General features: G+C 42.3%; 4 protein-coding genes across 5 annotated transcripts in view; 3 read left to right on the forward strand and 1 right to left on the reverse strand.

Annotated features, from left to right (window-relative positions):
* Positions 1-527: 527 nt before the first annotated feature.
* Positions 528-3,983, forward strand: LOC311498770 (uncharacterized protein). The gene is made up of 5 exons (XM_084559499.1): positions 528-610; positions 834-961; positions 1,106-1,241; positions 2,178-2,248; positions 3,095-3,983. Exons 1-5 carry the CDS (start codon positions 604-606, stop codon positions 3,296-3,298), a joined length of 546 nt encoding a protein of 181 aa, XP_084415625.1. The 5' UTR covers positions 528-603; the 3' UTR covers positions 3,299-3,983.
* A 15,525-nt stretch (positions 3,984-19,508) lies between these two features.
* Positions 19,509-20,787, reverse strand: LOC311498118 (selection and upkeep of intraepithelial T-cells protein 1-like). Its single transcript, XM_084558561.1, has 2 exons — positions 20,060-20,787; positions 19,509-19,869 (listed from the first exon to the last, which is right to left on the reverse strand). The coding sequence occupies exons 1-2, from the start codon at positions 20,382-20,384 to the stop codon at positions 19,553-19,555; spliced, it is 642 nt and encodes a 213-aa protein (XP_084414687.1). The 5' UTR covers positions 20,385-20,787; the 3' UTR covers positions 19,509-19,552.
* Positions 20,788-28,806: 8,019 nt separating this feature from the next.
* LOC311498679 (nucleotidyltransferase MB21D2) lies at positions 28,807-37,146 on the forward strand. Its single transcript, XM_084559375.1, has 2 exons — positions 28,807-29,160; positions 31,957-37,146. Exons 1-2 carry the CDS (start codon positions 28,908-28,910, stop codon positions 33,219-33,221), a joined length of 1,518 nt encoding a protein of 505 aa, XP_084415501.1. The 5' UTR covers positions 28,807-28,907; the 3' UTR covers positions 33,222-37,146.
* Positions 37,147-62,685: 25,539 nt separating this feature from the next.
* Positions 62,686-72,089, forward strand: part of LOC311498795 (fibroblast growth factor 12-like) — a gene marked incomplete at its 5' end in the record, with an annotated part of 11,073 nt that continues 1,669 nt past the window's right edge. The window contains 3 exons of one of the 2 annotated variants that reach the window (XM_084559529.1): positions 62,686-62,934; positions 66,073-66,181; positions 67,305-67,408. In XM_084559529.1, coding sequence (XP_084415655.1) covers positions 62,686-62,934; positions 66,073-66,181; positions 67,305-67,408 — 462 coding nt within the window. Of the gene's footprint in view, positions 62,935-66,070; positions 66,182-67,304; positions 67,409-72,089 lie in introns of both variants that reach the window. The other variant, XM_084559530.1, reaches the window with a different exon arrangement.

A 72,089-nucleotide genomic window follows, 5' to 3' on the forward strand; every position in this document is an offset into this window, starting at 1 on the left:
ACCAACATGAAGACATCAGATACCTGGCCTAGTCAACAGCAGTATGCAGCGTGTCATTGGGGTTTTCAAGTGGGCACCTCCCTTCACCAATGTTTCATTAAGTTAGGCTCACGACACCTCGAGAAGGCTTAACAGATCAGATCAGATCAGGACTCAGGTCTTTGCTCATGTCTCTGTCTCTGTCTTTAAAATCACTTCAAAGGTTTAATAAATGAATCTGAATCTTTCTTCAGGGCAGCAAGGAGGAGGTGACGTCCTTCAAAGTTCCAGAAAATACCATCTTGGCCTACGGCCTCTCAGAGATCATATTAGACAAAGATGAACTGAGTAAGAACATTGTCAGTGTGTTCATGTGTTTCTGAGTAGAACTCATTTTAACCTTTGTTTTTCTTCTCTCATCTCATTCAGAAATCCAATACGATGATATGCAGGTGAGAGCGCTAGTATGCGGTAAGTCGTTTCAACTTTTTTTCAATTTAGACATTTTATTTTGATCTTTACTGTCTTCATGTATAAAGTCAGTAAAATCTTGACCGAATCATTTATTGATCTTGACGTCTGTTCTCAGTCTTTCAGGGGGAACTTGATCCTGAACTCTCTGCAATGAGAGGTTTGAGAGTCTTTCTTTCTGTTTATCATCATGTTCTTAGTTTAAATGTTAAAATGGAGATTTTAACTTTAACTCAAAGCTTTACTTGTTAATGTTTAGATGGAATGTTTTTAACATTTACTGGACAAAATGAGAAAACGTCAAACGTCCGTAGACCAAACCTTGGTTTTAAATCAACTGTAGTTGTTTGATATGAGCTGAAACTTGAATCTGTTTCCTGCAGAGTTGGAGATGAAACTATCTACAATGCAGCCGCTGGCAGATCTTCCTGAATCGACCCGTCGTGAGCTGCTGAAGAAACTCTGTGAGGTCCTGAAGAACCAGGACGACCTCTCTGAGCTGGAGGAGACGGTGAGATGATTGACATCTGGTCTGGTTTAGATCCTGGAGCTAAACCTGGATCAGTGAGAAAATACAGTTTTAAATGTTGAAGTAGACACTTTTATAATAATACTGATGATGATGATGATGATGATGATGATGTCCTCCTCACAGCTGGATCAGTTCAGTAAAGGGACGTATGAGCGTCCTCAGAATCAGACCGTCTCCTCCTTCCTGGACGTCCTGGAGGTTTCTAACGTCTCCTCAGATGTGAAGAAGAATGTTTACGTGCTGGTCAGCGCCTTGAACGGTAAGAACTGAGACATGAAGACATGACTTCATCTCATCAACAGAAAGAGATGAAGGGACAGAGAACCTGAAATATGTTTGAGTTAAAGTTCAGGGAAGAGGTAGAGGTAGACGAACAGAGCTGCTTCCTTCATCATTATAATGTTTGATGGAGGGATGAGGTTCTGATGCTGGAATGATGCAGCGTTGGTTCATCTCATTTAAACCAAACTATTCTACTTTGGTCTCATCTGTCCACTAAACATTGTCCCAATAGTCTTCTGTCTTGTCCACATGATGTTTAGAAATGTTCTTCTTGGAGAGCAGTGTCTTTGTCCATCACACCATGGTTGTTCAGTGGATTCATCAACATTAACATCAGCCAATGTGAGAGAGGCCTTTAGCTGCTTAGAAGTTCCCCTGGGTTCCTCTGGGACCTCTCAGACTATTATGGAGTGATCTTTGTTGGTGGACCACTCCTGTGGAGGGGAACAGTCGTCTTCAATCTGTCTGACTGTGGATTATTTGTGGGTTCCAAACTCTTTAGAGATGGTTCTGGAACCTTTTCCAGCCTGATGAGCAACAACAACTCTTTCTCTGAGCTCCTCAGAAAGCTCCTTTGTCCACAAACATGTGTTGTGAAGATCAGACTGAGACAAATCCCTGATTTATTCAAATTAAACCAGGAACTGAACCACACCTGAGTCTCTTTACATTGATGGAAACACTTCTGAACACATGGACTCTGATTTAATCCTGGAGGAGCTCCTCTCTGATATGTAATATTGACTCATTTAGTCTAATATTTGTTTTTCATGTGTTTGGTTGGGTTCTCTTTGCCTACTTTCAGGACTTGTGTGAACATCATCTGATGTTTTGAGAGGTGAAGAACATTCTTAATGACTCTTAAAGTTTTTATATCTTAAATAAAGTTTCTTCTTCTTCTGTTTTTGTGCAGGTCTTCCTGATGAAGTTCCAACTCTTCTGGTCACCTGTGATGTAGAAGCTCTGGATTTCTTCATCTATAAAGTCAGTGATCAGTTTACTACAAAATGTAAACAAAGTCAAGTTTATTTTAGAGTTTTCTAACAATGAACAGGTTTAATATTGACCCTGTTCATGTTAAGCTATTATAAAGCTGAAATATAAAACCTAATTACACTGTTTTAGTTTAGTTCATTTAAACTCATGACCACAAAGTTATTACTACTATTTCTTTTGCCATTTTATTTAAAATTAGATGTAATTGATTTAAACTGTTCATTCCTTGACTGTATTTAAGATCAGAGGTATTTATCTTCATGGATTATGACTGATATATGCCAACGTTTATTGAAATTATTTCATATTATTTAATGGTTTTCACTTAATTCTGTGTTGCACATTTGTAGTTGACGAAGGTGATATAAGGAATGACACATGAAGGGCAGATGTTTAGCACGTCCTGAGCTTCATCATATTTGAAGCTACACATTTGAATACGAGACGTAATATTCAGTGAAACCAGTAAACGTGCATTTTACGTCAAGAGAACATAGTGAGGAACCATCTACGTTCATTTCAAACAATTACATGAAGTAAAACTTTATTTCTGATAGAAAAACAGAAAAACTGAGACATAGCAATATTATAAGAATCCACCAGTTTTATTTTATTTTATTTTATCTTATTTAATCTTTCTTTTATCCGTGGTTCTTAAGAGTATTATTGCTACTGTGACCAAGCAATTTCCCTTGTGGATGAATAAAGTTTATAGTAGTTTTTAAGTCAAAGTCTAACTAAAGAAGACAAGCTCCTTTCTAGAGTAAAAGAACATCACCATGAACCAGAGGGAGGAGACAGGAAGGTTAAAGGTCATCTGTTTCTCATCCTCAGGCGACCAACTGGAGAAACATTCAACGAGACGTTCCGACCGTCGTTCAGAACGAGTTCTCCTGGATGCTCGATCTCATAGAGACGACCAAGAAGACCCAGGACTACAATGTCCACAATAATCATGAGATTTTAAGGTTTCCTCTGGAGAAGCTGCAGGAGATGGTGTGTGTCGGCGTGAAGGGAATCAACATCCTGAGGTCCTGAACTCACCATGTCTGTATGAAAGATAAACAGCTCAGAGAAGAAGCTGTTAGCATGTTGTTAGCATGGTTAGCGTGCTGTTAGCATGTTAGTGTGTTCATTTACCATGTGTTAAAGATGTGCCAACATCATCTTAACAACACATCAACAACAATTGCTGCCACGATTTTTGAAAAGCTAAAGATCTTTTTATTTCTCTGTCAGTCTCTTTCTTTAGATTCTACATTTATGACCTAAAATACACGAATCAAAACCATCATTAATATTAAATTGTCTCTTTTTACTCCGGTGGGGGTCGTTTCATTTATGGTTTTATTTTGTGATTGTTTATCTCTTTATATTTCATTTGGTTGTATTTCCTGGGGTGATGGGTGTGGGGATAAAGGTAAAAGGTTTATATTTCAAGCTCATTGTGCCAATAAGTAGTTAGACTTATTAACACCTGAATACTGTGGAATATGTTCTTTATATTGTTAGTTGGATGGTTGTGAGGACGGGAGGACGTCTGGACATGACACTGATAGATGTTGGTCATTCTGCTTCTCAGTCTGGTTTCCTCTAATGTAAACGTCGTCAACGTCCTGATAAAACATCAACAGCTGTCACATGCAGTCGACAAGTCTTCACCACGCTGCGCAGCTGTGTTTCTGGACATGTTGAGATCAGATGACTCCTCCTAAATAAAGTAACTGATGATGATGGTAAACGGTAAATGGTCTTGTTTTATTTAGCGCCTTTCTACCTGTTGGTCCTCAAAGCACTTTACAGTCACATCTACCCATTCACTCACACAAGCACTCACACATTCATACACCAGAGCCAAGGCCATGTTCAGTATCTTGCTCAAGGACACTTCAGCATGTGGCACATTCATGGATAATGCACACATTAGGAGTTCATTTGTTCATCCTATAATTATAAAAACTATTATTGATCTGTTTATCGTCTTTTTGTCGTTGTATTGAGGCTTAGTTGTTGCTCAGTGTCTTTGAGGCCAGGTCATGTAAAAGGTTTCAAATGTGGATATTTAATTGTAGATAAACCCTCTAAATAATGTTGAAGTTGAAGCAGCATCAGAAAGGTGGTGATTCACCTGGATGATCATTGTGGAGGATGGAGGTTGAGGTTTGAGGAGATGATCCATGTTTAATTCAATTCAATTCAATTTTATTTATATAGCGTCAATAACAATACAAATCGTCTCAAGACGCTTTACAAAAACCCGGCCTGAAACCCCCAGAGCAAGCCTGAAGGCAACGGTGGCAAGGAAAAACTCCCTTTTAACAGGAAGAAACCTCGAGCAGAACCAGAACCAGAACCAGCTCATATGGAGGGACCATCTGCCTAAGGCCAGCCGGGTACAGACAGAAGAAAGAGAGAAGAGAACAGCAAAGAGAGAAGAGAAGAGAACAGCAAGATAAACATACATCTGTCATAGATACACATATCTGACTAATGTGTACACGTGGAATCTTATGATACAAACTGATGATGTTACATGACAGTTTGAAAATGTAAGAGGAATCACAGGCAGGTTGGAGAATTGTTCATTCAGGTAGGAGTGGATAACTGCAGGATTCCATGAAGACTGGGCAGGCTGATGAGACCACGACAACAGATGTAGTATAGAGCTCCACAGGAAACACACCACTCCAGGCCAGAGATACTCACAAGAAGAGGGGGGAAGAGGGGGGAAGGGGGGGAAGGGGGGTGGGACACACACAGCAGTAAACATTCTACATAGTAATAGCACAGAATTGTATGACTAGTAGTATATACACTGTAAGCAATTGCTGTAAATTTACAGCCAATTTTCAGCATTAAAATACTGTTTTCGTGTTAAACAGCTTAGTACTGTAGTCAGCAATGCATTGTGGGCTGCTTAACTTGGAGCAACAGGACAGAGGCCCCAAACAGTATGATGATGTTTTAAATTACAGCACACTACAGTATTTTTCGATTAAGCACGATTTGCACATGCGCATTGTTGAGTTTGAGATCCCGCTCTCTGACCTGTTTACGTCCAAATAAAGGAGTTAAAAAAAAAACGTCTGTCACTGAACAATCAGTGGGCGGTGGTCGGTTCACTCCAACAGACCCTCGATCCAGGCTGCGACACAGAAGAACACAACGAGCAACAATGATACTGTTAAGGTAAAAACATTAAACTTTGTCTACCGTTAACGTTGTTTCCAAGTATACCTGACTGGCCTTGACTCTGGCCGTAATCTCAGCACTCCCGCTTGATAGTTTATAAATGCTAACGTTAAGATAGCGCTAACGTTAGCATTCTTCATTCAAACTATAAAGTTAACTTACGTTAGTCGTCCTCTGGTCGTGGGTGGGTTATGTTATCACAGTTCTCTAGCTAACTAAGAAATAAAAGCAATAATTTGTAAACGTAATGTTATTTTGTGGCGGCATTGATGGTAGCTAAAGTTATCACGTTTAAGTTAGTTAACGTTACAGCTAATGTTATGTTCGTACCTTAAAATGCGTTTGCTCTGCTTAGTGTTTTTAATTGTTAACAGTGGCGCGAAGAGCTGACATTACTGTCTTAAAGTGCTCTGTGTTAAAGCTATTGAAGATAGTACCAACCATGACATGCTAGCTTGTCAGGAAGGGGGTTAACCCTCCAAAGTTTTTTGTTGTTGTTGTGTTTTTGACACTTGACATGTGGTAACGTTAGTTAATCCCCAGGTTCAAGCTGCAAACTTGACTGATGGTTATTTCTGCTGTCAATAGCATAAGGGCATCTGTGATCTTTTATTCACCCTCCTAATTATCATGTGTTCAGTATTTATCAGCCATAATATTACAAGGCCCAGCTAGTTCTTGCTGGTAATGTTAATATGTTACACTGAATTTACATGTGGTAGAAAAGTACCTTCCCTAAAATCATAAAATAAAGTATATCTGTTTATGTTAAAAGTTGGGTAATTTGTGCATCATGTTAGTAGCTAACACACTTGATGGCTAACTTAAAAACTAAATAATGTATTCTCTTTCAACTTAAGGGAAGCAGCCACTAATCAGTCGTGTTTCTGCTGTGCAACCATGTGCATTTGGAAGCTCCTGCCAGTGATCATTGCTTGTGGTAAGTTCTATTTACAATGTCATAAGGACATTATGATCTAACATGAAATCTGGAGATTTCTGAAACAATAACATGTCTTTTTTTTCTTCTTCTTTCTTTTTAATGCAGGAAAATGAGGTTGAAGAGCTGCAGCAAACCATGGCGATCTTTATCACTGAGAAAGAGGATCCTCTCCATCCACACAAAGACATTAAGACTGTCATCGAAGGAACAGAGGTCCTGAACGAGTTGCCCTCAGTTGCAACAGCTTTTGTGTTTAGTTGATAATAAGGCTTACATCTGAATAAGAAAATGTATGTCCTGGCATGATGTCTTAGGAGTTGAGCTACTATTGCAGCTCCATGATTTGTCTTCTGATGACATCAATAGTCTCGTTTCTGGTGTTCAGCTGAAGAAGACTGTTTATCTAAATAGATTTTAAACACATGTTCAGTGTTGTCAATTTATGGAACAATAAATATGAATGTGTTCTTAAGGAAAGTGTTCTGAGTAGTCACTGATCAAAATGTATTGAAAGCAATTTTTTAAAATTTGATTTACTATACATTTCAAATAATGACAACCATTACTTTTTTATTTGAGACAACCTAAAATAGTTATGCTCCAACCTAAAAACAATTAGATTGCTCCAACCTTTAATTAGTGGTTGCATGGAGTTAAACTTTTCAGGTTAAACGAAATAAAATTATTTGCTTTGAGTTAATGTCAGATATTTCGTGTGATCGATTACCTCAATTTTTTTAAGTTGATCCAAGTTTTTTATTTTTTCAGTGGAGAGACACTTGAATCCAGGCTTAGGGTCAGGTTGAAATTGTTTGTTTACTGTAGACAGGCACTGTCTACAAAGTAACAACCTAAACAAAATATTATTTTAATTTCCAAATAATCACAGAAATATGCAGCATTTATTTTTCCTGTAATAGACTGTATAATAACAGTATGAATACAGAAATATACTGTATGTCTGGTTTACAGACTACAACTGTAAAATTACAGTATATTGCTGGCGTCTTTGCTGCCAGCTCTTTACTGTAAATTATAGAAATACAGGAATATACTGTTTTTATGGTTTACAGACTAATACCGTAAAGTATTTTACGTTTAAATACCGTTAAAATAACGGTATACTGCTGGCGTCTGTGCTGCCAGCTCTTTACTGTTATTTTACAGGAAAATTGTTTACAGTGTAGGAAATTAGAGGGTAAGAGCTCTGTGCCAGAGAAAAGAAAGTGGAGGATGCGAGAGAGGAGAGAGAAGAAAGAAGGAGGACATGTGTTTGGTGCATCGTCCCCCAGCAGCCTAGGCCTATAGCAGCATAACTAAGGGATGGTTTAGTCCAGCCCTAACTATAAGCCTGATCAAAAAGGAAAGTCTTAAGCCTGACCTTAAAAATAGAGAGAGTGTCTGCCTCCCGAACCCAAACTGGGAGCTGGTTCCACAGGAGAGGAGCCTGATAGCTGAAAGCTCTACCTCCCATTCTACTTTTTGAAATTCTAGGAACCACAAGTAGGCCTGCACTTTCAGACCGAAGTGATCTGTTGGGATGATATGGTACAATAAGGTCTTTAAGATACGATGGAGCTAGGCCTTCAAGGGCCTTGTATGTAAGGAGGAGGATTTTAAATTCTATTCTAGACTTTAAAGCATGGGTCACCAAACTAGGGCCCGCGGGCCGACTCCGGCCCGCCACCCCCCTTTGACCGGCCCCCCAGCCCCTCTGCCCCCCACCACTTGAACCAGCCCTATGAGGCAATCCCCAAAAGTCGTCATGGCCTATTTTTTTTAATTGCTTTTTGGAAAATAATAGCATGCCTGCATCTGGTATTCTGTTGATTTTTTCAGTTAAAAATTGATATTTTCATCACATGCTCGAGATCATAGCCGCGGGAACATATTCTCAGCAGGGGGTGCTGAGAAAAAAAAAGCTCGGCGCTGCAACTCGATACATTAATAAAAATGTTTAGTTTATCCTACAACAAGAACAGAAGGGATTTTGAAAATGAGATAAACGGGTCCAAAACGGACCCGGGCCGGATGAGCCTTTATGAGTCCGCTGCGGGTCCGCGGTATGTATCAATTTGCGGGTCCCAAACGGACCCGCGGCGGAGGTGAGGCTTTAATCGCGGATGCAGCGCGGAGCCACGGCGGATCCGCGATCTGCCTTCGTAGCGGATCTGTTCCTGAGTGCATCTGGACCCCGATACGGGTCCGTTTCGCGGGTCCGTTCCGGAAGCCGCCATACATCCTTTTGCTGTGTGGGACACCATGGCAATATTGTTACGTGCAGCGGTGACACATAGTCAACAGCGTTATTCATTCACGAAGCACCCAGAAAATACACAATGATACAAGTGAAGCATGTGTAGCCTACATGTAGTATACACACTGATATGAATCTCATTATTAGAAATAAAGAGAAAATCATGAAACGCAAGACATGAGATCAGTTCTCAATCGAAAACCGAAAGGAACTTTTAATTCAAAGATAATTCAGAGCTGATTGGTCCTAGGTTTGTAATGACAATGAACCCGGAGCCTCGGCCACATTAATTAAGCGTCCAAAAATCTTAACTTGCACAAAACAATATATTACATACACATAGTGGAACCAGAACAAACAATGTGTCACAGAGTCCGTGTAACTGTTCATGGTGCTGATCACTTTGGCAACAGTAAACAATTTGTCCGTGTAACTGTGGTGCTGAACCTTGCGTAAAGGCGTCGTGCTGCGCGGTTGCAGCATTTGAAAAAGAAACGTGACTTACCGCCTGCATCACACAACTCCAAATGTGGCCTTCCTCTCCGGGTTGGCGCTGATCAGACTGCGACAATTTATAGTTATTAGTGTTTCCAGTTTTAACTTTTAGCATTTTCTTTTTTTCCCCACTTTTCACTTTATTTCGTGTATTTATTTTTGGGTAAATACATTTTTGGGGTGCAGCACCCCCTGCTGGTGGGGCTGCTCGAGATCAAGCGGTACTGCGGTACTGCTCGAGATCAAGTAGTGACAGACAACGTATGCGCAGAGAACTGCCAGTGTTCAGGACAGCAAAATGGCTAGCAATATTATTTAGGTCCTAAATAATGTCTACTGAACATGCCCACCTGGATAGGCATAAGAGCTGGCTAGTTGTTCTATTACTCATGTTATTATAATTTCAATGTTTGTTTTTTTATTCTTTTATTTATTTTATAGGCCTGTTTATTTGACCTTAAGTGCTGCACACAATTATTATTAATATTATTAATAATATCAACAGGCCTACCTATAATCTTTATCTTTATTACAAAATAAATAAATGGAATACCTGTGGTATTGCAAATTAAAACAAAGTGTGAAGACTCGATTACTACTTTTGCAAAACACTAGTAAAGATAAACAAATATGTGCCAGGAATCAAGTGTTGATATAGTTATGTGGATATAGTAGTGGGGATGGCTGTGCCAGGCTACTAATCTCTACTACACAATGCTGGTGGTCATTTTGGTCTGGGTCATACAATTCTATGTTATATAGCTGACCAGGCCCCGGCCCCCCATCACAGTCAGGAACGATAATGTGGCCCCCAGAGAAAAAAGTTTGGTGACCCCTGCTTTAAAGGGAGCCAGTGAAGAGAAGCTAAAACTGGAGTAATATGATCTCTCTTGCTAATTCCTGTCAATGCTCTTGCTGCGGCATTTTGAATCAACTGGAGGCTTTTTAAAGAGCTATTTGGAGCCAGACAGTAATGAATTACAGTAATCCAGTCTGGACGACACAAATGCATGAACTAGTTTTTCAGCATCACTCTGAGACAGGATGTTCCTAATTTTGACGATATTACGCAGGTGAAAGAAGGCAGTCCTGGTCACTTGCTTTATGTGACATTTAAAGGACATATCCTCATCAAATATAACACCAAGGTTTTTTACAGTAGTACTGGAGGCCAAGGTAATGCCATCCAAAGACACCATGTGATTAGATAATGAATCTCTGAGATGCTTAGGACAGAATACAATAACTTCTGTTTTGTCTGAGTTTAAGAGTAGGAAATTACAGGTCATCCAAGCCTTTATGTCTTTAAGGCATGCTTGGAGTTTAACCAACTGATTAGTTTCATCTGGTTTCATAGATAAATATAGCTGGGTGTCGTCTGCATAGCAATGAAAGTTTATGCCATGTTTTCTAATAATCTTGCCTAATGGCAACATGTATAACGTGAAGAGTATTGGTCCTAGCACAGAACCCTGAGGAACTCCATAACTTACTTTTGTATAAGTAGAGGAATCATTATTGACATGGACAAACTGGAATCTGTCAGATAGATAGGATTCAAACCAGTCTAATGCAGTTCCTTTAATCTTGACCTCACTTTCAAGTCTCTGTAGTAAAATATTATGATCAATAGTGTCGAATGCAGCACTAAGATCTAGCAGAACAAGTATAGAGACAAGTCCACTGTCTGAAGCCATGAGGAGATCATTGGTAACTTTAACCAGAGCTGTTTCTGTACTATGATGAACTCTAAAACCTGACTGAAACTCTTCAAACAGACCATTCTTGTTTAAGTGGTCACACAACTGATTAGCAACAACTTTTTCTAGAATTTTGGAAATAAAGGGAAGGTTGGAGATTGGTCTATAGTTGGCTAAAACATCTGGATCTAGAGTGGCTTTCTTGAGTAAGGGCTTAATTACAGCAATCTTAAAAGACTGAGGCACATATCCTGTTAATAAAGATAAATTTATCTGGTTCAATATGGAGGTGTTAATTAATGGAAAAACTTCTTTGAGCAATTTAGTTGGGATTGGATCTAGAAGACAGGTTGATGGTTTAGATGCTGTAATTGTTGAAGAGAGCTCAAGAAGATCTACTGGAGAGAAGGATTCCAGATATTGATAAGGTCTTACAAAAGTTTCTAATGTCGCTGTACTTGCATCTTTAACAGCTGTTGGAAGGATGCCTTGAATATCTTCTCTAATGCCGACAATTTTATTAGTAAAGAAGCTGATGAAGTCATTACTACTGAGGGCTAAAGGAATAGATGGCTCAACAGAGCTGTGGCTCTTTGTCAGCCTGGCTACAGTGCTGAAAAGAAATCTGGGGTTGTTCTTGTTTTCTTCTATTAATGATGAATAATATGCTGTTCTAATACTACTGAGAGCTTTTTTATAAGTTGTTAAACTATCTTTCCAGGCTATGCGAGCTTCTTCAGAATTAGTGGAATGCCAAATTCTTTCTAGCTTTCGGGCTGCCTGTTTTAAACAGCGCAACTGTGAATTATACCATGGAGCTAGCCTCCTCCTATTTATGACCTTCTTTTTCAGAGGAGCAACTAAGTTTAAAGTTGAACTAAGCGATGCTGCAGTGCCATCGACAAAATAATCTATTAGTGCAGGGGTTAAATTGTGGTTGCTGTCGTCCACAACATTGGTACATGGCACTGAGGTAAATAAAGAAGGAATTAATTCTTTATATCATCAGATAAACATCTACTGTAATGAAATGTCTTTTCAGTTCCTGTGTAATCCATTATTGCAAATTCAAAGGTTATGAGGAAATGATCAGACAAAAGAGGGTTATGAGTAAATACTGTTAAACCTTCAGTTTCTATGCCATATGTTAGGACAAGATCTAAGGTGTGATTAAAACTGTGAGTTGATCCGTTTACATTCTGAGAAAAGCCAATTGAATCTAAAAATGATGTAAATGAGGAGCTAAGGCTGTCACTGACAACATCAACATGGATGTTAAAGTCACCTACTATAATGACTTTATCTGTTCTAAGAACTAAATCACATAAAAACTCAGAGAATTCAGCTAAAAACTCAGAATAAGGAGCAGGTGGGCGATACACCACAACAAAAAGAATTGGTTTTTGTATTTTCTGGTCTGGATGGGGAAGACTAAGAGTAAGACTTTCAAACGAATTAAAGCTCTCCTTAGGTCTAGGATTAATAGATAAATCAGAGTGGAAGATTGCTGCCACTCCTCCTCCTCTACCTGTGCTTCTAGGAATATGATAATTACTATGACTGGGTGGAGTAGACTCATTTAAACTAACATATTCATCATCCTGTAGCCATGTTTCAGTCAAACTAAATAGATCAATCTGATGATCAGTTATCAGACCATTCACTAAAAGAGATTTAGATGAGAGAGATCTGACATTTAAAAGACCACATTTAATTTTCCTATTCTTCTGTTCTACCAATGAACTTGTACTGATTTGTATCAGGTTCCTATGAGTAACTCCTCTTTTGTTGTTTTTTGGTTTAAATAATCTGGGAGCAGACAGAACATCTATAGAGTTGATAGAGTTTAGGGTGTGAGACAGTCCTAGAGAAGCGGCAGAGAAGTGTGTAAGACTACAACTCCGCCTCCTGGTCTGAACTCTGGGTTGTCATGGTTTCGGGGGGTTAATAAAATCGGCCATATTCCTAGAGATGAGAGCAGCACCCGCTAAAGTTGGGTGGATGCCATCTCGCCTAATCAGACCAGGCTTTCCCCAGAAAGTGTGCCAATTGTCAATGAAGGCCACGTTGTTTGCTGGACACCACCTAGATAACCAGCGATGGAATGACGACGTGCGACTAAACATGTCATCATTGGTCAGGTTAGGAACAAGCTACGAATCAATAGTTCTACTAAATGGAAACCCAGTTGAATCAACATCTGTCAGTGATTGGAAACTAAAGCTGAACACCAGAACCTTCATGGAGACTAGATCTACTGCAGGACTGTTTTCACTAGTGTTATGCCCAACTTGTTTGAGAGCTAGTGATGGTCCTCTGACACTTGAGGCTCCGACACACGCGCAGTCGCTCATGAAGCAATTGTATTGAGCCACTGTGCCGAAGCGTGGTTCAGTCACGTGACTAGTGACATTTGAAGCACTTGAGTGACGTTCGAAGCAGTTCAAGTGCTTCAGCGGGCAAACGAATCACCTGAGGGGTTCGGTTTGTCGTGTGAATCACCTGGTGGGATCAAATGTGTTCAGGGATATCCCGGATATCCTATACCTATTTAGTGGTGTTAATTTGAATGTTTCTTTGCAGAGTAGGTTGGTTTGTTGCTGTTGTTGGTGTTAGTTGCTTTGAGAGTTAGTAGTGTTGTATCAGATTGCATATTTTGTAAATTACCGAAGGTTCATAGAGTGTAGTGGTGACGTAAATCAAAACCGTCAAAAGCCCAATACGAAAGGGGCTAGTGGTACATTGAAAAGACAACCGTCTTCCGTTAGTGAAGTAAGGGTTTGATTCCCATTGATTGCTTTTTATGTATTTTATTGGTATAACATTTATTTATTATCAGCTTTAAACCACATCCGTCCATATAATGTAGTCAAACAGGAATGTGCATGGCAAATCAAGTCCCATACAAGCATGAACCAGTAAGACATGTCTCGATTGTACTACATTTCATTGTCCACTAGATGTCCTAATAGAGCACTGTGTCACTGAAGCTTCAAGTAATGAACCTTTTTTTGAATCCCGTGTCGAGGCTTCAACTAAGCCTCGATTGCCCAACTCGTTTGAGAGCACAACAAATAGGGAGAACCACACAGCGACCAGTTAAATTAACCATAAATTTATTTAAACAAAAGAACCAACAGAACACAAACAAACTAAACTACACTGTGGTGCCTGGAGGTACCAGCCATCCAGGAAGGAGAGGACGCCATCTGAGAAGGGCCAGGCCTTTATAGATAGCAACAGGTGGAGTGGATCTCCCTAACGAGATGGGAGGAAGCAGGTAGAGAAAACCTGGGAAGGGAGGAGCACAGAGGAGCCAGCAAAACACAACATGGCAGAGAGCACCAACTTCACTGGCATCCACCTGGATTTTAAAAGGTTTGTGGAAGACTGGAGCTGAGAGCACAGGAGCAGAGCATTCTGAAGGTCCAGCTCCAACTGTGGCCACGGGCTTATCAACACCATCACCTACAGGAAGTGTGTCACTGTCCTTCATGGCAAAGGGAGTCAAAAAGGATTTCAACAACCGACGACGAAAATCATTTATATAATCCAGAACATTCCCCAGCGCCTCCTTAGGTTTCAAATCAACCCCCAGAACTGCTAGTGGACCCCGGACAGAGTGACCGAACACTAGCTCATGTGGACTGAAGCCAGTACTGGTCTGTGCCAACAACAACCATGACAGGTCTTCTTCCCAATCCTCAGAAAGCTCAGTACAGTAGGAACATGGATTTTAACATTTGATAAAAACATTGCAGAACATCCTGAGACTCTGGATAATAGGCTAATAGGCAACCCTAAGCTGCTGTAACACCTGGGACATAAAATTACTGCCCTGGTCCGTTTGCACCATCTTTGGAACACCAGAAGTTGAAATAAAGGCAGTAAGTGCCTTCAGCACTGGTTTGACCTTTAGAGAGAGCGCAACGGGAAAGCAGCAGGATAGCATGTACTCTAACACATCACTGTTAACAGGTACTGGTTACCCTCTTTACTCTTTGGAAGCAGGCCCACAGAGTCAAGCAACAGATACTCAAAAGGCTTCTCCACAACAGGGATTGGGTACAGGGGAGCTGGCTTCAGCTTCTGATCGGGCTTTCCTGTTAATTGACATGTTTTGCAGGTTTTGCAATAGTAAGCAACATCCCTCTTCAGTCGAGGCCAGAAAAAATGACAAAGCACTTTATCATAATCATCCTTTATACCGAGATGGCCTGCCACCCCATCATGTGAAGTATTCAACACCATGTCTCTGAACTTGGAAGGAACCACAACCTGGACCACAATCACCACACGAGCCCACTTCCTCAACAGTAACCCATCACTCCAATAGAAACACTCTTGAAATCACCTTCTGAACCAACCATTTCAAATAAAGGCCTCAGTGTAAGATCTACAGCCTGTTCCTTAATGCACTCCTCCCTAGAAAATGGCAAAGGAATGGAAATGAAACTACACAATTCCTGTGCCTCAGAGAGACCTACCTGAGAAGACTGACCCTGTTCAGAAAGATCAAACTGTTCTGACAGAGCTTCACTCCTGGCCCGGGTCACAGCACAGGAAGAAAACACTTTAGGGTTCTCTTTAGTCCTCAGGATCTTTAGGCACCTGCAAAACGGAACCCACAAGATGGCGCCGCCCGTGTCACCTGGAAAATAGAGTCAGTTTGGCCAATGAGAAGAAGAGGAGATGTGATGTTTTTAATTAGTCACATTTCAGCTTTCTGAGCGCTACAGTGGAGTGTGGCGACACCTGCTGGCCAGAAGCATTTACTGCAGATAAAGTTTTATTTTGGATTTAATTTTACAGAAAACATAAAATTAATAGTTTATTTTGTCAGGTAATTAAGATTCAAAAAACCTAACACTTTAAATGTTTATTCTGTGTTATTCTGTCTGTTTTCCACATTATTTATGATTTGTAAAATAAAGACATCATAAAGACTAAAGCTTTAAATTGACTTTTAATCACATTTTAATCCACATAAGAGCCAAAGATAAAGCTGCAGACTGAAATGAATGACCAGGTCCAAGTAGATTTTAAATCTAAAGTTTTTTTTAAATCAGTAAATTCTGTCCATGGCTCAGAAACTAGAACAACAAGAGGATTCATTCAGATGTTTGAAGTCAGAGTGAAACTTAAAACCTCAAAAGGAGATTAAATGGACCAACTAAATGAAGCCAGTTGAGTCAAAGTGTTTGCATATTGAGTCCCATCATCACATCATCCCTCAGGGTCAAATCAAAGTCCAGATTCCTCTTCATGTCTGACTGAAGCTCCACCATCAAACCCTGACTTCAATGAGCCTCATTAACAGATTAAACATGTCTCAGGTGTTTGGTTCGGTTTAAAAACTGGACACTGTTGGACCTCCAGAGCTCAGAGGTCACAGCAGCAGCAGCAGCAGCAGCAGCATGGAGGGAAGCAGAGTTTCAGACTTCAGCATCGAGCGCATCCTCTCTCCTCAGATTGGACACAAGCCGCAGGAGTTTTCCTCTGATGGATATCTGCGGGGGATCCCCGGAGGGTTCTGTCTGGACTCGGGGAGCTTCAGGGCTCCCGCACCGGTCCCGGTCCCGGTTCCTGTCCCTGTGTTTGTGTCGGGCTGCGTGCAGTACCGAGGGCTGAGCTTCGGTGACGCGACTTCACCGGGATTTATCCAAACTCTGGAGTTTACATGCACTTCAGCCACGACTCTGCAGGTATGTCCACATTTAAAACTTAAACCTCTCTGGTCAAACCACAACTTTCAGCATCAGCTGTTGTTTCTCATCCCTCTAAATGTTTCCTGTTGTCTTTTTATTTTACCAGATGCTCAGTCCATGGCGGGGTACAACAGTTTCCACCAGGCCCCGTCGCAGACGCGCCAGAAGGCCCGGATGAGGACGGTGTTCACCGACACTCAGACCAAACAGCTGGAGGCTCTGTTCGAGCTCACCGACTACCCGGCGGTGGAGGCGCGCGCTGAGGTGGCGAGGAGCACCGGGCTGAGCGAGGAGACCGTCAGGGTGAGTCCGAGATGATCAATAAGCTGCAGAGAGACAAACAGAGTGGTGGTTATTAACGTGCGTAAAAGGCTCCACGTTGTGCGTAAATGTTTCCAAACTGCATTTTACGCACAGATTCTCAGTGAGCTTTGTTTCTTTACAACGTTTTAGTATCAAACCTGTAAATTAGACAAGACTTCAGTTTTACACACGAGACCAAACCAGTCAAGGAGCCATTTTTACAACATGTTCAATCTGCTTATTTCTTATTTTTCTTATTATTTCTGATCTTATTTAAAGTCCCTGCTTCACCATCGTAACACTAAATCTCTCTCTCTGTCTCTTTCTTGTTTTCAGGTGTGGTTTAAGAACCGCAGGGCCAGGAGGAAGCGCAGCGGGTCGAAGGTCAAATCATCCTCTCCTCCTCCTACCAGCGCTGAAGCAGAGATGAAGGTCTTCACCTCCTTCCTCTGAAGCTGACCATCCGTCCATCGGCTGCTCAAACTCATCCTGCACTGACGGACGCCATCTTGTCCTCTCCAGAGGTCCAGCTGGCTGCGTTCTGCTCAGGGGCACTTCAGCAGGGCGGATTCTGGCTGGATTCTCCAGATGTGCTCAGCAAGTGAAGAGACTGTTGGTGATCCAACATATCGTCTGGGAACTGATGCATTTGAGGAAAATCAGACACCTGAGACTTCCTTGTTCGGCCTGAGCTGACAGTTGTGAAAATGTTTTGTATCTTTGTTTAATTTATTGAAAATCATCAGTGTGAAGGTTTTAAACACAGTCCCAACATGTAAGCCTGAGTGGTTTCATTCAAATAAATGTAGTTATCAGAGAACCAGACTGGCTAATGTGGCCTTCTTCTTTAAGGCTGAGAGGCTCCATGTAAACACTGGAAAAGAAGAAGGAAAACTGAGGCAAGTCATATTCACAGAGATTTACAAACCTTCAGACCTTAAGGGACTAAGATCATGCTTTTAAAGAGTGTCATGTAGATTCTTAAAGATGTTGTATGTTCAATATAGTTTGTTAAATATGTTTAAAATCTGTTTAAGAATTAAACCTCCACACTCTTTACTCTCCTCTTGGTCTTTTTCTTTTGTCATCCTGCATCTAGAGTCAACAAATCAACACATGTGGTTATTTGTATTGATCAGTTTATTGATCAGATAAGAATCTGAACACAACAGAACTGCAATTAGTCCATTCTGAACAACAAATACAGTGGAATGACTTGCAGTAAAATTCACCAGACTGAGACCAAATAAATGGAGGCACCTGTTGAAGCGTGAGTTAACTGAACTGTTGTGTCCCTGAATCAGAGAGGAAACCATAGGAGCATCATAAAGATGGTACAGAACATTATTATAGATATCTGATCATCTATAATTCTCAGCAGTTCATCTGATCTTCATTCAGATCATCAGTCTGTTGTCAGGTTTAATTTGTAGAGATGTTTTAATCTGTTAATGAGATTAATACTCACAAACTCAGAATAATTCATTTCAATTCAATTCGGTTTTATTTATATAGCGTCAATAACAATACAAATCGTCTCAAGACGCTTTACAAAACCCGGCCTGAAACCCCCAGAGCAGACTGAAGATGACGGTGGCAAGAAAAACTCCCTTTTAACAGGAAGAAACCTTGAGCAGAACCAGCTCATATGGAGGAACCATCTGCCTGAGGCCAGCCGGGTACAGAAGAAAGAGAGAAGAGAACAGCAAGATAAACATACATCTGTCATAGATACACATATCTGACTTTCTATGACTCTGTGGTGGCTTCTGCCATCCTGTATGCAGTGGTCTGCTGGAGCAGTGGGAGCTCAGAGAGGAAGAGACTGAACAAGCTGGTCAGACGGGCCGGCTCTGTCCTGGACTGCTCTCTGGACTCCATGGAGGAGGTGGGTGAGAGGAGGATGTTAGCCAAGCTGACATCAGTCATGTTAACTCCTCTCAGCCGCTGCATCAGACTGTTTCAGACCTCAGCAGCTCTTTCAGCAGCAGACTGTTGCATCCACGCTGCAAGAAGGAACGCTACCTTCATTCCAGCTGCCATCAGGCTGTACAACACCAGCCTGAGTCAATAAAAAATGTCTTTTTGCACAAATTTATCTGCTTTTTTGCACAAACCACTACCTCACCAACTCACAGTTTTTTTTCTCCAAAGTTTAAGCAACTATTTAAGTTGATTCCACCACCACACTGTATATACAGCATGTCTTTATATTTCTAGTTCTTTCTCTCTATATTTTAGAGTATTGTTATTTTTTGTATATATTTTTCAAAATTTTGTATTTGTGTTTGTTTTTGGTAACTTTTTCCCTGTCGAAGTTGTCACTGTTTTCTGTATATATATATTTGCCAAATTCCGTGCTACTGTGACAAGGAAATTTGCCATACGTGGGATTAATAAACATGTCTTATCTTAAAGCGTACATGTGGAATCTGATGATGTTACATGACAGAGAATATAAGAGGAATCATAGGCAGGTTAATGAATGAACAGAGATGGACTCATTACTTTAAGTTACTGTTCAAATTAAGTTTAATTTAAAAAAAAAACAAAAAAAAAAACGCCAATTTATAATTTAGAATAATTTGGTCCCTCTTGTCTGGATACAGTCCTGCTGGTTGGACTCTGATGGACGTTGTTAAACTTCACTAGAAACAGCAACAGGACACTCAGAGCTCATCTGATCTGAGACGATTAAACAGCATGAATTTCAATCACATCAGGAGGAGGACTGGGAGGATCCTGGTGTTGTTGACGGTTTCTGCGGATCAGTAGTTGTTGACAGTGTCTGCGGATCATCAAGACAACAATAACAGCAACAACAGCAACAACTGACAGACAAACTATTAGAGCAATCAGAGATCCACTCTTGTCTCCTCCACTCTTGGTTCTTCTGCTCTTGGCTCCTCCATCCTCATCTCCTCCATCCTTGTCTCCTCCATCCTTGTCTCCTCCACTCTTGTCTCCTCCACTATTGTCTCCTCCATCCTTGTCTCCTCCATCCTTGTCTCCTGCAGACAGTGTCAGAGAACAGAACAGAATCCATTTGTTCTCTCAGCTGTTTTCTAGAAACTCTCATCAACATCATCTTTCTAAAACACAAACATCTGATCTGAGATCTTTCTCTCTCTCATCAACAACCAGGAAGCAGCTTCAGCTCTGATCAGAGACAAAGACACAAACTCAACTCTACTCACTCACCTGGTGGAACAACGTTGAGGTTGATGCTTGAGACTTTAATGTTGACGTCTCCTGTCTTCACGTAACACTCATACGTCCCACTGTCATTAGTCGTCACGTTCTTCACAGTCAAAGACACGTCTCCATTCATCTTCCATCCTTCGGGCAGATTCACTCGGTCCTTAAAAGATGAATGCTGGTAGTTTGGATCACATTTCTTATCTCGATACAAAAAGACATGTCCACCTGTCTTCAGGTCAGTTCTGTCCCACTCTACAACTTTGACAGGGTCTTTATCTGGAGCTTGACATGGTAGAGAGACAGTCTGTCCAGCTTCAGCTGTCATGTTTATTGTTTCTGAAGGAGAGAATAAATGACACAGATCAGAGGTTAAAGGGTCAAAGATCAGCTCCTAATGTCCAGTTAACACTTCCTGTCATTGGTCAAACTGATGTTTTAGTTTAATTCATACTACGCTCTGCTCTACCTCCAACACTTACAAGGAGATGTTGGATTATATTTACATTTGTTTTTTACAGCTCTCACGGTCCCAGAGGACGGCTTTACAGAGCGGTTGGCATGGCAACTGGTGGTCGCCATTATGTCACATCCTGTTTCTATAGTGTCAAATAACTAAGATGAAACTTATCTAAACACTTGACACTTGAAAATTCATCAACATTATATTAACTACCTAAATGACATAAATCCTGCTTGAATGATAATTATTTGACCTGTGTTTTAGTGTTTTAGTTTGACCCTAGCTCCGCCAACTAACATGGAGGAAGTTGGAGCTTATGGCCTATCTATTTCTATGACACAGGAACATGGCTTTACAAACAGGCAGAGTCAGGGACGGCCCTAATGTGTAGAGGTGCTAAAGCTTTAACCTGAGCTTCAAGCTAAGAACAAAAACAAAACAGTGTTCATCAGACCAGAGAGACCTTTAAAGATAAACTGGAACCAGACCATCCAGTGATTTATATGCAAACTCTAAAATCTTAAAATCAATCCTAAAACGTTTATCCTAATCCTACAAGATGTCTTTAGTAGACACAAAAAGTCTCAAGAGAGACATTTGTTCTAGTTGTATTTTTACAACATCTCTACCGTTCCATCAGTGACTTAAGAAGCACTCATCCAGAGGGAGGTTTCATAGTTTCAGGGTTTAATCAGGTCAATATGAAAACTGTCTTTCAACCAGAAGGAGAGAAAACGTTAGACCTGGCCTACAGTAACATCGAAAAGGAACTCAGAACTGACTGTACATGCTGTGCTGAAAGCACCAAACACTGCCTTTAGATCTGGTGACGTAGAGGCTCTAAGATCAGCGAGCGCAAATCTCAACTGGCTATAAGGAAAGAAAGTCTGCACATGGACCCAAAATCCAGGAGTTTTTCCACGACCCAAACAACACCAGGAATCTGTGGCACGGTATCTGGGCGATCACAAACTACAAGGGAACCCAAACTCCCTGCGAGGATGACACTGACTGTCTAAATGACCTCAACAATTTCTTTGGCAGGTTTGAGGAGCTGAACATCACCACAGAAAGAAAAGATCTGATGTCCGATGTCCGATAAGGCAGCAGAGCCAGACAACATTCCTGGTAAAGTACTCAGGGATTGTGTGGACCAGCTGGCCTCGGTTCTGACGGACATTTATAACACCTCCCTGAACCAGACCACTGTACCATCATGTTTCAAGCAGACCCCCATCACACCAGTACCAAAACATTCCTCAGTAACCAGCCTACATGACTGTTGTATGTGTTAGCTATTAGCAGAGACACCGGTGAAACATGTGTTCACAGAGCCTAGCTGTCGACCACGTGACTTCGTCTCAACACATTCAAACTTACAAGAGCAGTCTGAACAGAACTCTTTTCTGACTTTATAAATCAGTATTCTACTTTGTCTCATCTGTATATCAGATAAACACTGTTTGGTTAAAATTCGGAAATAAAACTCACCAACATAGGCGACAAAACACACGATTAGCAAAGTCATGCCGAGCAACGCGTTGCACCTCGTGTAGGAACCAGCAGCGACCATTCTGAATTCTTCGATCCAACAGATTGTAATCAAAGTTTCCTGGGATGGTATTTCCCAAGAATAAGAGAGAACTTGAGTTTATTCTGTAACTCCAAGCAGATTGAAATAAAGATGAATGGATGATGTGTATTAGTAAATGGCGGTCAGACCAAAAGTTCCACTAATAGAACACGTGCCGGCCTGAGCCAATCCTAAAAGAGATAAGTCACGAGGATTTTGTGAAAAAATAATGAAATAATAACACCAAGAAAACTAAAGGTAGAAATATATCTTTTAAGTATTCTGATTCAGACTGATTCAACGTATTAAAGACCATCGTCAGTATTTCAACTTGCTGCTGCTTCATTTTCTTCATTTATCTGAGAGACGGTTGCTGTTATTAGATCCTGTGTTGAGTCTTGAAGGTTTCAGGTCATTTAAACACATATAAGTTCTTCATGTTCATCTTTTCTAAAGTGGATTAATATCTGAGAAGTACTTACTGTAGGAAAAGGAGTGTTGCTTCAAACATCCTAAAAAATACAAAGCTGATAACTCAACGTCCCAGAAAACGACGAGAAGACGAAGCAGGAAAATAAGAATAAAGTCAAAAACCAGCAGGAACAAAATATTCCAGTATGAATAAATAAAACACTGAACAAAGACTGGATGAAACACTGGAGAGGCACACAAGGAAAGACATCATGGATCAACTGAAAGTAAAAGAATGTAAACAGGCTCAGGATTATACAAAGACTTTTGATTAGAGGTTGGAACAGGATGGGATGGGACAGGATTTCCCCTCCATGATACGTCAGCGCGTACAGACATTGTTACATCTTGGGGACAAACACAATGAGGCCTTCATTTCTGGGTCAACGCAGAAGTTGTTGTTTCTTTTTAAACTTTATTTAAATAACCACATAAAACAAGACCAGATAGGGTATGTAGTGACAAACATAGACTCATAGATTATTAATTTGGTTCCATCCTGGACAGGTCTCCAGTCTATCCCAGCTGTCATTGGTCTGGGGGGGGGGGGGGGGGTCCACCCTGTACAGGTCTCTAGTCTATCCTAGCTGTCATTGGTCTAGAGGGGGGTCCACCCTGGACAGGTCTCCAGTCTATCACAGGGCTAACACAGAGAGACACTCACACCTACGGCCAATTTAGAATCACCAATGAACCTAACCAGCATGTCTTTGGACGGTGGGAGGAAGCTGGAGAACCTGGAGAGAACCCACGCAGACACAGGGAGAACATGCAGAATACACACAGAAAGGAACCAGTCGGCCCATGGATTAGAACCCAGAACCTTCTGCTGTGAGGCTTCAGTGATGACCACCACACCACTGTCCCGCCCGACAGTGTATGTAGTTTATTTTATTTATTTATCTGTTTATTCTATTTAATTACTTTTGTCTAGTTGTTGTTTCTTGCTTTAAAATGGAATATATAATTATGCAAAAACTATTATTAGTAAAATCTTTATGCCAGTTTGCAGTAATTTTCCGATCATGTTTATGTCGACAGTATTGCGGTGGCGTCACGTATAAAAGGCTGCAGAGAAACAACGACACACAAACTGATGTGAGCAGACAGCTGATACTAGTTACTGAGCTTTAACTGGAGCAGAAAGGTAAGAAAACCCTGTTCAGACAGGTGAGAAAACTTATGGTCAACAAATGGTTAGAAAAGTTGATCTTGATTTAAATGTTTTTCTGTGAATGCTGGATTATAATTATTAACTGATTGTCCCTTTAATGATGGAGGTGATGGAGCTGTCGCTGAGCAGGTTATGAGTTTAATTTCTGAGATTAATCACAAACCATAACCAGAAACTAAACTTATCAAATAAAACCTCTTCTGGCGTCTGAAGCAGAAGATCTGTTCAGTTTAAACTGTTCTTCTCGTTCTGTGTCCTCAGAAGATTTTTGAGGTTGAAACCAGAAAAGTTGTGGAGGCTCTGGGAGCTGAAAAAACCCTCATCCCCAACAAGAACCTACTGCTGAACATGGAGCTGATGACGCTGGTCAAAGTCGGCAAGAAGGGATTCTTTGAAGTTCCAACGTATAAACCTCTGAACATCAAACTGCCACAACTGTTGGAGGAGGAAAAATTGCCGGAACTATGTGAGTAGTCTGACACAAAGAAAGAAAGAAAGAAAGAAAGAAAGAAAGAAAGAAGTTGTGTTTTTATTGTCAACCTCCTCCCAGATTGTGAAGAGAGAGTGCTGGTGAAGGACTTCATTTCTGTGTCAAGGACTGATGTGAATGTCGACGTGGGTGGAGGATACATGGACGCTGGAGGAAACATTGGTGGTGGAGGAAACTTCGATTGTGGAACATGCATGCTGTACAGACTAACTGAACCTGTCAGCTTGATGAAGAAAGAAATCTATGTTCAGGGGAAGAGTTTCAGGTACAGAACACCTCCGTCTTTCTGTTTCACTGTCACTGTTTTCACTTTCAACAGCTCTAAATGACTGATGGGAAGTTTAGGTTTTTATCGCCTGAAGGTCATATGATATGAGCTGAAACTTGAAGCTGTTTCCTGCAGAGTTGGAGATGAAACTATCTACAATGCAGCCGCTGGCAGATCTTCCTGAGTCGACCCATCATGAGCTGTTGAAGAAACTCTGTGAGGTCCTGAAGAACCAGGACGACCTCTCTGAGCTGGAGGAGACGGTGAGATGATTGACATCTGGTCTGGTTTAGATCCTGGAGCTAAACCTGGATCAGTGAGAAAATACAGTTTTAAATGTAGAAGCAGACACTTTAATAATAATACTGATGATGATGATGATGTTCTCCTCACAGCTGGATCAGTTCAGTAAAGGGACGTATGAGCGTCCTCAGAATCAGACCGTCTCCTCCTTCCTGGACGTCCTGGAGGTTTCTAACGTCTCCTCAGATGTGAAGAAGATTGTTTACATGCTGGTCAGCGCCTTGAATGGTAAGAACTGAGACATGAAGACATGACTTCATCTCATCAACAGAAAGAGATGAAGGGACAGAGAACCTGAAATATGTTTGAGTTAAAGTTCAGGGAAGAGGTAGAGGTAGACGAACAGAGCTGCTTCCTTCATCATTATAATGTTTGATGGAGGGATGAGGTTCTGATGCTGGAATGATGCAGTGTTGGTTCATCTCATTTAAACCAAACTATTCTACTTTGGTCTCATCTGTCCACTAAACATTGTCCCAATAGTCTTCTGTCTTGTCCACATGATGTTTAGAAATGTTCTTCTTGGAGAGCAGTGTCTTTGTCCATCACACCATGGTTGTTCAGTGGATTCATCAACATTAACATCAGCCAATGAGAGAGAGGCCTTTAGCTGCTTAGAAGTTCCCCTGGGTTCCTTTGGGACCTCTCAGACTATTATGGAGTGATCTTTGTTGGTGGACCACTCCTGTGGAGGGGAACAGTCGTCTTCAATCTGTCTGACTGTGGATTATTTGTGGGTTCCAAACTCTTTAGAGATGGTTCTGGAACCTTTTCCAGCCTGATGAGCAACAACAACTCTTTCTCTGAGCTCCTCAGAAAGCTCCTTTGTCCACAAACATGTGTTGTGAAGATCAGACTGAGACAAATCCCTGATTTATTGAAACTAAACCAGGAACTGAACCACACCTGAGTCTCATTACATTGATGGAAACACTTCTGAACACATGGACTCTGATTGGATCCTAGAGGAGCTCCTCTCTGATATGTAATATTGGCTCATTTAGTCTAATATTTGTTTTCATGTGTTTGGTTGGATTCTCTTTGTCTACTTTCAGGACTTGTGTGAACATCATCTGATGTTTTGAGAAATTAAGAACATTCTTAATGACTCTTAAAGTTTTTATATCTTCATAAAGTTTCTTCTCCTGTTTTTGTGCAGGTCTTCCTGATGAAGTTCCAGCTCTTCTGGTCACCTGTGATGTAGAAGCTCTGGATTTCTTCATCTATAAAGTCAGTGGTCAGTAAAGTCATTAAATATCTTTGTTTACTGTGAACAAAGTCAAGTTTTCTAACAATGGACAGGTTTAATATTGACCCTGTTTACTTTTATAAAACACGATATATAAAACCTAATGACACTGTTTTAGTTTAGTTGAGATTCTTGGTGCCGTTGTAGGCGTAGCAATATTATGAGAATCCACCATTTAGTAAATAATTCAAATAAAGAAGACGAGCTCCTTTCCAGAGTAAAAGAACATCATCATGAACCAGAGGGAGGAGACAGGAAGGTTAAAGGTCATCTGTTTCTCATCCTCAGGCGACCAACTGGAGAAACATCCAACGAGACGTTCCAACCGTCGTTCAGAACGAGTTCTCCTGGATGCTCGACCTCATAGAGACGACCAAGAGGACCCAGGACTACGATGACTACGATGACAATGTGATTTTAAGGTTTCCTCTGGAGAAGCTGAGGGAGATGGTGTGTGTCGGCGTGAAGGGAATCAACATCCTGAGGTTCTGAACTCACCATGTCTGTATGAAAGAGAAACAGCTCAGAGAAGAAGCTGTTAGCGTGTTGTTAGCGTGTTGTTAGCGTGTTCATTCACCACGTGTTAAAGATGTGTTAACATCATCTTAACAACACGTCAGAAACACATCAACAACAATCGCTGCCATGATTTTTGAAAAGCTAAAGATCTTTTTATTTCTCTGTCAGTCTCTTTCTTTAGATTCTACATTTATGACCTAAAATACATGAATCAAAACCATCATTAATATTAAATTGTCTCTTTTTACTCTGGTGGGGGTCGTTTAATTAATGGTTTTATTTTGTGATTGTTTATCTCTTTATATTTCATTTGGTTGTATTTCCTGGGGTGATGGGTGTGGGGATAAAGGTAAAAGGTTTATATTTCAAGCTTGTTGTACCAATAAGTAGTTGGACTTATTAACACCTGAATACTGTGGAATATGTTCTTTATATTGTTAGTTGGATGGTTGTGAGGACGACAGGAAGTCTGGACATGACACAGATAGATGTTGGTCATTCTGCTTCTCAGTCTGGTTTCCTCTGATGTAAACGTTGTCAACGTCCTGATAAAACATCAACAGCTGTCACATGCAGTCGACAAGTCTTCACCACGCTGCACAGCTGTGTTTCTGGACATGTTGAGATCAGATGACTCCTCCTAACTAAAGTTAAGGTACATGTTTACACGTCCGGCTGCCTCAGCAGAGCCTTAACTATCACCAAAGACAGCTCCCACCCCGGCTCTGACCTGATGCACCTGTTGCCCTCAGGGAGGCGCTACAGGTGCATCAGGTCCAAAACAAACAGATTTAAAACAGATCTTCCCTAGAGCGATAACCACTATGAACTCTCACATGCACTGATTTTACAGTCCAACCACCCCAACCCCCAGACTCTCCTCAGTCATTACTGAAAAACACTGCAACACCTCTTACCATAATGTGGAATAATATATATTTAACACTGCGCACCTTACCTCCCTTTTTTTTTGTACTATTACTTCATGTTTATATTTATCTTCACTGTATATTACCCATGTTTGTATTGTATTGTTTATTTTTTTACACTGTCATTGGAGTTGGCTTTTAATCTCATTGTACATGTGTATAGTGACAATAAAGGATTTCTATTCTATTCTATTCTATGTTCAGAAACAGTTTTACAGACGGTTTTAACAAACAGATGCAGGAAAGTGTTTGTTATTTAGCCTAGCCCACTGACTACTACGACAAAATATTAGGAACACATAACAGAGCTTTGTTTCTTTTTATTTATTATTTATAAATTATTTGTAGAGTCAAAATTTAACAGTAAAGACAAAAACAAAACAAAAAAACAAGCATGGATGAAAAGATGTTTAATATTCTATAACATACACTAATACGTGAAGTGACAGCTGTAAATAGTGAAAAGTGTCATAAATAAATAAATTAAACGACACATTCACACAAAGTGAAGCAGGTTAAACTTTCTAGAATAAACACAGAGGCAGCAGATTCCTCTGTTAGCCAGCAGCTAACGTTTAGCCCCCAGTCTGAGCTAACACAGAAGCTAACAGCGAAGCTAACAGCGAAGCTAACAGAGCTAGCTCCAAGCAGCGGAGCTCCGTCTGTGTGTCAGCCGGAGAAGGCTGCTTCTCTGCGGCTGTGGGAACTAATCTGCGTCCGCTACATGGAGCTCTGTACATCATGTTCTCTGGTCAAGCTGAGCAGGACGGACTCCATGTTGGACCCGTTGGAGCCCAGTGATCCCAACGAATCGATCACTTCCGGGTCAACACGGACCTCCGAGAGGAGCTGACCAGCTGACCACTACCAGCCAGCGCCACCTGGCGGCCGGAAGCATTCCACAATATGGACACCAAAATAAAAGCAGCCTCAACAACACGAACCACAACATCCGGTCAAGAATTTCAAAGTAAAGCATAGGAATACAAGTGATTGAGTAACAACGATTAAAATAATGCTCTTTATTTAAATGTTTATTAATCTGCTTATTAATATAAATTGATTTATGTTTAAAATCAACAAACGCTGACAAAAGTGGCTCAAACTGGAGTTAAAAGGGAAAAACAAAAAGTAGAACAGCACGTGGAGTAAAGACATATTAGTAATAACAAGATAAAATAAGATGAGACTTTATTAATTTTAATGAACTAAATGAAATAAAAACAAATCAAGCGTTTATTTTGAAGGCAGTAAGTAGCGGAAGTGGCGCGGCTGTTTCCGGTGCTTGTATTTGGTGTGGTCAGGCTCGGCTCGGCTCGGTTCGGTTCGGCTCGGCTCTGAACAGACCAGCAGCAGCAGCGGTCGTCTCGGCAGCGGTGAACCTGTTGTGTGTGTGAGCGCGAGGAGGAAAGATGGCGGCCCCTGCTCTCTCCGGTCGGGCTGGCTCGGTGGGCAGCCTCGGGAACAGCCCCACCATGGCCGCCGCCGGACGACTCCCGCACGGTGGCGGCGGCGGCGGGCCCGAGCTCGACTTCAGGTCGGCGGCCCGCATGGAGGACCTGAACCGGCTCATCCAGGAGTTCAGCAAACACGACCAGCGGGAGTACGACGACCAGCGGGCTCTGGAGATCCACACGGCCAAGGACTTCATCTTCTCCATGCTGGGTGAGGACACACACACACACACACACACACACACACACACACACACACACACACCGGGCCCGGTACCGGTACCGACCGATGAGACACTGCGGGTGGTCGAAGCCCGAAGCGGCTCCACCCGCTCGGCTCCGCGGAGCAGGTGCGTCCAGGTGGATGCTGCTCCACCTGGACCAGTGATGCGTTCAGGGTCCCACGGTTCCTCCTCATGTTGATGCTTTCAGGTGTTTGTTGGTTTTAACTGAAAGACTAACAAACATTATTGATCTTTAATCTTTAACTCGTCCATTATTTGACCAGTGGGACACAAAATGGAGGAAAGCATCCTGGTTTCCAGGAGTTTAAATGACCGTAGAGAATCTGTTCTTATTGAACAACATGACCCTGAACACATCCCATAATGTTCTTGTTTTATTTCTTTATCGATTCATCTTCAGAGAAGTTTCCAGTAAATCTGAACCAGACGGAGGAGTCTAACGTTTCCCATCCTGGGTCTGTCCCTGAACTAGGGCTGTGCAATTAATCGAATTTTGATCACGATTTCGATTCTTGGTTCAAACGATCTCCAAATTAAGAAAATCGAGTTGGAACGATTCTTTTGCCATTTTTCGTTGTCTGTGAGGTTTTTCTGAAAGATGCGCGCATGCGCAATTCAGTCGCTCCCACGAGCTCTGTGTGTGTGTGCGTGTTGACCTGCAACACCCTGCTTTCTGAGAAGGTGCCGTGCACAGAAGGTGTGCGTGAGAAAGGGAAAGGGGAGGGGGGCGCGGGGGACAGTTCACCTCTGGGTCTCTCCCAAATTGAACGGGGGGGGGGTTACTGTGAGTTTTTTTGCCGAAATGCCGAATAAATGCATTTTATTTTCAAACTCAAAAAGAATCGTTTGAAGAATCGTGATTTCAATCTTGACCAAAAAAATCGTGATTCTCATTTTTTCCAAAATCAAGCAGCCCTTCCCTGAACGCAGCTCCTTCTCCTTTTCTGCTTTCTCTTCCTCTTTTTCCTCCTCTTCTTCCTCTTTCTCTTTCTCTACTTCTCCTTCTTTCTTCTTCTCTTTGTATTTCTCCTCCTCTTTCTCCTCATCTTCCTCTTCTCATCCTCCTCCTCCTTTCACATTCTCGTTTTCTTCTTCCTTTTCCTCATCATCTTCCTCTTCGTCCTCCTCAGGTTCCTACTCTTTCCCTTCTTTCTCTTCTTCTTCTTCTTCTTCCTCCTCCTCCTCCTCTTCTTCCTCCTGTCTCTGGTTCTGATCCACTCCAGACCAGGACCATGTAGATGTTCTGGTCCGTTTTACCTTCCTGCTCCTAACGCCTCAGTGTTTCTGAAGAGTTGGAACAAATCTTGGCAGCGTCGCTTGGTTCTGGAACAAGAAGCTAAAGCCAGGAAGCAAAGAAACGCCGCCATCGTTCATGTCTGCTTAGACATCAACAGAGACGTGTGAGACACGGGAGTAAAACCAGGAAACAGGAGGATTGTTGTGATGATCTGTCTGTAAAGACTTGACATACGTAAATGTAAAGGTGTCCTTGAACCGTTTGGAGGACAGGCTTGGTTTTAAAAGTCAACACTGCTGCTGGACCTGAGCGCCAGGACAAAGAAGCATTTAATGTCTTTGTTTTTAAATTATATTTAGTCCTACAGACAATGGCACCAGGCGTGTCGGCTGTTGGGTCCACTGAGGTGTCAATCAAAAGCTGTTTTGTTGTGACGGTATGGCTAGTACATGAAAGCTAAGTTATGGTAAATATGTGCTTCTAATGGAGATTCTAATGAGATTCTAATGCAGCGTACATTGTGCCTTCATAGATTAAATGCTTGGTGTTTTACTGGAGGACATTTACTGGACCCTGAGCAACGTTGGAACACTGTGAGGCTGACATAAGTGTTTACTGATCCTACAGTTATGGTTGAATCCTGGCGTTAAAGACTGAAAACAAACCGTCTTAACTTTTCATGTATTATTTCTACAAAGATTTAAAACGAGCAACCTGAGGTGGAAACCTCTGCGTCCGCTCAACTCCACCATCGGGAACTCAGCCAGGAACAGAGTATGGGTTCAACAGAGCTGAAAAAAAAACGTCCAGACAGATTCAGTCCAGTGTCCGAGGGTGAACTCAAAGGCCCGAAAAGGTTCCAGAAAAAAAAAACTGACCGACAATAAAGCTCATCTGAAAAGTCCAAACGAGGCCGGAGCGTCATGTGACCTGGTTCAGAACTGCTAGAAGTAAAAAAGAGAGTTTTACAGAACCGGTTCTTCTCCAGCAAAGATCTGGACCAATCAGATCAGGAGTTACCAGAGTCTTTGACCGCCGACCAAATAAAACTCCAGGAAAGCAAGGTTATCTTATCTCATTTCGTGGTTTTGCTATAAAAATAACTAACTAGGTTGTTTAGAGTGTTGGTTTAGAACCCTCAACCTTCATGCTATGATGCTAACCACTGCTAAAGGTTGCTAACACCCACTTAGAGCGAAACATTACTGGAAATCTGCCTGGTTTAGTTTTAGAGGTTAGAGGTCTAAATGAGCACAAACATTCTGCTGGGAAGCATGAAGACATGCTAGCTATTAGCATCTCCATTAGCATCAGGTCTAAAGAGTCTTTGTTGAGTTGTTGTCTGTGACACACTGACAACTCCCAGGTTCTCCAAAGGGTAGAACCTGGGAGTTTGAAGTGGACTGATCCTTCTGAGACGGATGTTTTGACACAAAGCAACGCTTCACTTCTCAGTTCTCTGTCTTGATATTAAATATAGTCCAGTTCCAGTTCTTTAACCCGTTTCTCCTCCTCTGTGTCTCAGGAATGGTCCAGAAGTTGGACCAGAAGCTGCCGGTAGCCAATGAGTACCTCCTCCTGTCTGGAGGCGTTCGTGAAGGTGTGGTGGACATGGACCTGGACGAGCTGAGCGTCTACGCCCGCGGCACAGACTACGACATGGACTTCACTCTGCTGGTCCCGGCGCTAAAGCTCCACGACCGCAACCAGCCGGTGACCCTGGACATGAGGCACTCGGCTCTGGGCCACTCCTGGCTCAGCCTTCGCCTCTTTGACGAAGGAACCATCAACAAGTGGAAGGACTGCTGCACCATCGTCGACCACATCAACGGCACCACCAACTACTTCTTCTCTCCAACGCTGGTGGCCGACTGGTTCTACCAGTCCATCTCGCTGGTGCTGCTGGAGGTGCAGAAGAAGCCGCAGAGGGGGATGCCGAGAGTGGAGAAGGTGGAGAGGAACGGGACCATCATCTCCGTCATCCTGGGGGTGGGCAGCAGCCGGATGCTCTACGACATCGTCCCCGTGGTGTCGTTTAAAGGCTGGCCGGCCGTCGCTCAGAGCTGGCTGATGGAGAACCACTTCTGGGACGGGAAGATCACGGAGGAGGAGGTGATCAGCGGCTTCTACCTCGTTCCCGCCTGCTCCTTCAAAGGCCGCAAGGAGAACGAGTGGCGCCTGTCGTTCGCCCGCAGCGAGGTGCAGCTGAAGAAGTGCATCTCGTCCAGCCTGATGCAGGCGTACCAGGCCTGCAAAGCCATCATCATCAAGCTGCTGTCCCGGCCCAAAGCCATCAGCCCCTACCACCTCCGCAGCATCATGCTCTGGGCCTGCGACCGCTTGCCCTCCAACTACCTGGCGCAGGACGACTTCTCCGCCCACTTCCTGCTGGGCCTGATCGACGACCTGCAGCACTGCCTCGTCAACAAGATGTGTCCCAACTACTTCATCCCCCAGTGCAACATGCTGGAGCACCTGTCGGACGAGACGGCCATGCTGCACGCCCGCAAACTCTCCTCGGTGCGCTCCGACCCGGCCGAGCACCTCCGCACCACCATCGAGCATGCCAAGGCCGCCAACAGGCTGACGGTGGAACTGCAGTGGCGAGGCAGCTCCAGCAACCTGCCGTCGCCGCAGTCCGACGCCGGCGGAGAGAACCAGCCCGACGACCGGCTCGCCAAGAAGCTCCAGCAGCTCGTGACGGAGAATCCGGGGAAGTCCATCTCGGTCTTCATCAACCCGGACGACGTCACGCGACCACACTTCCGCATCGACGACAAGTTCTTCTGAGACTGAGAAACCTCCTCTTCCTCCTCTTCCTCTGCCTTCCTTCTCCCCGCCTCCTCTGAAACCTTTATTTTTTACTTTATGTTTTATGCCACAGAGTGAAGTGAGGTGATCGTCTTAATCGTGTCTGCCACAGTTTTTTATTTTTTATTTTTCTATTCCCTCTCCCCTCTCCCCTCCTCTTTCACTGTGTGCCCTGTGTCTTTACCTGCTGAAGGCCTTTTAAATACACAGCTGAATAGCAGCGGGTTGTTTTTAAAAACGAAGGAAAAGACAAAATCCACCTTAAGACAGAACAACTGTTGACGGGGGTTTAACGTAATCATCAGGGATCCTGGAAATGAGAAAAATGAATCCACTCCTGATTCAAAGTATATTCTAGTGACATCACTGCTGCTTTCTTAGTGTTTTCTCATAACGTCTGACTTTGAGATGAACTACCTAACGACACTAATGGTCACAAAGTTCAGGTTTATTAATTAGAGAAGATGTTAAAGTCTTTAATATTGTTGTAGCTGCTGTTATTGATCTGCTAAAGGTTGCTAGCTCCCACTTAGAGGTCTATGTGTAAAATCAAACTGCACTGACATGCTAGCTATTAGCATCTACCACTAGCAGCTCCATTAGCATCTGCTCTAGAGTCTTTGTTGAGTTCCCGTCTGGAACACGACTCCCAGACTCTGACGTTGTCCTTGGTTTGGATCTTTTCTGTTGAGGTGCTCGGTGCTGTGCTTTCATTTAATCGGGTTTCCCACACTTTTGCACGTTTTGAGGTTCAGGTCATTTTCGATATTCCTGGCAGCAACAACCGGAGATGAATGTAAACGCTGCTCCTCAAACTGACATTTTAATCTCTGGTGAAGCAGCTCTGACGTCTCGGAGTTGAGTCTTAAGGTGGATTTTGTCTCTCTGAGGAATGTCTTAGCCCCGCTCGGGGACGATGGTACTAACGTCTTAGAAGCTAACTGTAAATAGAAGACTGAAGTCTGAAGTGTGTAGAGGCAGACTGACGCTGACTCGTGGACTACTTTTCGTCTAATTTTGCACAGAATGTAAAAAAAAAAAAAACAAAAGAAAGAAAAACACTTTTTCCTCTGGACGGTGGACGTCGTGTCCTCCGGGTCTCTGACGATGTATCATATCAGTGGACAGGTGACACTTTACCTGATGATCATACTGCACATTTTAAAGGTGTATATTAACCGGTGGAGCTGCAGCCTGAGAACACGACGGAGTTTGATCTGATTCCTCCTTAAAAGCTCTCACACAGAGCTCCTGTCCAATCACAGGTTGTTTCTTTACACTTTTTATAAGATTTTCTTTTTTTTTAAAATGTAAATCATCCAGAGCTGCAGCGACTGACTCAGCAACTGTCGTTTAGTTCATTAAGAAATGATCTTCATATCTAAAAGAGAGAATCTGTGGCTGTGTTTCCTTCAAATCGTTTAATATCTAAAGGAAACATCAGTTCTTTGACCGTTATTATTATCTAATGTAGTGCTTTCAACCAGTATCTGTTTCTTTCTGTAGACGGTGCAGATGAAAGAATATATCAGGAATAGAAAAGCTGCAGTTAATCTTCTTTAAATAGCTTGAATATAATTTATCTCCACGTGGGACCACAGACTGCTACAGGATGGTTATTTATTAATCAGAGTAATTTCTGAATGAATCAATAAAACAACAACCGTGCTATCAGCTGTGGTCCAAGGTTACGGTCAAAGTTTGGACTCATCATCTCATCCAGTGGGTTCTCTTTATTATTTTCTAGATTAAAGATTAATTACTATGAAGGAACAAACCAGAATATATTTTAGATTTTAGATTCAGTCATTTCCAGTAACAGATGAGCCTCGACAAGACAGTTGGTTCTCAGTCGCCCAGGTTCCTAGTTCATCCTTAAAACCCAAGCTCAGACGAAGACATCTGGACTTGTTCTGCTTCTAAAAGACTCTTCAGCTCTAAATGACTGGAGGGGAGTCATTTCTCCAATGAATGCCAGTTTCATTTAGTCGATACTGAAGGTTTCCTCCTTGGAGACCATCAGTCGTGTTGCTGCAGAGGTAGAGTTGGTCCACGGTTCTCTGATTGACTGATGTTCTAATCAATATTATGACAAGAACCACTCAAGAACCAAAGTCCATCATATCTTTAAGACATGGAGGTCAGTCAGTCTGGAAAGTATTGAGAATGTTTCTTTAAGAAAACCATCAAACGCTGGTTTGAGACAGAGACGGAGAGAAACTGTCTCTGATGAGGAAACAAAGACTAAGAGTTAAAAATAAAGTAGAGCCACTGGATGAGAAGGTTTTAATCTATTTAATCTATTTCAGCATCCAAACAACGCGTCAAGGGAACAGTTTAAACTGTTAAAGGCAGAGAACCAAACCTTAGGTATTTTGTTCAAAGGGGCTTCAGCCGTGGACATGGAAGGGATTCAAACCAGTGCCCCCACCGTCCCAGGCTCACAGCTCCGACGTAGGAATAGAGTAAAAGTCGGTACATTCTGATTCACTGACCAATCGCTGTAGCTCTTCTTCTTCTTGTTTTTATTTGTGTATTGTAAACAGCCAATCAGAGCCGTGTATGTAAATGAGCCGTCGCCGCCGTCGTCCGCCACCTCCTCTGCTCCGAACACTCAGGTTAACGTGCTGCATTATGACCACGGTCGGGTAAAGTGTCCCAGAATGTGACTTCACCTCCTGCCACCTCCTTTAGTTTTACACGTATCACATGTGTTTATTTAACCTGATGATGATGATGATGATGATGATGATGATTATTATTTCAGCTGCTTCTCTCTGACTCGGCTTCACCTCAGCCAGCTCACGATGTCATCGGTAAAGTCTGCGACGGGGTTTTGTCGTCCTAACGAGCTCAGACCTGGGGGCTCGGTGGGTTAGAAGATGAGACTGCAGACTCCTGAGTCTGGTCAGGTGAACTTGTTGGGCCCTGACCAATCGTAGCTTGGGGTCGTTGTGAAGGAGGAGCCGGGCACCGACCCAACACTGAAGTAGTCGTCAGATGAGCTCAGCAGTCGCTAGAAGCAGTTGTTTGAGAAAAACCTTTTGACATGAAAACCGTTAAATTCCTTAAACCTATGAAGGTCCTACGTCAACAATACTCCACAAGCTCCTCTAGGAGCTCAGATACAATTCTGTAAATCAGCAGCGCCATCATGTGGTCAGTAGAATATTGTAGCAGCTGCTGTCTCTAATGGATCTCTACCTACCGCTGGATCAGAACCATCAACAGCTGCTGGTTGACTTGGAGACATGATCCAGATGTTGGAACAAGATGGAAAGACTCAGATTTTAGAGACAAAGACTCAGAGACTTTTAGAGACTGCTGAGCTCTGATTGGACCACTGATGAAAAGGGGTGGGGCTTACAGTTCATTCTTGAGGGTAATTGTTTGAATCGTTGAGCTTCATGAAACCTGCACAGACTCTAAGACATGATACGTTCAGATGGTTCAGAGCTGGTTGACTTTGAAGTCGGGTCAGGTTTTTTTTTTTTTGTCTTTGTGTTTTTAAAGTCTCAAATATTTCCAGAAAAAAAAAACAAGCCAGTAATCATAGAGCTATCCTGCAGACCTTTGAGCGGTAACGTGATCTCCATGTCCTCATCCTCAAGTGCAATTAGTGAAAATACAGACAGAACAAACACACATGTCGACATCATGTAGCATCGAGACGCTGAATCCAGAATGAATCACTCCCACAAACCAACACTAACTCACTCACACCATCAAAGTGCCGCACACTCCTGCTCGGTGGAAATGTAATCAGTGTAAACCTTCGACCTTACTCCTCTCTGCTCCGTCAGAACCTTTCGACTGTGACCTTTGAGTTTTCTGTATCCTTGCTGCTTTATTCTGATGATGGATTTCTTTATGCAATGTTGACTTGTATAGTTTACCCTTCAGACGGCAGCTCCTTCCTGGTGTTGGGGGGCGGGCGGGGGAGGGGGATAAAAATGGGCCCAGAACGGAGCCCTGGGGAACTCCACTCAGATTTTGACTGAACCTGAAAAACTAATCTGAGCATTTAACCTCCTGAGATGAAAAGTACAACACTCCAAAACGTCTTTTAGCTGTGAAAGATGTTACGATACGTTTCTAAACGTTTCTTGTTCTGACGACATGTGACTGATTAATTAAGCAGAAAGAAGTTCCTCATCGTACATCGTGTTTTCAAATCGTTGTCACCAAAAGTTGTTGATTTCATTCTGATCCAGAGACAGAAATATCTTCATCAACTGGATCGTCCTCCAACCAATCAGAGCCTCAGATGACGTATATGGCTGCTACTAACCCACGTTAAGCCCCGCCCACGTGATCTGATTGGCTCGGTAGACTCTACTGCACAAAATATGTTTGTGTCTGGAAACGTTAGTCTGACCTCCAGGCTGCTGAAGATCTCTTGTTGGATTCATCTTTAGCATAAAGATCCAAACTTTTCTTTATTTTCTAAATTCTAAGAATTTGCAAAAGTTAGTTGCTTGTGTGCAAAAATGATCTTTTGCATAAACGTCAGTGGTGGTCTGGTGCACTCAGTAGACGCTGCAGCATAAAACAATGACGTTGGTGTGTTGAAGAGGTGTTGACGTTATGTTCAGGGATTATATCACATATGAAGCTTCAGTCAGGTCTGAAGACACGTTTAGAAACTTTAAATCTGTCTGCTGCTTCATATTTAAACAGTTTCCTCTCGTCGTCACAAGGGGGCGCCAGCGAGAGGTTGGGGGGGTCGGGGGGGGGGGGGGGGCTGCCGTTTGTACAAACACAGCGACTCTATCTCCTCCTGTGACGTGGAACCACTGTTGTAAATATCACTTGATAAAATAAGTCACACTCCCGTCTGCCTCCTGTTCTCTGTCTCAGACCACTTCACGTTCAGAGCTTTAAGTCTGGTTCTGGTTCTGGTTCTGGTCTCTGCCCAGAGTCAACGTTTACTTCAGCAGAGTGTCTGATATTCCCACTCTCTGTGTTAACCTCAAATGCACCACCCTCCTCCGTCCTTCTGTTCTGCCTCCTGTCGTCTCAGCACCTGTCCTCCACCTGCTCTCCGTCTCTGCTTCCTGTTGGGGTTTTTTTCTTCATGCTCAGCTGTTCTTGTTGCCGTGCCAACAGGAAACCATCCATCACCCTCCAAATAGAAACACAACATATGCTGCAAAAACAAAAATCACTGATTACAATGAGGAGACTAGACGTCGGTTCAGCTCTGTGATTGGTCGAGTGTTGATCATGTGACGATCCAGACGAGACACAGACGATCATTCAGTTGAGACTAATCTGAAACCTGCACACACTACAGGATGTTCTTTAGATTATCCTGACAGATCAGAGAGCATTGAAAGCATCATCTCACCTGATCTCATCAGGAAATGGACAAAACAGACGTACGCACCTGTCCAGTAGGTGGAGGCACCTGTAGACTGGTTTATTAACTACAGAAGAAGAAGAAGAAGAAGAAGAAGACCACGTCTGCAGACTTCCAACTTTAATACTTGGTAGTTTGGACTCCAGACTCTGGAGGACGCTCAGTGTATTTGAAATGCATTCTGGGATACCTGGCTGTACCAAGTCCATGTACATCAATCAGCCACAACATTATGACCACTGACAGGAGAAGTAAATAACATCGACCATCTTGTGACAGTTCAGTGTTCTGCTGGGAAACTTCTGGACCTGGCATTCATTGGTGTGGATGTTACTTAGACATGTAGCACCCACCTAGACCAGACCAGGCCCCCCCACCCCCCCCACTAACAACATTCTGTTGCCAGACACCACAGCACACCGTCAGAAGGCCCATGTCCATTCTCTGATGAGTCACCTACACAATATTAGGAACGTTGTGGTTGATCAGTGTATGTTGTTGCTCTAACTGGTTTCAGGACTGTTCAACACAACATTAAAACTACCTGCCTAACACTGTGTAAGTCTCAAAACAAACTGCTGAGGGACCAGGATGTTGGTTCTGAAGTGGGTTGAGGGGAGGAGTTTCTGTCTGGATCATTTTTGGATGCGGGGGAGTTTGGATGGGGAGTCGACACCTTCTCACACTAAGCAGTTTTAGTGTCGCTGCCATGGGGAGGAGGTCCTCACCAACCTCTAGGTGGGAACTCCAGAGGTTTCCCATGATTCCCTTCACCTGTCAGGGGTTTTAATGTTTGTCGTCTTCACAACAACACATTCTCACCTCTGACCTCTGACCTTTGACAAGTGTTTGAGCCACATCGAGAGTTTCTGGAACATCCTCCATGTCTCCATGTCTTCATACATGTCCATCTGTCTCTTAACCCTCGTCCTGCTTCTTTACCTTCTCGTCCATGTCTCTTGTCTGTCTCACTGCCTTCTTTTGTCCATTTACTGTCTCATATCTCCCTGTCCACCTCTGTCTGTCTGTCTGTGTCCTAAATGTCTCTAAACATTTCTCCCAGATCATTCTGAAACTGCTGAACTAAATAAACTCTCAGAACACTCCGCCTCTCACCCGACGACAGCTGGTATATGTTCCACGACTGAACACACATGAATGAATGAATGAATTATTTAATACAGTATAAGAGACCAAAAGAACAGAAACTAGTCTAGTGGAAGTCACCTTTTGTTACTTGTTTGTTAATAATTTAGCATTTTTAAATAAATAAAGTCAAATAAACCCTAAGTTGTGTCGCCATCTAGTGGTCACTGGTGTTATTGCAACCTGAGATGAACAATGGGACAACGTCTTGTTAAGCTACGTTCACATGAGCAACAAATAGCTACAAGCAGTGACAAGTGTCCAGTTGCTGTTGATGTGTTGCTCACGAGCTCGTCTACGATGACGTCATACAACTAGTAAATAATATTATGTCAGCTGGTTAATAACACAACGTCCAAAAACGTAGAAGCTAACTCATCTTTGATAAGTACTGGGCTCGGTCTAGTTGTTTTAGCTCCATATCGTTGTAGCTAGTTGCTTTGTCAATGCTAGTGTGAAGCATTAGCCTGCTAGCCTAGTTAATTAACCTCAGTCACCTTAAACATCATGGCAACTTTTAAACAGTTAAAGTTACAATCAAAGAAATGTTGTGTTGCCATCTACTGGTTGCTGGTGGTATTGCTACATGTTCACACTATGAGCAACAAAAGCTATGGCCATCTGCTGTCATCTGAATGTAGCGTTAGCATGATAGCAATTAGCCTAGTTAGCCTAGTTAGTTAGCCTAGTTAGTTAGCCTCAGACATCATGGCAACTTTTAAATTTTCTTTTTAATTTCATCAGCATTTTATTATTTACTTCCTGGTTTAGTTTAACGTCCTGTCACCGTGACGTCACTGCTCTTACATTATAGTGTAGCTAGTGCGCATGTGCGGTGGCACCTGTGTTTTGGAAGGGGCGTGGTTTAGTCTTGGTTTAAGGTAAGAAAAGGTTGCGGGTTCGATTCCCTCTACGCATTCTCCCGTGATGCCCTGCGGCGGAGTAGGCTACCCCCTTCCTCATCTTCATCTTCATCTTCATCTTCATCACGTCACCTTAAAAAACACCTCCGGCGGTGACGTCACTCCTGGCTCGAGCTGCAGCAACACGGCGCGAGCAGAGAGAGAGAGAGAGAGAGAGAGAGAGAGAGAGAGAGCAGCGCGCGGACGCGGCACAGGTGAACGCACGAGCCTCAACGTCCGCAGCAGGAAGGAATAAACGACGAAGAAGAAGAAGAAGAGAAGAAGAAGGTGGAGGATTCCAGAGAAGACTCCGCGGTTTGTTTTTCTTTTCCCGCGGTGCCTCCCTCCTTCCTCATCCTCATCCTCCTCTTCATCATCCTCCGGTATCGATCAGTGATCATCTTCACTGAGGAACGACGCTGCGTGATAACAGCTGACTGAGGACGGAAAGAGAGAAAACAGCAGGAGATGGAGGGCAAAGAGAAAGCACCGGCAGGTAGGACACGGAGGGATGGAGGGATGAAGGAGGGATGAAGGAGGGATGAAGGAGGGATGGAAGTTTACTGAGAGGGAGTCCCTGCAGAGGGATGGAGGGATGAGGGATGAAGGGATGATGGATGGATGGAGGATGGATGGATGGAGGGATGGAGGGTGGAAGGGTGCTGCAGTATCCCGCCGCTCTCATCCTGAATGCAGCTCTAAGGTGTGGTTATTATGGGATGGGGCGAAACGCTGAGAGAGGACTGATGCAGCAAAACACACAGAGGTGGACAGACAGACAGACAGAGGTGGACAGACAGGTAGAGATGGACAGGGAGAGGTGAGACAGTGAATGGACAAAAGACGACACAGCGAGACCGACACGAGACGGAGCAGGACGAGGGTTAAGAGACAGACAGGGAGACAGAGAGACAGACAAGAGGTCAGAGGGACAGACAGGAAGTCAAGGAGACAGAAAGTGGACAGACAAGAAGTCAGAGAGACAGTTTGACTGAAGTGTGTGTCACCAGAGTGGTGCATCCTGGGACCTGCAGTTTGTTTGTCTCTTGTTGCTGCCTCGAACCTTTGAGCCAAACACATGTTAGTTCTTCATGTGGACGTGTCTCCAGTGGGGTGGACATGTCTCTAGTGACATGGACGTGTCTCTAGTGGGGTGGACGTGTCTCTAGTGACGTGGACATGTCTCTAGTGGTGTGGACGTGTCTCTAGTGGGGTGGACGTGTTTCTAGTGGGGTGGACGTGTCTCTAGTGGCATGGACGTGTCTCTAGTGGCATGGACGTGTCTCTAGTGGGGTGGACGCAGCGCTGGCTCCTGATTGGTCGTTGCTTGTCTGATGGTCGTTTCAGTTTGACCTCAGATCACTTCCTGGATTCATCAGGAGGAAACTTCTCAGTCTGGTCACATGACGACATCATCATTTATCTTCAACCAGAGCCAGTCAGATTCATTTAGACCTTCCTCAACATCTGGACTGAGGTGTTGAGCTCCTCCAGATGTGGTTCGATCCATCAGATCCATCAGATCCATCAGATCCGGCTCCTCTTCGTATGTAGAGTCTCCCCCTGTAGTTTTTCCGTCTGAACCCAGCGGTTCCTTTAAAAAGCTTAAAGCCGTGGTGAGTCAGCTCAGCTGTTTAAAATCAGCAGAACGGCCTCTGAGCAGCTTTTCATCCACCTGAGCTGACGGTTCACTTTATTAAATCCTCTCTAAGGGCTGCACGAATAAAAATAAGAATGTTTACGTCAGTGTTCCCTTTCTGGAAAGAGACTTTTATTTTGGCGAGGTTGTTCTGTTGGTCTGTGGTTGACAGGAGGCGTGGCCTAAAGGACCATGAACGTTGAGTTGCAGTGATGATACGATGAATAAACCTCTGGAGACGTGAAGTTGAGCTAATCTGGACCAATGGGAGCGACTCATGCAGTTAATCGTTCCCTGTGCGTTTACCTGAAGGACTATGTGGGCGGGGCTTAAAGGGGATGGGGGCTTAAATGGGCGGGGCCTAGCCACAGGGACCTGGAAGGCGTTCAGTGTCCATGTGTCTGTTTACAACCCTCAGATCAGTGTTTGTATTGATCCTGGGACCAGATCCACACAGTTCAGGACGAGACGCCGAGACACTGTCCACACAGAGAAACCTGAGACACCCAGGTCACACACACACACTTTTACATCTCTGTGAGGACCTTCCATTGAAGTAATGATGTGAGGCCCTGGAACAGGTCCCCACAACCTAATAAGAGCCAGAACACACACACGGAGGTGGAGAGTGTTTCAGGTCGATTTGTTTTTCTGCTGATCGCTGGAGAAAACCCAAACACTGTCACTATCAGTGTCTCTGTTTACGTCTGTGCTGCTGTTGGACCGTAGGTAGACACCTGAGACACTCTGTTGTAGGTGTTTTGGTTCAGTCTGACGCATCTGGAACATCTGGACAGTCCTCCAACCAATCAGAGCACTGAATTATGTGATGCATGTTTCTCTACAAATGCTTTAATCGCCGCTAACTGTTCGTCCTTGAAGTAGTTTCCTGTCAGTATCTTTAAAAACAGATGTTAAACTAAACGTCTCGCTTCTCAGACGGCGGCCATTTTGTTGGTGATGTGTATGACCACTGTTACTCTTCTGTCCATCACCACAAAGAAGCCCCGCCCCCACACAATCTGATTGGCCCGGCAGATCTTTTCAGGAGCAGAATCAGTTCCCAACAGAGAGACTCCAGAACAACTATACTCCGCTATAGCTGAGCATTTATTAGCAGCTACTGATGCTAACACAGGATAACGTTAGCTGTTTCATTGGCCTAAAATATTTACAAGCTAATGACAGTAGCTTTGTTAGCACAAACAATGTAACATTAGCCTAAACAAGATAATATTCGCAACTATGTTAGCCGAAATATGATAATGTTAGCCATTTAATTAGCCTACACAAGATAACTTTACCCATTTAAACAAGATATCATTAGCTGCTGTATTTGTCTAAACAAGCTAAAGCTAATCTCATAAAGATAACTAATTCAACTCAACAGTGCTCCGTATGACTACTGTGTCCTTCACCACATGAAGCCCCGCCCACACGATCTGATTGGCCCAGTAGAATCAGTTCCCAGCAGAAAGACTTCAGATAAACTTTACTACACTAAAACATGGTTGTAAAAGCTGGACTGATGCTGATCGTAGCTCTAGTATCATTACTATAAAGACAGACTCTTGGTGCATTTTACTGTGAAGTTAGATTCTCTAAGCTCCTTGTTGGAAATGTCACCTTGAACACACCATAAACATCAGTCAGTCAACAACCCCCGTCCTCAAAATCCAAGATGGCTGCCCTGGTCCAGCAGGGACAACGCTGTTTATTAGCACTCATTAAATCAGGTGTTATCTGATTATAGTGTAATCCACTGGAACGTAGTCACCTCAGAGCTTGTTAGCATGTTAGCTTGTGGCTATCTTTTCTAAAGGGCAATCACTGTGTTTTACCCCCATGTGGTGAAACAAACCCACTCCACCCACAGAGAGGAGTGAGATGACAGTGGTATGAAGAGAGGATGCTTCAAAGATGGTCTCTGAGTGAAGTGATGCATCACTCTGTCAGCGTTTCTTCCTGTTGTTCAGCAGAGTGCAGGAATGAGTCCCAGCGCTTCTCCTCCTGCAGCAGATCAATATGTGGAGCTCATTAAGCTCAGAGCTGTGGATCAGGACGTCTGATGTCTGATAAAATCCAGCTGGAAAAGTCTAAATGATGCAGCTCAGAATCAGCTCAGAGCTCCAAGACGTTCATTTGAGTCATACTGAGCCATTGTGTTTCCATCAGCAGTCCTGAAAGTAGACAAACAAACACACGGAACGGAAATATTATACTAGTGTATGTGTTTATTTAGGAAAGTGAGCCAATAGTACATATCAGTGAGGTGCTAAAGTCAGTGAACCTCCACCTACAGCAACACCACCTCTTTGATGGTGACTCCAAGAAATGCCATACTGATCTTCAGACAGTGATTCCAAAGGTTGTGGGTTTAAGTCCCGCTGGAGTCAAGTTTAACACATTTCTTCTGACTGACATTGTAAAGCTGGTACGATCTTAAGCTAGCCTCAAGCTAGCTCTGGCTAGTTAGTTTTTAGGTGGAGTCAAGCAATGACAAGATGGCGACACCCGGAGATGCCACACTGAGCTTCAGAACCTCTGTTCATCTTTATTTATATGGTTTGGTTTCATTAACGTCACGTTTAGAAGGAAAATATTCAGCTGTGGACTGAACACTAAACGTTCTCTGACATGAATCTAATTCAGGACGTGACCGGATGAATCGTTTTGTATAAACTGATCAATAAGAGCCTAAAACCAAGTCTGGGCCCAGAAACAATGGAGCCTACAGTCTTATAAAAACAAGCCCAGCCCCCCTATCCCAGGGTGAGTAACATAAAGAGATGCTGAGCTCAGCATGTGTTCACCCCTCCCTGTTTTATGGCCTCCTGTCTGGATTCCCAGCAGCTCTCAGCTCTGCCTCTGAAGAGGAAAACAGGGCGTTGACTAAGTGATGAGGCGCCCGACTATCGCATTATCATCACGTTACAGATCTTAATGTTCAGAGTGGAAAGTTCCATCATCGACCGAACGGAACCAGTGTTGCTCTGCATCCAGTCTCCATTAGGGTTCAGGTGTCCAGCTTTAGTTTCTAATAACTGACAGAGATGTTGATTCAGCTGTGTCTTTATTCTGTAGAACTATTGAACTGACACGTGTTCCTAATATTTTGACATTGCAGTCGGTGGGCTAGGCTAAAGAAATGTGTCTCCACATGCGTCCCCAGCCAGCACTGGAGATCTGATCTCAGTTTGTGTGTCTGTAAATCAGCAGCGCCATCATGTGGTCAGTAGAATATTGTACCAGCTGCTGTCTCTAATGGATCTCTACCTACCGCTGGATCAGAACCATCAACAGCTGCTTGTTGACTTGGAGACATGATCCAGATGTTGGAACAAGATGGAAAGACTCTCACACGTTAAGATCTGATTTATTTTAGAGACAAAGAAGAACTGAACCCTGGAAGTTTCCATCCTCAGAGGAAAGAAACATCTCTGATGATAAAGCTAATAGGAGGACGTCTGTTGAGTAGGTGGTCTTTAATGTGACCCAGGACCATAGACAGTAGGTGGCTGGCTGCAGTACAGGTCATAAGCTCCACCCCCACCATGTTAGTGGGCGGGACTTGGGTCAAACTAAAACACTAAAATACACGTCAAAAAAATTTTTCAAGGATGGTTTCTGAGATTTTAGGTCGTTAATATAATGTTGATGAATGTTCAAGAGTCAATTATTTGGATAAGTTTCGTTTTAGTTCGTTATTTGACGCTATAGAAACAGGATGTGACATAATGGCGACCACCAGTTGCCATGCCAACCGCTCTGTAAAGCAAAGCGGTCCCAACATCCAACATTTCCTTGTACCTGGTGGAGGTAGAGCAGAGCGTAGTATTAATTCAATGAAAACGTGAGTGAGTCTGGAGGAAGTGTGGGCGGGGCATCAGTATCACGGCTCCACGTGGCTCCGCCCTCGGACCGTACTGATCAGACTCTGGCTCCAAACTCACAAGATGGCGCCGCCCGTATCTCCGGGAGAATAGCATAAGTTTGGCCGATGAGAGGAAGTGGAGACGTATTGTCCATATTTGTATACGGACTATGCCCAGGACTCATTGCGTGTTCACACTACCAATAGAATGAGGTCAGATGTGTCCCACACCACCTCCACATGTGGACTCAGATTGTCCATGATTCAGCATAAAGTAGTTGCTTCCAGAAGCAGGTCAAACATTCAGCGTCCTATTTTTCAGATTCTTGATGTAAACTCCAAAAACAACTTATTTTGGTTCGACCTTCAGCCCCGACCAATCACAGAAGCTCCTCTCATCCCAGACACCAACACAACAACACGGAGAGCTGCACTGGAAAGTAACTGGGTTAAAAATAGTCCGGCCCAACATCTGAGGACAGGAAACAGTTTCATCCTCGCCTTGGCTCTGAGATCTCATTAATCCACGAAGAAGAAGAAGAGACTCGTCATCCCTGAAGCTTTTCAGCCCTTTTAACACAACTTTAATACATGTAGTCCTGTTACCATGGAGACAGAATCAAATGATGAGTTCACATCCAAACATCAGTCACTGTAGAACTTTACTGATGAAGAGGAGCATCACATCTACTGGAAATAGACCAGGAGAAGAAGAAGAACAGGACAAAAAAAATAAAATAAATCGTGGTGTGGCCCTTTAAGAGTATCGCCATGGAGACAGTATGAAGGGGCGAGAGACTGTGTAAGAGAGAAAGAGAGAGAGAGAGAGGGAGTCAGCAGACCTTTCAATTATTTATGAGGCTCTTCTGGAAATGGTCTCTGCAACACACTCTCTCCTGTTTCTATCTCTGTGAGGACCTTCCATTGACATAATACTTCCCTGACCTTTGACCTTTACCCTGACACTGAGTATGAACAGGTTTAACACTGTAAAGGTCGTAAGGCCCAGAGAAATGGCCCCACAAGGACAACATGGTCCCACAAGGTTAGTGTCCTGTGAGGGTTTGGTCCCCACAACGTGATGAAAAGCAGAGCTCACACATACCCACTCCCTCCCTGTAGGTCTGGGTTGATGAACGGGCCAAAACACTGCAGCAGCAGCACAGGATGGATGCCTCTGCAGCTGGGCCTCAATCACCTCCATCACACTGCAGCTCCCACCTCTTCAAAATAAGAGTCTGTCGTTTACACTACAATCATTTATTAATATTAATTCATTAATAATTAATAATATTATTTAAAATATTTAAAAAAAGTCCCAGAATAAATATTGATACTGTCAACGTCCCCAGCCGGAAACATTATTGAGGTCAGAAAACCTTTGTTTTTAGCTGGTTTAGGCTAACGTTGCTTAGGCTAATATTAACTGGTTTAAGCTAATGTTGTTTAGGCTAATGTTAGCTGGTTTAGGCTAATGTTGTTTTAGGCTAATGTTAGCTGGTTTAGGCTGAAGTTGCTTAGGCTAATGTTAGCTGGTTTAGGCTGAAGTTGCTTAGGCTAATGTTAGCTGGTTTAGGCTAATGTTGTTTAGGCTAATGTTAGCTGGTTAAGGCTGAAGTTGTTTAGGCTAATGTTAGCTGGTGTAGGCTGATGTTGTTTTAGGCTAATGTTAGCTGGTTTAGGCTGAGGTTGTTTAGGCTAATGTTAGCTGTTTAGGCTAATGTTGTTTTAGGCTAATGTTAGCTGGTTTAGGCTGAAGTTGCTTAGGCTAATGTTAGCTGGTTTAGGCTGAAGTTGCTTAGGCTAATGTTAGCTGGTTTAGGCTAATGTTGTTTAGGCTAATGTTAGCTGGTTAAGGCTGAAGTTGTTTAGGCTAATGTTAGCTGGTTTAGGCTGAGGTTGTTTAGGCTAATGTTAGCTGGTTTAGGCTAACATTGTTTAGGCTAATGTTAGCTGGTTTAGGCTGAGGTTGTTTAGGCTAATGTTAGCACAATTATACTCAGTTTCTTCTTCTTCCGTCTCATTTAGGGATCTACTGTCACTTTCTGTTCTGTTTTCCTCCATCTTTCTCTTTCTGTCCTTCCTTCCTTTCTCATTTAGACTTAGACAGACTTCATTGATCCACAAGGGAAAGTGCTTGGTCACAGTAGTTCCGTTGTGCATAAACATCTTGAAAAACACTAGTAAAAAAGAAAACCGGTGTAAGAAGTTTATTTCTTTCCCCTCTTCATTCCTTCCTTTCTTATTTCCTTTGTATATTTTGTAGAAACTGTACTTCCTTTGTCTGTGTAATGATGCTACTGATGCGGAATTTATGACGGGATAAATAAATTATCTCCTTCCTTTATTATATTCTTCTCTTTCCTCCCTTATCTCTTTCCTTTCAGATTCATTTCCTTCTGTCAGTCATCATCTTTATGTTAATGATGTCTCCTCACGCCCAGTTTCTTCTTCTCTGGTCTCATTTAGTTAACAGTGAGTCTTCTGCCACCTTCTGCTCTGTATGTGACATGACATCCTTCACTGTTTTAGATCTTTTGGTCTGAACTCATTTCTCTAAAGTCTCTGAATGAAGATTAAAACCTGACAAGGAGTCAGTGATCCATAGCTCTGATCAGTTCTTCCTCTTCCTCTTCCTCTTCCTCTTCCTCTCCCCCTGCTGGTCAGACTGGGAACAGACTGGAGGTAGAACAGAGTGTTCCAGCTGCTGGTCACTTCTTATATGTCGTACATATATCAACCTGACGGTGAAGGTCAGGATGAGGAAGAGGAGGACGAGCTGGGCATGTTAATGAGATGAAGAGGATCACCAGATCAAACCTGATCTATATCAGACTATTAATCTTTATTATTACTATTAGTGATATAAATCTTTATTCTACACTGAGAGAGAAACATTAAAAGATCAATCACTGCTCACTTTAACATTTCATTTAAATTACAATCCTCTGCTTCTTCTCTTAAAGGGACAGAACACATCTTCATTCCTCCACCTTTCTTTCTCTTCTATGTTTATCCAGACGTCTATGTTGATTGATTGACTGCTGGAGCCTCTAGTGGACGTTAGAGGAACTGCAGCTTCTGAAGTGGTTATATAGTATGAGTAGACTGAAGTGGTGGATGAGGTAGTGTGTCAGAGCATTATGGTAGTAGAACATAAGTAGAAGATCAGTGGAACGTTAGTAGAACATTAGTTAAACATTGGTGGAGCATTAGTAGAACATTGGTGGAATGTTAGCAGAATATTAGTGAAACATTACATTAGTAGAATAACTGTAGCTAAGAATCTATTGTGATGTTCGACGTACTGATGGTGACGTTCCTGCTGTTGGAACCGTTGTTCTGAGTCGTCTCTGACAGAGACTCTTAGATCTCTGATGTGATCTGAAGGACAGACTCAAGGTGAAGTCTCTTCCTTCAGAGACAGTGACGCTGTGATCAAACGTTCCTTAAGAGTCCAGACGTCAACGGACCTGTCGATGTTCTGTATCGTATGCATTTCCTGAAGCATCGGTGTCTGAGAAACGTTCCTCCAGTCTGCGGTTCTCAGGCTTTTATTTAGTTCCATTAGCAGAATCAATCTGCTCTCCACTGACTCTCAGCCTCAAAGCATGATGGGAAACTAACAGCTGATTGACATTAATTGTTACTAAGGAAGTTTGTTGACTGTCAGGATCCTCGCAGTGATGGATGAATGTCGGCCAGAGAACATGTTGTAGTGATGATGAGGAAAAACCTTTGGAGTGGGCGGTACCAAGGTGAACTAATCTCGACCAATGGGAGCCACTGATGCAGTTGATTGACACGTGACTCAAACACAGAGTTCCCCAAACATTTACCTGAAGGAAACACCGTCCACCATTTTGGTTCCTTATTCAATGTGATGATAGTGGCTTGGAGCATCGTAAACCCAGATGGATCACCAGCTAGTTTAACTGGCTTAGACTATTTTAGGCTAAGGTCAGCTGTTTTATGTTTAAGTTAGCTGGTTTAGGCTCATTGTTTAGACCAGTGTCATCTGGTTAAAACTAGCATTAGCTGGTTTAGGCTCGTTGTTTAGACCAGTGCCATCTTGTTAAAACTAGTATTAGCTGGTTTAGGCTAAAATTTGCGGGTTTATCTTAAAGTCCACTGCTTTAGGCTAAGCTTGCAGTTTTAGGCTAACGTTAACTGGTTTATACTGATATTTGCTAGTTTAAGTTAATGTTTGCATTTTAGGCTAACATTTGCTGGTTTAGGCTAATGCTAGCTATATTTTTATGTTTTGCTTGTTTCACTGGGAAATGTACAAGAGGGTTACCTAGGCAACCGGAGACTTCTGCAGCTGTATTTATAGAAAACGACACGATGGAAAGATTTTCTTTATGCTGAGATGAGATGACACTGGAGGCTTCAGAGGACGGAGCTTTAGACAAACAGGGACATTTATATGTACAGTTCATTGTTTGACGTTTTATTCTGATGTAGTTTGACTCTCTGACAGTCTGTTGCTGTCAACATGTGGTTTGAGAGCAACACGTCTGCTCAGCTGATTTACATACATGCTCTGAAACCTGACTCCAGACCGTCCAGGACACAGTGACATGGTTCAGACTCCACACTAAACACTGGTCCAAGAGAGACGCTTCACTTAAATCTCACGTCCAGATTTACCGTTTACCGCCACCGTCATATTGATTAGTGTGGGAACTGGTCAGAGATCTGGTCTGAGATGACCCGCTACTGCAGGCTGTTCGGTCGTCTGTTGTCTGGAGAGACTAAAGGAGAGGACGCAGACGAGGACGAGGGCAGCGTCCTCAAAGACAGCAGCCAGCAGCAGGGTGAGTCCTCAGGAGACACCGCACAGGTGGTTGAGGTACAAGACGTGGCTGGAGATGTGAGGCTTAGAGGGTTTGTTCCACCTCCGGTCCCGGGTTCTGGTTCGGGTTCGGGTTAGGACTTTTAGAGCCTCCATGGGGTCCTGGACGTTGTGTCTCTTCTTTACTTTACTGAAGGTGTTGCAGGAGAATTTATGAGCTGCTTTAGATTTGCATAACTTGCATTGATCCAAACCTACTTCAAAAAATAAAGAGACACCTGTATATAGTCCTGATCTGGTCCTAAATGTCCTAGAATTGGTCTCCTGTAGCTTCCTAAAGTCTGTCCTTGTCTTCCTTGTCTTCTCCTCGAGCTGGTCTCCTGTAGCTTCCTAAAGTCTGTCCTTGTCTTCCTTGTCTTCTCCTAGAGTTGGTCTCCTGTAGCTTCCTAAAGTCTGTCCTTGTCTTCCTTGTCTTCTCCTAGAGTTGGTCTCCTGTAGCTTCCTAAAGTCTGTCCTTGTCTTCCTTGTCTTCTCCTAGAGTTGGTCTCCTGTGTCTTCCTAAAGTCTGTCCTTGTCTTCCTTGTCTTCTCCTAGAGTGGACTGGATTCAGTCCAATAAATCTTTCTGTCAAAGTTAATGTAGTGTGGAGAGGGTAGCTGGTACCTTGTGTTCTCTACTCCAGAAATGTTCTGGTCGTCCAACGCTGCCATAAACTCCCTAACCCTCTCTGGAAGATGTTTCTCCTTGACGCTGTCTCCAGGAAACTTTTCTCTTCTTTTAAACGTTCAGTGTTTGTTGTTGTTGTTTGGGTGCAGCCTTTGACTGAGTGGACTCCATGGATTCTGTTTAGATGATCAACTACTACCACCTCACCACACATCCACATTACACTAGTTACTGACTAACAGAGGACTACCTTCATGGTAGAACCAGGGTTCTTCTTCTTCTGTTTTAATGGCAGTTGACTAGGAAGAAGAAGAAGTTTTGACTGACTTCATTTACACAACACATATGGTTAGACACTGGGTTCTTCTTCTTCCTACTCCTTTTTCTTTCTTCCTTCTTCTTCTTTTTTTTTTTTTTTTTATTATCTTTGACGCTACATCATCCTACAAAAGATCCGATCATTTGAAAGATTCCCGTATTGACACTGACAGCGATCTCTCCTTGAAACTAAACCTTTAACCAAACTGAGTCTAAAGTTTCCGGTAATAAAGAGGAAATACAAGAAGCAAAGAACATCTGAGATGCTTTAAATGTGAGACATCTGAGATCTCAGACGCCAAGCAGAAAAGTAGGATGACAGAAAAGCTGCTTCAAGAATGAAGAACAAATAAATCTGTAGTGGGACGGTGAAGATGTAAAATGATCAGCTGTCGGTACAAAAATAAAGACCTGTAACTAAATAAAGACAACAGAGAGTTTCAGCTCATGTCCTAGTTTCTGTGTTGGAGGGAGACGACAAGAAAAACATGCAAATATGAAACCGAGGCTGCAGAGACTCGACCTGTTAACACAGAGAGGTTCATCACAGGCTGTAGCAAACTCAGCTGTATTCACATCAGTTTATTCTGGAGATAAATACTATTTATCTAGTATAAAGATGAGACATGTCCTCCAAGTCCAAGGAAGGTGGAGTGGGTGGAGTCCACCTGAAGGTCACACCTTTACACTTCATTTAACCCCCCCCCCCCCAAGAAATGTCTCTGGACATTAATGAATCATCAGAGAACAATTGATTGGAGACAGGATCAGAACAGGTTCCTCTGGGTCCTGGTCCAGGTCCAGGTCCAGGTGAGTATCAGGTCATTACCAGACTCCAGTCATGTGACCTTCAGGTGATAGAAACCTAAACTCCTCCTCCAGACATTTAGAGCTGAACACTTGGAGGAAACGTCTTCTACAAACACAACGAGTCCAGATGATTCATCTTTGGTATCTGGACTCAACCGTGTAAAAATACTCTTAATAAATAATATAATAATAATATAATAATTAAATACAATAACAGAGGCTAAATATACTGAAAGAGTTAAAGTAAAAACACAAAACACAACAAAAGAGTCACCAGAGGAGTCCAGTGAAATGGTGGACAGTGGTGAGTATTTATTTGCTGCGTCTTTAAGACAAAGCGTTGGCATTGTTTAATATGAGGACGTCTCAGAGCTGTGGACGTGTCTCTTGTTGTGTCCTGGTGTCAACACTAGGTTATAAATATCAGCGTTAATGTCTCTGATCAGGTCTCAGTGTCTCACATCCTCAACTATCAACACACCGCTGTCCTCCATCTTAACCTTAGAGTCCAGACCAGAGTCCAGACCTTCTCTGGTCCAATGTCCATTCTCTGGGTTTATGGATCCCCAAAGTCCTCCTTCTTCTTCTTCTTGCCTCTTTCTCCAGGTTTCACTCTGCTTCTTGTTTTTCTTCTGCTACTCTTATATTTTTTACTTTCCAGTTGTTCTTCTTTCCTCTTAGTCTGCTTTTTTTCTAATTATTTTTCTTCTACTACTACTGTTTCTTCTTCTTCTTCATCTCCTTTTTCTTTCATCACCTTTCTTCTCCTACTCTTTCCTCTGATTCTATTTCTTGTTCTTCTACTTCTTATACTACTTCTACTGCTTTTTCTTCTTGTTGTACTTGTTCTTGTTCTTCTACTTTCTTTTCTTCTTCTCCTCCTTCTCTTCTTCTTCTTAGTTCAAACCAGTCTTCATTGCTCCACCTAGTGGGCTGCAGGTTTCTATCACTGTCTTTAAAGTCTGTTTGGTTTTATATCTCCATGAGATCAGGTGAGGTGATGCGTTCACTGCTCCCTGATCTGTCAGGATAATCTAAAGAACCTCCTGTAGTGTGTTCAGGGTTCAGATTAGAGACAGTTGTGTCCGTGAAGTCCTGTTTGATGTGTGTGATGCTGCTTCTTCAGTGAGGTGTACCTAATAAACTGGCTGATCTCTGCAGCGTTGCCATTGACGATGCAGAAACACAGAGAGAGCAACATATTTAGCCTCGTAACAGAAACAGAACAACTAAAATTACCCACAACCCCCCTGTGAATGTGTGTGTGTGACCTTTCGGTGATGTCTCAGTTATATTTACAGCGTCGTGTATTTCTGGCAGAGCAGCTGTGAGTTTCTTCGTCTCTTTCAGCGCCTCGTGTTTCAGGATAAAAACCTGCAGCTGGATCCAGAGCCAGCGTCTGTCAGCACTCAGGATAAATTACACATTCACACATCAACAGATCTGATTCCACCCGTGTTTAAACAGCCGACGCTTGATTCATGTTGAATCAGAACGAGACCATCGGAGAGATGAACTCTGATTGGTTGGTCAACCCAGAGAACCAGAACCAGAACAAGAACCAGAAAGATTTACTCAACAGTAGCTCTTCCTGGCTTCCTAGCCTCCCAGCTAACAGTAGCTTTCCTAGCATCCTAGCCTCCTGGCTAATAGTACCTCTTGCTAGCCTCCCAGCTAATAGTAGCTCCTCCTATTTCCTCTTTTGAATGATGAATCCAGTTTACTGCCAGCTGCTGGTATGAAGAGTTATTGATGTACCGGTTGGTCGATTGCTGTCGTCTTTGCTGCGTTCAAGTTTTGGTCACAGTCGACCTTCGTTGCTGGTTTGATGTCGGTGTGATGCGTCTGAACCTTCAGGTTCAACACTGCATCATTAAAATATAAACATCTGTGTCTTTGTTGATGTCTGTATTCACACCAGGAATGTTCTGGTTCTGTTCTAGAACTGTGGAACCAGAGGATCTTGTTTACCTGCAGCTTTTATCTTATTTCACAGATTTACTTCAGAGTTTCCTGTAAATTGAGACTCTTCAGGTCTTAACTTCTTTCCTTTCTTCTGAAACTTTATCTTTTTTGGTGAAAATGATCAGATTTGGCCCCGCGACCCTTAACAGGAATAAGCGGGTACAGAACATGAATGAATGAATGGATCAGATTTGAATCAGTGCTGTTGTGGTGGAGACTCTCCAGGCTGACACCAGGGGGAGCTGTTGTTTCTCTGTGTCTGATGTAACAGCAGGTAATGAACCTGTAAGAGACACAGTGTGAGGACAGAACCGATTCAAACACAGACTGTGATGTTTATAGTCATTCACATCAGGCTGAAGTCACTGAGCTACAGAGTCTCTACTGAGGCAAATAAATATTTAAATGAGATTTTTATTTTAATGAATAATACATGATACATGTCTGCAGGAAGCTGAGTTAGTATCTGTGAAGTCTGCAGTAATCTGACATTAAATATGATTATATATGAAAATGATCCACAGATCAGTGATGATGATGATGATGATGATGATGGTGTGATCTGCTGAGTGTTGACTGAACAGTTCCAGTGTCTCTGTCTCCCTCTGCTGGTCACAGTCAGCATCTCCTCCTCTGGCTTTAATGCTTTGACATGATAATAATCTAACAGGGGCGTCAAACTCATTGTAGTTCGGGGGCCACATACAGCCCAGTTTGATGTCAAGGGGGCCAGACCAATAACATGATAGCGTATTTACCTATAAATAACGACAACTCCAAATGTTTCCCTTTGTTTTAGTGCAAAGAAGAATTATTATGAAAATGTTTACATTTAATGACTGGACGTTTCTTAAGAAAAAGAGACGCAATTTCTGTTTAGTTATAGGTCTCAGTGTTGTGTTATGTCCACAACTCTTACTAAATCTGTGTGAACCCTGAGGATAGCAATTACTTTTATTGGAAAAACAGCAGTGAATGTCTTCAGTGTCATTTTTGCAATTCACCAATTCATCCCACGGGCCAGATTAGACCCTCTGGCGGGCTGGATTTGGCCCATGGGCCGTATGTTTGACATGTATTATCTACAATATCACGGTCAGTGTTTAACTTTAGCAAAACTATAAATAATAAACTAAGATATGACAAACAGGTAAACAGAGGACAGACTGTGAAGTATTGAAGAAGCTTCACCTGGAGGTCTCAGGTAGAGATCAGGGTCAAACATCTATATTCACCTAACTGTCTAAAACTAGCTGCTACATTAGCCTAAACAAGCTAACCTGACCCAATACATTGGTCTAAACAAGCTAATATTATTCAGCATAACATTGAACCACTGTATTTTGTAAGTGAGCCATTATAAAGTAACATTAGCCACCCAGTTAGCCTAAACAAGCTAATGTTACCTGCTATGTTAGCCTAAACAAGCAGATATTTTCCCCTGTGTAGCCAAACAGGCTAACATTAGCCACTATATTATTATACTAAGATTAGCTGCTACATTATTTGATGACGTAAACAGACTCCAGCTGAAACATTTTCACCTGGTGAGGAAGTCTCACCTGGACGTCTCAGGTTCTTTACCTGAGTGTTTTGTCTGTTAGCATCGTGCTGAACAGTTTTTAGAGTTCAGGTTAGAGACAGAAGATGTGTGTGTGTGTGTGTGTGTGTGTGTGTGTGTGTGAGGCTTTTTGTTTTTAGTGTCATGAATTTTTCAGCAGATTCTCCTGAATTAATGATTCAACATGAAACATTTAACACACACATATAAACTCGTGTTCTGGATGTGGATTCACTCAAAGATCCGGTCATGTAGAAATAAATAATTATTTAATTATTATTTAATGAAGTGATACGCTCTGAAGCACCGCGTTTCATGTGCTTATATAAAACCTCCGTCCTTAGAAACTAAACCAGAATAGAATCTCAGATCAGATCACATAATGTTCTTTAACATGAAAACAAATAGTTTAAACCTTTAAAGATAAATATAAAATCACAGCAGAACTAATGGACTGAGCTGCAGTTCTCCTGACGTCCAGCAGATGGAGACATGTCCCCAGTGAACAGAGTCTGATTGATCAGGTGATTTAATGAGAGGCTGCAGCTGATTGGCTCAAACTTTATTAATATCAGTGAGAAGAGAAGCTGCTGCAGCTGGAGGCAAGTTTAAAATAATCTACGATAATTATAATAACAATAATATTAGTATAGCAACTTAAATCACCAAAAACCTATTTAATTAATAAACTGTTCTTATTTAAATATCATAAATAAATATCATCTCAACTTCGTATGTTTTTATCTCATAAACTTTTGTTATAATTGAGAAAATATTTATTCTAATTTCCATTCAAGCTGTGCCTATCCATCAGACTACGGTGGAGATGATGAATAATGTGAATCCCAGGAATCGTTTCTGGGACGGAGGATTAGCTCTGGTTTGTTGTGTGAGGTGAGTCATCAGCTGATTTGGATTTAAAAATATATTTTGGTGTAAAACAACAGAGCGTTTTTCAGAGTCTTTGTCCGCCGCCCACAACGAGGCCGTCCTGTGTTTCTGGGATCAGCTGCAGCGAATCCGTCGTAAAAAGGTTTAAAAGGAGTTATTTTTAAAGTCGCCTTTATTTTTATCCTTCGACAACAAATAACAGAGATGAAGACGCCAGAGTCAAATACTGCACCTAAATACAAAATGATCTTTACTTTAACTGTTCTGAGTCTCAGAACATAAGGTTGGCAAAAAAATGAATTAGCAACTTTCAAGCTAAATTAGTTAGCATGGGTACATTAGTCAAAACAAGCTGATTAAAACAAACTAATACACAATATCTACCTAAACTAGCTAATATTAGCTGCAGCATTAGCCTAAATAAGCTAACATTAATCACCACTCACATCTACACTATTTGACGTTATTCTCAACGAGTTAACATTGACCACTACTGTAGCCACACAAGCTAACATTAGCCAATATTAACATACCGAACATTCGCTGCAGTGTTAGCTTAAACAAGCTGTACTAGCATGAGCGAGCAAACACTAGCAGTTATAAGGTCACAAACATTTGTATTAGTTTATACTATTAACCTTAGCCTAAACATTAGTCTTAAACAGCAGTCTAAACATGCTAGCATTCATCTAAACAAACCTTAGCCGCTACACTAGTCTACAGTACACAGTCTAACATGAGCTGCTTCATTACCTTAACAAGCTAACATTGACCACTATATTAGCCACGCAGGCTTACATTGACCACAATATTAGCCATACAAGCTAACATTAGCCACTATATTAACTATATTATCTGCAGTGTTAGCCTAAACAAGCTGTGCTAGCATGAACAAGCAAACACTAGCAGTTACAATGTCACAAACATTCTAACATTAATCTAAATAAGCTAATATTAACTGCTACTTTAGTGTTAATGAACTAACACTGACCACTATATTAGCCACACAAGCTACCATTAGCCGCTGCATTAGTTTAAATATTAGCCTAAACAAGCTAACATGCATCTAAACAAGCTAACACTAGCCACTACAATCAAAAAGTGTCTCCTGTTTGTTTCAGTAGCTGAAGTTTTGGTTCGTTTGTTCTCAGATGCCACAAAGAAAAACACAAAAACATTTCGTCAAAACAACTCGGTCTGTTGGAAATGTCGTCTGTGAGCGTTATACTGTGAGCACTGTGATCTCTGTCTCTGGAGGTTTAATGGTTTCATTGTCGTTTAAATGCCCCGCTGACTTTCTCCTGCCCTCTGATGAGGCAGTTTGTCTATTGATCAGGAAACATACCTGAACCGCTCACACACATACACCTGCTGGGTGTTAATGAGCTGTGGGATCGATTGTGATGCTGCCACAGTGGATTTCCTGTCCTTCAGTCCTGGCCTCTCTCTGATATGAAGTTGTCAGATTATTCAGCAGATATTGAGAGTGGGACTGTCAGACCAGCTGATCTCATACAGGTGTTTAATGACGATGTGGGATAGAAATGATAACCTGTGGTCTCTGCTCATAGAACTCATCGTTCTGACGGGATTTACCAAAAAAAACAGATGCAAATAGATAACTGAACAGCCTTTAATGTGACGGCTAGCCACTACATTAGCATAAATTTGCTAAAATTAGCTTCTGCTTGAGGCTAAACTATTGAACATTAGTCTAAACAAATAAACATTAGCTGCTAAGTCAGCCTTAGCTTGCTAACACTAGCTTCCACATAAGCCTCAACAAGCTAACATTAGTCAGTTTCACTAAGTCAGTCTAACTTAGCTAACATTAGCTTCTACAAGTCTAAAAGAGCTGCTAACATGAGTTGCTAATTTATCCTTCACAAGCCTACATTAGCCACTACGTTAGCCCTAATGTTATAACATTGGCCAAAATAAGCAAATATAAGCAGCTAAATAATATTAAACAGTTTATATTAGCAACTGTTAGCTTAAACAATATAACATTAGTCTAAGCTGCTGCATAAATCTAAACTAGCGTTACATTATCCTTAACAAGCTAACACTGGACCTTTCATTTGCCTAAACTAGCCCACATTAGCCACGTCATTAACTGAAGCAACATAACATTAGTGTAAACAAGCTAACTTTAGCCGCTACGTAAGCCTTAATTAGCTAACATTAGTCTTTTCTTTAGTCCAAACAAGCTAATATTACGTAACAAAATTTAGCTTGTTAGTTTTAGCCTGTTTTTAGCATGTCTTCAACTGTCCAACCAGCAGTCTGCTGACTAAAGTCATTAGAATACAATGTCTTGAGCAAACGATGAAGATGTTTCTCTTCTTCCTCTCTCCGTCTCAGCTGACAGTCCCAGTGTGCAGGTACGAGGACGCAAATACACGACAGTAATTAAAGGCGCTGACCTGGTTTTTTCTGCTGGGAGTGTAGGCCTACATTCAGCATGATGGTGCGTTCACTGACACGTGCTCTGTCAGAGCGACGGAGATGATATTAATCCTGTTTAGTTTCAGTCTGTCAGCAGGAACCATGAAACCTGCCGGACACGTCGGCCCCGGGCCCCGAAACAAACCGATTAGACGAGGAGGATTCATTTTTAACAGCATCAAAGTGTCCGTACATCCCATGACTGCAGGAGTATTCAGCTCTCTGATAAATCTTTTCATCCGGTCACATCGGCTCCGTCAATGTTCTGATGTTGGAGCAGTTCAGTCCTGAAACGTCGCTTCGTTTCACAGAGATCTGAATCTTTATAACGTGTTTACAGGAACAAACATTTAGCAAAAATCTTTAAGGGCAGAAAACTGATGTTGGTTAATTACTGAACATCAACAAGTGTTTCTATATTCTTCTACGTTTTCTTTCGAAGCCAGTCTCTGTTGGCAGTGACTCATCCTACAGCTGATAATTGGATTGTGTAACGAGCTCTTCACAGCTAATTGGTCGTCAACACTCATGTCGTCTTTCACATCGACAGCAACCAGTCACAGTTAGCTTCTCTGCAGGTGGAAGAAAGCTAACATTAGCCATCACATAAACTCAAATTAGCTAACATTAGCCATCACATAAACTCAAATTAGCTGAGATTAGCCTTTACATTAGCTGTTGCTAACGTTAGTTACTATGTTATCCAGTACAAGCTAACACTGGCCAGTTTATTAGCCCAAACTAGCTAACATTACCAGCTATGCTAAGTCAAACAATATAACACTAGTTTAAATACTAACATTATCTTATGCTTTAATTAGCTACTACGCCATCCTTAACAAGCTTACATTAGCCACTTTATTAGCCTAAACTAGCTTACATTACCTACAATATAACATTCGCCTAAACAAGCTAATATTAGCCTTTGGTTTAAACCGTCTATTATTAGCCACTGTTATCCACGACAAGCTAACATTGGCCATTTCATTAGCCTAGATTAGCCTCATTAGCAGCTATGGTAGCCCAAATAATATAACAATAGTCCAAATGAGCTAACATTAGCCACTTTATTAAACTCAGGAATTAATATTCATTGGTATCTTGACTGAAATCAGTCAAATGAATCTCATCAGATCAGTTTTCTCCAGTGAGATCTGATGTGAAAGGATATATTTATATATATATTTATTCTTATATTTATATATTTATTTATATTGAGATGTTTATGAAGGAGAGGACCGTGTCAGATCACGTCGATACCTGCAGAGAGCGTTTCGTCGCTCGGAGCAGATCTCATGGTTATTCAGATGTGTTCGTGAGGCTGTAAAGATGCAGCGAGCATGAAGATGGTTTTATGTAACGCTGCAGTCACTTTGTGTGTTTGCAGCGCAGCCGAGCGTCTCTGAACCAGAACCTGAGAGAATTTATTTGGATTTAATATGGACACTGATTAAAACATGACTGGAAACCACAGGAGCAGATTTCCTTCACCTCATACGACTCTAAGGACGTAACTGTACAACAAATATTTTATCTGTTTAATTTTATTTAATTTAGACTCATACAGGGTCGTAAAGTGACGTGTTTAGGTTGATTCAACAAAGAGTTACGTTGATTTAATAGGTAGCAAAGTTAATTTAACAGACAATTGACTGAAAAACTGTTTCAGTATGTCGTCATCAATTAAACAGGTTAAGAGTCTGCATTTGAATTTGGAAACTGTTTCCATTGACCAACGGGTCCAAAGGAACATTAGCAGCAACGTAACCTAAACAAGCTAATATTAGCCTCTAAGCCTCTAACACCGGACACTCAAATAGCCTAAACTAGCCTACGTTAGCCGCTACGCTAACCAAAACAACATAACGCTAGTTTAAACAAGCTAACATTAGCCTTAAGGATCTAACATCTGTCCAAACCATCATCACATCAACCTGAACCAGACTTGGATCGACTCGGTGAATGTCCTCCAGTGGACCTCTGGTGTTTATTGGCGATGGGACGGATAGAGACGTGGAGTCCATGTCTGAATGTCCTGCAACCTGATGAAGCTGCAATTCACCTGAAGAATGAAAGTGGAGACAGCTGCAAACAAAGACCTGGCAACGCAACACAAAGGAGGAAACTATTTCTTCAGAGACGTCCGGTTCATGGGAACATTTAGATGGTTCTGCTATAATCTGGATACGTTCTCTGATCTGAAGAACACATTAATGTTCCATCAGCAGCCTCTGGTCCAGATCATGGAGTGGTCTGATGTGGGAGCAACATGAAACATCAGGCAGAATATTTTTGGAGCTTCTTCCACACCTCCACCTCCCGTCGCTCTTTCTCTCTCTCTCTCTCTCTCTCTCTCTCTCTCTCTCCCCCCCTCGCTCTCTCTCTCTCTCTCCCCCTCTCTCTCTCTCCTCTCGTCTCTCTTCACATTCAGCAGCTCTCATCCTGCGAGGAAGAGGACGACAGAGAGGAAGAGGAGAACACAGTGGAGTAAACCGCTCCGTCGTCTCTTCTCTCGGACGGATTCTTTCTTTGGGATTACTCACAACTCTTCTGATTTTCTGAAAACGAGAGGACGCCTCTGAAAGTTGTTGATGGACGGATGAGGATGAAGGAGTGAAGGCACAGCTCAGGGAGCGACAGAGAAGAGATAAACTCATCCGTTCATCCAGCAGACGTCTTTATTTTTTAGTTTTTGTTCTAACAACATGAAGCTTGTTTACTGGATTCCCACGTGTTTTACAGCGAAGTCTGAGCTGAACTGAAGCTTCAAGATGTGAAAGAATCATCAACAACATGTTAAAGAAAATATCTGGAGTTAGTCTGAGACCTGGACGAAGGTCGTTTCAGGAGTGAGCTGAAACTGAACTCCATCCAACACATGGTTTCACGTTCTGGACTTTTGCTTGGATACTTGGATCTTCTGACGTTCAGTCCAGAGTCCTGGAGCAGTTTCTCATCATGACCTCGGACCTCAGACTCTGACGGACATGTCCCCGGCTCTGGACTGAAAGACGATCGTCCTCCGTCTCGGTTCTCAGATATTAGCTTCCTGCTCTCGGGGAGATGGCGGCGGCCATCGCCAGCTCCCTGATCCGACAGAAGCGTCAGGCGCGCGAGTCCAACAGCGATAAAGTCGCCACCAACAAGAGACGATCCAGTCCCACCAAGGACCCTCGGTCTCTGTGTGAGAGACACATCTTCAGCGTCTTTAGCAAAGTACGCTTCTGCAGCGGAAAGAAAAAACCAGTTCGAAGGAAACCAGGTGGGTTGAGTCCTCAGGTTGAACCGTGTTCCATCGGCTCGTCTTTAGGAGTTAAACTATAAAGATTCATCGTGTTCTGTCGGACGAAGTTTAGTTTTCAGCCACAGTTTCATATTACAGACCCGTAACCTGGACTCTCAGTCAAACTGGTGATCTGGTCATCCAACGCTGCCATAAACTCCCTAACCCTCTCTGGAAGATGTTTCTCCTTGACGCTGTCTCCAGGAAACTTTTCTTTTAAACGTTCAGTGTTTGTTGTTGTTGTTTGGGTGCAGCCTTTGACTGAGTGGACTCCATGGATTCTGTTTAGATGATCAACTACTACCACCTCACCACACATCCACATTACACTAGTGACTGACTAACAGAGGACTACCTTCATGGTTACATCCAGGGTTCTTCTTCTTCTGTTTGACGCTAGCCAACTGCCATTAAAACAGAAGAAGAAGAAGAAGAAGAAGTTTTAACTGCACATGGACGTGGTTCTGGTTTATGTCAGAGCTAAAGATCAGACTTGGTTGAAGTTGATCTCTAATAATATTTCTGGTTTACGGTGAAGTTTGGTTCAGATGTTCATGTTCTCCTGAGAACGAGCTGGTTCTTCTTCTATCTTTGTATTTAATGTTGCTGCAGTTAGTTTTTCCTCAGAACCATTTTAGTCAGTGATGTTAAATATTTCAGCGTATCAGGAGCAGACCTCCCTCAGTCGACGTCGGAGCTGTGGACAGATTTCAGCTCTTGCACATTTCTGAGTGTCTTTTCTGGGCAACGCAACAAACAGCTCTATAAAGCAACCGATCGGAGGAGGAGTCACTTCCTCTGGTCAGGTCTCAATAGAGGCTGACGTGTCCTGAAGGTTGATCAACAAACCTAATCTTTATTTATCTTCAGTCGTGTCACTTCCTGCTCAGGGGTTTCACATTAAAAGCCTCACAGTGGGATCATTCCTCCTGGTTTCTGAGTCGTGATGTTGTAGAAGTACAACGAGTGCTTTGATGCATATTTTAGTTATTTCTCTGAACTTTGTCGTGTTTGTTGTCAGCGTTCATAAACCTGAAGACGCCTGACAGCCTCTATTGAGCTTTATTTTTTAGTTTATATATATACATTGGAATCAGAATGAAAACAAAGCCTGTTCTTCTTCTGTGTTTGTTTCTAACGTGAGAACAGTCCAGAGGTTTCTGCTCTCGTCAGGATGAAATGTGAAGCTCGTGATCAGGTGTTCTTCTCCCTCACAGCTTCCTCATCCACACTTTTAAATATAGAAGAAGATTTTAAAGCGCCACGATTCGTCTCAGACGTTCGGTGTCAGAGGATGAATCAGGACGTCGGATCGGTTCAAGATAAAAACCAGTTTATCAATAACAGGAGCGGAAGTGACGGTTTAACGGGAGACAGTTGTTTGAGATTTACAGGGAAAAAAACGACCAAGTAAGTTTTCACAGATTCTGTTTTCTTCAACGCGTCCGTCTTTATGAGTTTCTGGTTCAACTTCACCTTCTTCAGACCAGAATCTAGAGGAGGAGGATTAGACTCAAGTCTTGTTGATAGAGCGACGACGATGGAAACACTTCCTGCTGACATTTCACATTAAAAGTCTTCCAAGGAGGAATAATCCCACTGTGAGGCTTTTAATGTGAAACCTGTGAGCAGGAAGTGACACGGCTGAAGATAAATAAAGTTGTTTATGGTTTCAGTTTCAGTCTGAAGGTTCCTCAGCTTGTTGTCTTCATCAGGTTCAGAGATTAAATGTCTGAAACGTCAGCTCTGAAAGAAGAGAGAGTAAGAATACGTCCTTCAATGTTTCCAAAGAAAGTTTCTTCTTAACGTCGGGTTTTCAAGCAGCAGCAGCTTTTTAGATCCATGAGGTTTGAAACCTGGAAAACAAACAAAGTGATTTACTGTGACTAGAAACAGAACAGTTCATTCATATTACTGTTGTTTTTCTCCTGAACACGTTGGTCATGCTGGTACCAGAGCTCTCTGAGAGTTTGTGCTCGGTTTTCGTCAGTGTCTGGAGTCGTGTGAAGCGTCGCTGTCGGTCCGTGGACGGCGTTAAGTAGATCAGCAGCCTGCTCCACATTAGCCTCTCTTGTCTTCTGGTCTATTTCTGCCAGGGACCGGTCCTTCTGGCCCACATTGTTCATCTGGAGCATCAGTCAGCCTCCGACACGTCCTCAGACCTTCAGTCCACGCCGCCGCCTCTGGACTCACGCTTGTCTCTGAGGACACCGTTTGATTTTATTTAGACGAAGACAGGAGAGAGATGTTAGATGAGAGGATGAAATGATCAGCTGGTTGTGAGGTTGGAAATTCATCTGGAATTGTTTGGGAAGAAAAGTTTAAAAAAGATTCTTCAAAAAAATGAATCCTGATATGATAAAAAAAAAAAAGGTTCTGAGATATATTTAAAAAGCAAAATGTTCTGAAAACCCAAACTGTTAAATGTAAATGTTATTTAGAGTTTGTGTTTTCCTTCTTCACATTTTAGACTCCACCTCTGTCTGAGACGATCTGTTCTAGAGTTTCAAGACAAAGGAAGAAAAAGATAATTTAAGATATTTATTTATTTCGATAAATAAACGTGTGATGATGTTATATTAGAGGAGGGAAGGTAGCGTAGCAGTTTTTAATTTCTCCTAAGGGGGCCTAAGAAGTATAAAAACTGAGCATCATCTTTGAACAGGAAGTGTTTTTTGAAAAACTATGTCCTCATATGTGGACACAGGGATTATTTCACTGTATCTTACAATAAAGTCACCAATGTGTAATAAAATATAAAACTTCATTTTCATGCCTGATAATGGCAGTGAAAAAGCAGAATTACAAACAATGAAGTCCCAATGTCCTCAAATGAGTAGTTGCTAATTAGCGACGTTGTAGCTTGTCACTAAGTTTTCTTAAAACTAAAAAGTTAAGAAGCATAAATAAACAAGTGTTTCAATCGTAGAATGTCATGAGGTTTTGTACCTCGTCCACTTTTGTCCTGTGATCGTCTGTAGAATGAATCATCATCATGACCCTTTGCTACCACTAGACGGCAGACTAAAGTGTCCACAACAGGTCTAAATAAAGCAGAATGCAGAATAAGCTGCCATAAACCTCAAACTTAATGTCCCCATATGAGGACGCAGGGTCTCGGGAGGCTTGTGTTTTAACCTCATGTTGTTGTTGTTGTTGTTTCAGAGCCACAGCTGAAGGGCATCGTGACGCGTCTCTTCAGTGAGCAGGGATTCTTCCTGCAGATGTTGTCGGATGGAGCCATCGCCGGAAGCAAAGACGAGAACAGCGACAACAGTGAGTTCAGCTTCCTGTGTTCACACCTGGTTTGAGATCTGATCTCAGTTTGTGTGTCTGTAAATCAGCAGCGCCATCATGTGGTCACAGCTGCTGTCTCTAATGGATCTCTACCTACCGCTGGATCAGAACCATCAACAGCTGCTGGTTGACTTGGAGACATGATCCAGATGTTGGAACAAGATGGAAAGTGTCTCCTACTAAATAGAAGCTACCTGCTGAAATACCTGTCTGAACAACATGGTGTTAAAGTGCTCGGCTCTAAACGATTGGTCACCTGAAGGTCACATGACCAGAGTCTGATAATGACCTGATGATGCTGTGTTTGGACAGAAGAATATGTTCTATTTATTTTATTGTCCAACATGTTCAGACGGAGGTCGTTTAAGATGATTTTTATCCAAACAGGAAACTGATCAGGAACCAATCAGAGAATAAATAGTCATCATTCATCTTCATCCTCTTCTTTTTAGTCTTCGTCTTCTCCTTCATCTTGTCCATCCTCATCATCTTCGTCTTCTCCACCTTCATCATCTTTGCGTTGTTTTTCATCTTATTTATTATTTACATTTTCATCATTCTTCTTCCCATTCTTCTTCTTCTCTTTGTCTTCTTTTTCATCTTGTTTGTCTTAGTTTCAGTGTTCTTCATCTTCTTCATCCTCTTCTGTTTAGTCTTCGTCTTAATTTTTCTCCTCCTCCCTGTCTGTCCTCATCATCTCCATCTTCTTCTCAGAACATGGACAGGTTGTCTCTTCCAGAGCTCCTGCTGTAGATCAGTGTTTCTCTGCAGGATTACGACTCTTCCTCTAACAGCTCCTCTGGTTTGAGAAGCAAAGAAAAGAAAAAAGAGGACAAGAGGAGGAGGAGGAGGAGGAGGAGGAGGAGGAGGAGATGTTTTGGCTTCCCCTCTCACTCTCTCTCTCTCTCAGATGATCTGAGCTGAATAAAGGAGGATTAACAGCAGCCATCGCCACAGGCCTCTTCCTCCTCCACCTCCTCATCCTCACCCACGCTGCAGCTCTCTGTCCCCGAGGATTAAATCACCTCTTCCTCCTCCTCTGGTTTCTGCAGACGGTTTTAAACGGTGATAGAAAGTGATTCTGTTCTCTTTGTCTCTGCAGCTCTGTTCAACCTGATCCCGGTGGGTTTGCGGGTCGTGGCCATCCAGGGAGTGAAGGCTGGTCTGTACGTGGCCATGAACGCCGAGGGATTCCTCTACACATCAGTAAGACCGGCCGTTCACAGGATTAACATCAGGAGCATTAAACACATCCAGTTTATAACTTCAGATATAAACACCAGGAACTTTAAACACGTTGTTTCCTCCTGACTCCTTCACAATAAAAGTCCTTCTCTTTCTGTCTTTGAGGAGGAAGACTTTTATTGTGAAGGAGCAGCCTGGGTAGAGTTTATTCTCCATAAATATCTTAAACTCGGTTCATTCTTTAAAGTTATTACCTCAAGGCTCCGTTCCACGCCCAGCTCTGCAACTTGGTGTAGAACGATAAATAAAAAAGTAATTAAATAAATAACTGATTTGGATTTATTTCTAAATCTAAACTCTATTTTATAACCTTTATTATCTTTGACTCTGGATTAAAACACATCTGCACCAATCAGAGATGACGTGTATGACTGCTGTTACTCTTCTGTCCATCGCCACATTAAGCCCCGCCCACACATGATCTGATTGGTCCCTCAGAGTGAGTTCCTAACAGAGAGACTCCAGATCAACTTTCCAGTCATTGCTCTTTTCTCCTCGTTGATCCCACTCTCAGTCGTCATCTTCATCAACTGAAGTTTCTCCAACTTTCACAAAGACCCAGAAAAGTTTCTCCAGATCCATCTGGACCGACGCCTCAGGTCTCCTCAGATATTTACATGAATCTTTGTTGTTCTACTGAAGCTTCAGAAGTTTAGTTGCAGCATCCGTCTCAAAGTCTAAACCTGATGTTATTTGGTTCAGAGTCTGATCACAACCAATCAGAGACGTTTAGATGGAAACTAATTCAAGAGAAGAAGAAGTGTTTCCTCCTCCATCTCCTCCTCCATGTCCTCCTTCATGTCCTTCATGTCCTCCATGTCCTCCTCCATCTCCTCCTCCATGTCCTCCTCCTCCATGTCCTCCTCCATGTCCTCAATGTCTAGAGTCTTAGAAGACGACCAAGATGTCTCCACGTCTCCATCATCTCTGTCCACATTGATTCCATCTTGGTTCATCTTGTTTTTCTACCTCCATGTTTTTCTACCTCCAGTACTTTACAGTATATGTAGTATAGTCAGTCAGTATACACATGAATACATTCACACATACATATCAACATAGATACAAACAAAAGCGCCTACACATTCTTATGTACATAATGTATACATGTATATGTATATATATCGTTACAGTACATAAATACTGATTTATTCCAACCAAAACTATCAGGAGGTTTTATTCTGATTATTAGAGGAGTTTATTTAAACATGTGAGGAGTTCGTAGTCTGCAGAATAACTTCAGATTTTTCTCGTAGAGTTAAGGTGAGATGATGATGACGTCGTCCTCCTCCTCAGTTTGATCTCATTTCAGGATGTTTCTCTAAAAAGTGTCAGATTATCTGAGGGATCATATTTATTCCAGCTGGAGGAAACATCCTGCTCTTTATAAACTGACGGTTACGACACAAAGGAGAGCGAGCGACGGTGGAATCAGCCCTGATCCGTCTGCAGAGCTCTGAAAGCTCCGAGTCCATCCTGCATCCATAATTCATGTCTGCTCCTTCCATGAAACTTTAAAAAGCAATTCTTGAGTCGCTCTGTGTGCAGCATCAGGAATGAGACGGAGCCGTGGTGATAGCAGAGATCATACGTCCTCTAAGTGGACGACGCTCTCCGTCCTCAGGCTGATTCTGTTTCTCCTGTAAGACACGGAGACAAAATAGTTCAACAAAGGGAAAATCACCGTCGTAATAATTCAACAGGGAAACGGATTCACAAGAAGAACTGGAGAACCGCCCATGCTGCCTCATCAACATATTCATAACACAAGAATCTAAAATACCAAACAGCTGACAGGTGAAATGTTTTAATGTGAATATTTGGTTAAACCCAGATTTAACTGTTGAGGCTGTTCATTCACACGTCTGGGAGACTTTACATCCATCTGAAGATGACTGTGTAATTTCTCTTCAAAATCTTTACTGTTAATTTTCATTCTTAGTTGATTTAAAGATTAATAATAACAAAGAAAGTCACGTCATACGCAGACGATGTCTCGTTTTATGTCCTTAACGTTCAGTCCCGTCACTCAGTTACATTTTAGGATAAAATGACGCCGTTAATGGACTTCACTTCTCTTTTATTATACTTTAAAGATCACAGACTCAATAAACCAATACTGACGTCTAGACAAACAAAAACTAGTATGAATGTGTAAAACTGTAAAATCCACTGATCAAGTAAATCCCCAGTGACTGTGGCTCATGCTGTCAGGCTGCAGGAAATTACAGAAGAAGCTCAAACATGAATGTCAACAGTGAGTCCTAATAAGATGGAAAAAATGAAATAATAAAAAAACGGTCGACCAGAGCAGCACAAGAGACGAGCGTCTCAACGAAGAAGATCCAAACCAACAAGAGTCAGTGTCAGGACAGAGTCTGGTTGTTGGTCAGAGAACAACTCAACAGAGACTCTAGAGCAGATGCTAATGGTGATGCTAATGGGGATGCTAATGGGGATGCTAATGGTGATGCTAATGGTTAGCATGTCAGCGCTGCTCTCCATCAGTGTCATGTAGTTAAGGCACAGGGCTCAGATTCTATCAGTGAAGTCACCATGTGGTTCATAGTTGATGTAGAATCAGACTCTAAAAGACAGAAGATAATAAATATCAACCTCTAAAACTGAACCAGGTAGATTTCTAGTAACGTTCTGCTCTCAGTGCTAAGTGTTGGCATCCGTTAGCAGATCAATAATTAAACCAGATTCAACTACATGGATGCTGTAGGACAAAGGAAACAGGAAATACCATATTTCCTAAAAGAACTTTGTGATCAGTATAAAGTAAAAGTTTAAGTTTAAAGATGGAAGTGCTGGTGATTATTTGTTAATTGTTTGATTATTTGTTAAATATATTTAAGAGGGGCTTAAATATATGAGTTTACTAGTAAATGCTTGTAGTTCATATTCTTCTAAAACAAATGCAGTTAAATAAATCCATTGAAATGATGATATCCAGACAGGTTCAGACATGAGAAGGTTAATGAATAATAATAATAATAGTAATAATAATAATAATAATACTGTATTAACATGTGGGTATTGGACTAAAACGTTGTAATTCTTTGCTCTGATGTAAAACCATCACAGCAGGTTTTTCCTCCTTCACATTAAAGCTCTTCTCTCTGTTCAGACGCTGCCTGCTGGGACGGAAAAATAAAAAACTATCTTCATCTTTAATTCCCTCAGTTTCCTGTACGTCATCTTCATCCTCCACCTAAAGCTCTTCCTCCTCCTCCTCCTCCTCTCGTTTTATTTGAGAGTAAACTCTTAAATGTCACGATTCGTTGCTGCCTCAGTGTTTCTAAACTGAAGGACTTTTCAAAATAAAATCAAGGTGACGACACCTCGCTGGCCGTCCTACACCAGTTTGTGTTGTTCCGCTCTGATTGGCTCGCCTTGACCACCTGTTATATCCTGAGGGCATAGACATAATGAAGCCACACCTGTTGTATCTGGAGGGAAGAAGACGAGATGAACCTGAGTCACCTGAGACCCAGCAGAGTCGGATTCATTTCAAACTAACACGACTGACGCAGAAAACAGGGAAGTAAATGTTACGCAAGCAGCACACATTATTATTTTAACTTTAAGATATTTATAAGATTTTAACCGGTAGCATCTAAGTAGGTCATACATTAGGGTGTCTCTCTTCTGTCTCAATATTTCATCAAATCCAAAAACAGCTAACATCAAATGTAACTGATATAGTTTTATTATCTTCTGTCCTTTAGAGTCTATCCACATGATTCTACATCAACTATGAACCACATGGTGACTTGACATGATAACCCCCCTACTCCTTAGCCTTAACTACATACATGGTCCTTTCCTCCACCTAGTGGTCTAATACAGTCATCTAGTAGTGAAAGTTAGCTTAGCATTGATATGTAGCATGCCTTGGTGACTGGTTTCCCTGGGGAGTTAAATGTGTGAACAACATGGAGGAAATCTCCATCTTCTTCTGGATTGTATAATGATCACAATGGTAGAATGTGATGATGTCCAGGATAAATAAAATGTCCAAAGGTTGAATTGTGTGTACGTTGCCTCCTGTAGTGGAATCAGTAGGATTTTGTAGCCAGATTCACTTTCAAGAGGTAAAAACACAACGTGGAACACTTTGTGTTCTTTGGTTCTCCACATGTCCAAATGGAGAGTGGGCCTGGTTCTATTGTTACTAGAACCTTTGTGGTATTTCTCTAAACTCTTGGTCCAGTTCTAGTCAAGGGGTTGCTGAATGAGTTCAGAATGGTATCATTGCTATCAGGGTGTTTTCTACGATCTGATCTAGAAGACGTTTTAGTTTATCACTAATTAATCAGACACAATGTTACTGACACTGAAGTCTGACCTCTCCATAGAGACCAGGGTCATAGAGACCAGGGTCCATGGAGACCAGGGTCCATGGAGACCAGGGTCCATGGAGACCAGGGTCCGTGGAGACCAGGGTCCATAAAGACCAGGATCATAGAGACCAGGGTCCATAGAGACCAGGGTCATAGAGACCAGGGTCCATAAAGACCAGGATCATAGAGACCAGGGTCAAAGAGGCCAGGGTCATAGAGACCAGGGTCATAGAGACCAGGGTCCATAAAGACCAGGATCATAGAGACCAGGGTCAAAGAGGCCAGGGTCATAG

This window comes from Chelon labrosus (assembly GCF_963514085.1).
Source record: "Chelon labrosus genome assembly, chromosome: 13".
Classification (NCBI taxonomy): Eukaryota; Metazoa; Chordata; class Actinopteri; order Mugiliformes; family Mugilidae; genus Chelon; species Chelon labrosus.

Coding starts and splice junctions, on each gene's coding strand:
- LOC311498770 (XM_084559499.1), top strand. Junction 1,242..2,177: donor GCTGGTCAGCGCCTTGAACG/GTAAGAACTGAG, acceptor GTTTTTGTGCAG/GTCTTCCTGATGAAGTTCCA. Junction 2,249..3,094: donor TGGATTTCTTCATCTATAAA/GTCAGTGATCAG, acceptor TCTCATCCTCAG/GCGACCAACTGGAGAAACAT.
- LOC311498118 (XM_084558561.1), bottom strand. CDS start 20,384: ATGACAGCTGAAGCTGGACAGACTGTCTCTCTACCATGTCAAGCTCCA. Junction 19,870..20,059: donor CCTCAACGTTGTTCCACCAG/GTGAGTGAGTAG, acceptor CACTGTCTGCAG/GAGACAAGGATGGAGGAGAC.
- LOC311498679 (XM_084559375.1), top strand. CDS start 28,908: ATGGCGGCCCCTGCTCTCTCCGGTCGGGCTGGCTCGGTGGGCAGCCTC. Junction 29,161..31,956: donor CTTCATCTTCTCCATGCTGG/GTGAGGACACAC, acceptor TCTGTGTCTCAG/GAATGGTCCAGAAGTTGGAC.